The 72,089-nt window shown below is 39.8% G+C and overlaps 1 protein-coding gene across 1 annotated transcript; it reads right to left on the bottom strand.

Annotated features, from left to right (window-relative positions):
• Nucleotides 1-28,863: 28,863 nt before the first annotated feature.
• NID1 (nidogen 1) lies at nt 28,864-65,263 on the bottom strand (the record flags this gene model as incomplete). The annotated part of the gene is made up of 19 exons (XM_010016751.1): nt 28,864-29,211; nt 30,888-31,000; nt 32,347-32,470; nt 33,895-34,052; nt 34,566-34,737; nt 39,334-39,460; nt 41,406-41,578; nt 42,244-42,468; nt 50,022-50,144; nt 50,891-51,034; nt 54,258-54,386; nt 55,629-55,772; nt 56,700-56,945; nt 58,271-58,471; nt 59,626-59,877; nt 61,188-61,337; nt 62,447-62,871; nt 63,510-63,739; nt 64,964-65,263. Coding segments are annotated over 19 exons (3,558 nt in total), but the record flags the coding sequence as incomplete, so codon positions are not given.
• Between the last annotated feature and the right edge of the window lie 6,826 nt (nt 65,264-72,089).

Genomic DNA, 72,089 nt, shown 5'->3' with positions numbered 1-72,089 from the left:
AGTTGTCAGCAGCTTTTCCACCCACAGCAAACACATACATGCAAGAACATGCCACCTTAGGCTCCAGTTACTTAGTTAAAAGTTAAGTGTACAGAAAAACAGTACATCTTTAACTACTCCTTACTTCCTGCTCCCAGTGAAGACAGCCGCTAACAACACTGACAGCAATTTCCCTTTTTGTCTTAAGACATGAGCTCTGATATCACTACTACTTCTACAGAGAGTCAGGTACTGTTATACTGTGCTGCTGCCAAGACTGGGAGGACTTTTAAACCAAGAATGTTTCAAACCTGAGGTCCTCTGAAGGACAATGAACTTCATTTTTCCTTGAATAGAGGGTGACCGACTCAATTCCTTTGTATACCATGGCTGAGTAAAGTAAGTAAGTAGAGTGGTAACTTTAGCCAAAAAAATAAAAATAAAAATAGCTAGCTCGTATAAAGCACACAGTGCTGATATCATATGCTGCTTTGAATGTCATTTTAAAAGTGGTCTGTTAATGCTGTGCTTGCATTCATGTCTTAGCTGGTGCAGAAGGTAGTTCCTCACAGATCGTTTCGCGTCTATTCCAGAGGAAACACAAGTCACTATAAGATCCAAGGCTACCTTCCCTCCTTCCAGATGATCACAATTTCCAGGAAATCTTCTCATGTCACCCCTTAGTAGTAACTGCGGATCAACCACTGAAAAATTCTGAAATCCTGTCTCCTCAGGCAAGACCATACAGCAGATGAGTCATGTTCACTCCAAGCATCCCTAATTAAAGAGCAGGGTGGAATACAGTAAACACATTAGAAAGTAAAACAAGTTCCAAAATCACAAGCCTAACCACTGATGTAACTTCTGTAACAACTTCCACAGGGAACATGTGTCCACTCATTTCTCATTCATCGCAGAGAAAACAGAAAGAACTGTACTTTGGTGTTCGAAAGAGCGATGTTTTGTCCCCAGAGTTAGGAACTCCAGCTTTTAAAAGAAAGCTGACAAAGACTTTGACATTTACTGATATTATCTAATTTGTTATATGCATAAATATATAGGCTTAGAGAACTTGTCAATCACTGTTGGGTTGGGTTGTTTTGTTAATTCTTGGTTGTAAGTTACCAATTCTACAGGCTGGAAAATATTGAAGTACCAGTTTTTAATATGAATCTTTTCCTAAATACTTTTGGAATTAAAGTGTGAAAGTTGAGTGTACCATTTGCTTTCTTTTTAAACAGAGAACAGAAATAGCTGTATCACTATGATACATTCTGTTCCTGACAGATTTAGCATCCCTGTCTAATAATGCAAATAAATATATGGCTTTGGTCTCTTTTGTTGCTCTACAGGTAACAAGGTTGGGTATCTTCAGTGATACTGTGTGAAATCCATAAGTCTGTTTTTGCAAAACAGAACACAGCTAATTAGGATTTTGCTGTGTTTCGTATTTGCTCGGAGTTTTCAGTTCTGGATTTTCAGTTTACTTGAAACACCAATTCTGTACAGGGAAAAGCCACAGGCTGGCTCCCTGTAAATCAGAAAATCAGAATGGTTTAGCTTGGACAGGACCTTAAACATCACCTAAGTTCCAAGCCCCTGCCACAGGCAGAGACACCTTCCAGTAGACCAGGTTGCTCAAAGCCCCATCCAACCTGTCCTCATCCTGAGACTGTCTAGAACAACTGCCTCATCTCCAGTCTCATTATTCTGAGTTCTTAGTGGAGTGGAAGGAGACCTGCATTTTATTCAGAAGGAAAATAAACTAATCTGAAATGCTTCATAAACTGTTGCTACTTTCTGCCATGAAGAACTTAAGGTTATTACAGTTGTTCCATGTGCTCTGATAGAACTTCTAATGCTTCTGTTACAAACTCAGCAGATTCTAGGGTTTGTTTTACAAACACATTTGCTTCCAATTACCAGCCTGCTCTGTGAAATATGATATTCTGCAAGTGCAACTTAAAAAAAAAAAGCAAGGAAAGATAGCATTTTGCAGTCAAAAAACACCACCCAAAAAGCCAGGACACATTAACTGGTGCAAGAACTTCGGTTATTTAAAAATCAACTAGTCCTTCAAAGAAAAAAAAAGAGTAACATCTATTCACAAGAGATGTTAAAATTCCTTGACATATTGAGGAGAAGAAACCACACATATTATTTTGGCAAGAAGACTGGCTCCCAGTTGTGCTCAGTAACTTCTTGCCAGTGGAAGTGCCTTATGACTGTTACATGTAAATACACAGGGAGGTGCACTGGAAAGCCATGCTGTACTTCAGTGTGTTCAACTGAACTTGCACTGCTCCTCAGGTCAATAATATGTGATCCCTGCCTTGGTGGCCAATGAGGCCACAGGATTGCTATGTCACACTGTATAAAGCAAAAAAGGAAAACTAGGGGGAGAGAGTTAGGACAAGATTTTATCAGCAGCATTTCTGATTGTGGATCATCCAGAATATTGTGGATGAGATATGAAGGACTTTGATTGTGAATTGTTCCAGTTACAGACACAATTCTGCTTTTCTGTGCACCAGCTAAACAGGAAGTCACTCACTTCATTTCACTTGACTGATTTAGAGCATCTCTGCAGAGAGCAGGGGTTGATCAAGTGTAAGTCAATGTGTTTCCCAGCTGCTGTCAGCCCCAGAAGAAAGGACTTATAGATGCTCAGCTACCTGGAGTTTCTGAAGAGCTATGGTTGGTAAAAAGTGTTGAAACTTAGAGGCAGAAGATGATTGACCCTGGGATTTCACACAAGACGGGAAGAGAGGGAGTACAGTCCCTTTCTCTTCTGTAGAAGGTAAAGCCATGTCACCTGTACAGATTCTCTCACAGTTCTGAGTTTAATCACACCAACAGTTGAATCAGCTGAATCCTCTCTCAGGGAGAGAGAGGAATATATTAAGGCAGGCTTGTAATTAGATGTTTGTAACATGAGGGTACAATCTTAGCTACTCTGCAGTGTACCTCTGTGCAGCTCTTACCGTGATGACACTTGCACTTGACAAGCTAACTCAAGATGAGTTTGCTTGGAGAGCAGTTTATTTGAAGTAGTCCTGCAAGGAAAGCAAGCACTCCAGTGCTATCAATGAGCTTTCATTCTCGAGTACAAAGTATGTTTTAAGGAGTACACATTTTATTAAAGCTTAACACTTCTTCTTTCTCTGCCTGTATTCCATGGAAAGTATTTGCTTTATCCATAGGCTTTGGGCTGCATCTCTATTTACTGTGGACTATTAACTCTTCAGGTTTTACTCACTGTACAACAGATGATACTACTAAATGTGTTATGCCTAACAACCTGGGCAGTGTTAAATCAAATCACAAAGACTTCAGAAAAAAGCCATGGTTAAATATTCATGGTAGCTAATACTATTAAACTATTGGATGTGGACTGACCATTCGTTACAAATAAAGTTACATACTTATAACATATAAGGAAGTAGAATAACCTAATACTGCTAAACACTCGATTTTAGTTATGTATGAAATGGCTGCAGTTTTGTACTGCTGCTTTATAAATGAACCTCTTTGCAAGATGTGCTGGAACAAAAAAATATTATGCATATTGTTGAAAAGAAGAAAGTACTGTGGTACATGACCTATGGCACCATATATAACTTGTCATGTATTAGGGCAGCACAACCTGCATCTAAAATGAATAGCTTCTGTGCATGATTCATGCGTCAGCAGCGCTTGAAATCATCAAGCAGACTGTTTCAATAGATATGAAATCCACCAGTGGCTCCACAGTTGCTTTCTGTCTCTTTTCAACCAGACAGATGTCAAGCCATTAGAAATCAGTGTTTCTCTGCTTAGGTGAAAGCACACAGGAGCCATGGCTCAAGTGATGAACAGGTAAAAACTTCAAGCTCTCTACCATATATTACAATGGAGACAGGAAAAACCCCACAGAAATGCTGGAAAAAAGTATGAGCAAAGCCTTGAAATGCTCAGAAGACACTGCTTCCATGTGCGTGACAAGTTATATCCGTAAACATAACCCCAGAGCACTACTTAGCTGGACTCGTGCAAGAAGGTGTAGTGAAGCTGGAAAGGAAGTCTGAAGGGTCGTCACAGGGGCTAAAGAGGCCATTACCTGTATGGACTTAGATAGGTGTGCCCAAATTGAGCTCCAGCCAGAGGACAGTGCTCTGTCCTTGTCTGAATTCTGTAGGTCTTTTAACCCGTACAACAGAGATGGTGAATGTGGGAGCATGGCGCGCAAGGGCATCTTCCAGGGCACTTCAGGTTTCTGCATGCCAGAAGCCTTGCTGCGCTCCTCAGCCATTCTGCCTGCTTCCAGTTACCTGTGAGACAGCCATGTGTGCAGAACAGGAGAGTTACCAAAGTCTCAGCTGCACTCTTGAGTCCCCTGCAAGAGCCATGGGACCTAACGATTTGGTAGGTGGAGCTTCACATGCCCTACTTACCCCTTAGATGTTGAATAAAGTAAATACTTTTCAGCAAGGAAAAAGATGTTACTCTTGTGGTTTTTCATGCAGAGCTTGGCCCAGCTATCCTTGCTGAAGTTGGATACTGAAGTCCTTCTACAAATGCAGAGTCAGAAGACAGCAGGAGAAAGGATAAGCAGTGTAGTGTGTCCTGCAGAGAGGAATGCCACAGCAGAGCTCCCCTCAAGGGCTGTCAAGGGTCTGCTCTGCTGGCAAGCGACAAGCCTCCAACAGCTCAGTAGAGTTAACAGCATAATTTTCTTCTGGCCATAATGAGTCTGTGGTGTGCATATCTGCACATTAACCACTGACTCGTTTTGTGTCATTGAACAGCAAGAAGCAGATAACAACCCTCTCCTTTTTCACTCTTTATCTCTGCTAATGGGAATGCAGAGTTGGATTATCCATGAGCCAGCTTGTTTTCAGCCACAGGAGGAAGCAGAAGAAGTGGTCTTACACTCTAAAGCAGGAACAGGGAACATATATACAGCCAACCTCTACCACCCCCCTTGAGCAAACCGTGCCTTAAAATAAGAGCATATTTCCGAAGAAATCCCCCAAGACCATTTTTGAAATGAAGAGAGGTGAGTTCACAAAGTGTAATTCTTCTTCCTCTCTCCGTTTGCCCCATAGCTGGTATATCCTGACTATCTGCAAGTAGATTTGCATGCAGAGCACTTTTTAAGCTGAGGTTTGAGACCAGTATCATAGGAAATGTAGGGGTTTTAGATCAGAATCAATAAACCAGATTTGAAGCAGTTTATGAGGAGTTCTTAAACTTCGGTAACTGGCAAAACACAATACTACTCAGGAAGGAAGTCTTCCCATAAGGTACCAAACCAGATTTGAAATGACATATGTAGATGGAAGGAAGAACCTGACGCAGTTCAGTACATCATTATCACATATACAATATATCTGACAGTATATATATGCAGACAGACACTATATGTATTGTTCACACCAATGTTTACTGTTCAGTTTCTTTGCTTTTCTTAAGAAGAACAGTTATACTTGCTGAAAACTCAAATTCAGAATAGTTGTAGGTAGTAAAAAACACCCAAAGCCAATAAAACATTAGCTGTTTTCTTCCCTAAGGATAATAACCAATCTATTAATATATGGAAGAGTACAAGGTAAAAGTTACCTGATTTCTTCTAAACAGGAGAAGTACATCGGGGTCGCTGAAGACTTCTCTTTCTAAAGCTGGTGGTGACTTAAATCCTGATTTTTTTCATCATCTGTCACAGCTTGTTAGAGAGATACAAATAGTTTTCTCTCTTCTTTCATCATCAATATGACAGTGGGCTGCAACATGACCAGCAGTCCTACCTGCAGTAGAGCAGGCTGTGAACAGAGAGCAAGCTATTGGCAGTGGCTGACCTGACCAGAGGAAAAAGCTCATGAGTCACAGAGTCTTGGTTGATTTGGAGATTAAGTTTGTACTCTCAACAAGAAGGATTCTCCCCCATTCTTTTCCCCAGGAGGAAAACAAAAATTTGAACCTGATGGAGTGTGAGCAGTGAGAGTCCCTTGTGCAAGTGGTAGTTTCAAGAAGAAAAGAAACTGTGTGAAAGTGGTTGATCTTAATGAATATTTCATTAAACTAAAACTAGCTTTTTGGTCCTCAGTACCATGACCAGTTTTAGTTTGACACCCCCATTCACTTTTAGAAGCATAATTAGAAAGATTTACATTTTCACTCATGCATTCTACATTTTGACCAACAGCTGCATGTATTTTTTGGACTCAAAGTTCCCTAGTTGCATTTTCACTGAAAATTACAAGTTCAATAAGTTATCTACACCACCTCAGTTTAGAAGGCAGAATAAAAGAGCTTTCCAACCCTCACCAGGTGGTAGAAATAAAGACATTCTGAGGTTTTCTTATCACCTTGGCCTGGGGGTCAGTAGCTCCAGCAGACAAAGCCAGAGCTACCCTCAACTATCCAGATTAAGAAGTGCTGAAATTTATCACAGTTTCCAGAATTTTACTGGGAAAGAAGCAATTAAAATAAGATACAGCAAGTATCTGTAGACTGTCTTCATGTATTAGAGGTACAAAAGAGATTGCTGTATGATTTACCTTCTCTCTTAGCTCTTAGGATGAGACCTCAATAACAGGAGCCAGTTTACTTCTACATAAACAGGAAATATCTAGTGATACTTTCACAACTGTCAGAGCTTTTCCAGTACCACAAACTATACATTTTAGGCTGCTGCCCTCTACCATAGGCTGACTTCTGAATGGTTGTGCTGTGTCTGTGTGTACAGACTTCTACTGTACTACCTTTGAAGTCAAGGTTAGCATTTCCATTTTCCTTTGTATAAATGTCAGCCAATCTCTATTAGAACGCTTCATCCCCTCCAAGTCAAATGTTTCAAAAATAAATGCTGAAATGTGAAAAAGTCAAAAAGCCCCATGCTTTAGAGACAAAACCAATTCCAGTTCTCAATGCTTAAGAGCAAAAATTGTAATAGAAACGGATTACCCCACATTTATCACTGCTTCACCACTTACAGCCCCCCCTGTCAGGGGTGGGACAATGGAATAAAGGGGTGATGGGACTGGACCTGGTATGGCAACCCTCAGGAAAGACTTTGCGTAAGTGTGAAGTATTGTTTCACTAATAACTAGTATAAATCAGTGTCAATGACATCATCCAACCACCAATGATGTCCATCAGGCTGCCTGCTTTCCTTCAGACACACATATGTTTCAGTCAAGGGTGCTGGAGGCTTGAGACAAAGCCCATTGAAGTTACTGGAAAGTTTCCATGAATCTTCATCTCTGTGACTCATCTGTAGCTTATACAATGCACAAAATGTCAGGCTCACAAACTGCACTGTGCAAGCAGGACACCTAAAGCTTAAACGCAACACAAAGCAGCAGTCAGCTCACACCTACATATGCCAGGATTTGATCTGCTGAAACTATCACAGCTGCAGTAGTGTATAGCAGGAGTAGGCAAGAGCAGGAGAAAACTCTAAACTGATACCTCTTATTGTCGTGACTTTAAGAGACAAGAGGACTCTTGGAGCCAGACGAACCAGTTGTGTTTTCATCTCTCTGGGGTGGTACTGCCATCAGTGGGTCTGAGGTGCCTAAAAGGAAAAATATGAGCCACTCACTGTGCCTGAGGAAATCAAACACCACTGGAGAGGCGGGAGGAAGGAATCTCTGAAAGAACGTTAACAGTAGACAGAATTCAATGGCAGTGAGTATAATGGGAGGCTGGTATAAAAATAGCCAGCTATATCTACAGATTCAAGTTGCCTTCCTTAAGTAAAGATGACAGCACTTTTCTTCCCCATGATTATATAAATGCACTTCCTTGTGTGGAGCTCCCAGTGAAGTCAGTGTGAGTCACTTGTGCAGGCTGCTGGGAAGCACATCCCCAGGAGAGCTAATTATTGCCTATATCATAACAAGCTTGCAGAAGAGGTTTTATAAACACCTGCCACTGTTTCATTATCTCCAGTTCAGGAGACAGAACAACTGTCAGCCTAAATGACACAGTTTGGTATTTTCCCCTAATTCTGAAAATAGAGAAGTGAAGAGCAAGTCCTGACAACAGCTTCAGTTTCAAAGTTATTTTCAGGTAAAACATGCATTTTAAAAAGTATACCAATTTTATCTCCAGTCCCCCAAAGGGACACGCAATAGTTAGGACCTCTTCTCTCAGTTTATAGACAAGAAGGAGAGAGAATCAAAAGGCCCCCCAGCTGCCTGATTTTACTCTTGGACTTGCATAAAACAAAACACTCCATCAGTGCTAACTGTTCAGCAGAACGTAATCACATGAGAAATATAACATTTGATTGTATAAAGCCAGCAGAAAAGAAAGGAGGTTTTCTTAAGGATAATGCTTATGCGTTACACTCCATAGATTAAAAAGATCTATTGGCCTAAAACTGAACATGGCTGGAACACCAGTTCATGGCTACAACCTGTCCTATCTTCAAAGACTTATTTATATTTTTATTTATATTTCTGGACCTTTAAGGCACAAGGCTGCTTGTGATCTAATCAAGATCTTCAAGTGATCAAATCCTTTTATTGATCAAATACTGAACATGAGCCTTATGTATGGCAACTGAGATCTCTGTCCTACTATTAGCAATGGTAGAAGCTCTATGACAACTAAGAGCATTTAGCTCTTTCCTCAAGGAACTAGAGCGAAAGGCACGAACTCTTGTTTAGCACTTTCTCTTCCTGTGAAGCAGAGATATAGATAGATAGATAGAAAGAAGAAGTTTGTTCTTACTTTCTTATTCCAGGAGAAAGATTGAGAGGCTGGAGGCAGGCAAAAGGAAAAGGACTTCAGAAGTCAGGAAGATGGAAAATGAGGGGGAAATCTCAAGCAGAACACCTAATCCCGAAACAAAACTGTGGGATTGGCAGCAGAATTTTTTTGGATTAGTGGTTATTTATGTGTCTCATACCTAAGAAATCCCTTCAGCTGAGGGACTTTCCTTGGGAGGGTAAGTGAGAAGGTGTGATGTGAAATTGCTTATCTCCGTATGGTCTGCAGCATACTGAGGTAATCATATCTCTCAGTAGGTACAGACTACTGAAAAATACGGTTGTGATAAATACCTGCACTCATCTTCATCATCTTGTATTAGACAATGGGGGATAAATAATAATAATAAATATTGATCAAAAAATAAAAAAGAGGAATAGGGATTTCATGATTTTTCTCAGGCTGACAATGTTTCTCAGAGTCCATCAGTTGTTCTGTGCAGACCCTACTTTTATATATTTTCCTCAAACTGTGCCAGAGGAAGATGCAGCTACATACCTGTCCCCTGTACAGCCTCCCTTTTAGGCAGTATAGCCTTCCACATAGCAAAGTGGTCCTCATTCAACAGAGCAAGGCAACAGAACAGATTGACCGGCTCAATACCTGTTTAGAAAAACCCAAGCTGATCTATTTATTTGTCATGAGCTTCTATATCTAGATAGCTTTAGCTTTTTAACACTTCACTGACTTTCATACAGTAGCAAAACAATTCAAAAATGAAATGCAGCAAAAGCAGAACTTGTTACATAAGAACAACAGAAAATACAGTCAAGGACTAAGGTAGCTGAGGATACCACCTTTAATTGATAGTTGCTTTCAACTGAGCCATTTTCATTAGCTTGAAAAACACAGAACTGAACAAAATACACTATTTTCGTTTTGTTCAAATGCTCTTTCCCATATTCCTGTATTCTGACCAGGTACTAGTATAAATGAGAAATTACTCTGAAGAAATCAATGGATATTAACTGGAATAGGCAAAACAAGAACTAAGTTTAAAAAAAAGCAGTAGCTGTTTATACCCTTAGAGCATCTCTGACACAGGAACCTATGGTGTCCTTCCAAACACTGTTTGTGGGCAACAGTTCTACTCCCATTTTGTCACAGACTCGCAATCCAGCAAATATAGAAAAGCATTTTCCACTTCCTATAAACTCACTGGTTAGAGCAGGTTTGGGTACAATTTAAATCTGGTTTTGTCCTTTAAATAACATTAGTAGGCCTAGAAACGTCTTAATTTTAAAAGATTCTAGAATAACAGTTTCATTCTGCACTGTGTAGCAAGGATATGAGACTCTGTTATATTTGTTACTGCTTAACCAACCCATATGCCTCAAAACTACCTGGGAAAGCACTGGCATCAGACATTGTCTGGCCAAATTGGGAGAATTCCAAGTCCTATCAAACATATAGCACTGGCTGCACATGGTATTTTGTGACTGTATTTATAGAACAGGGATATGGAAACATTCAATAAAGGATAAAACACCCTCTTATTATGGGTGACCAGTTCAGAAATTATAGAGTCTATACTCACACTGCTCGAAGCATTGTCTGACGTGGCCTGTCTAAGGGAAGATGCCTGGGGCTGAATTTCCCCCTAAGTCCCAGTTCTTTTAATTTTATTTCTTTTTTCTGCCTCTAGCTTGCTTCCTCAGTGGAGAGGATGTAATGATATAGGACACTCAGCTGGGCTGGGCAGGGCATGCCTGGGATGATGGATGATGGGACTAGTTGCCAAAAGCTTACATGCACTGCAGTAATCTTGCAGAAAAGCCCTGTACACAAATTCCATGGTGTGAGGCATTGCCTGGATGAGACTTTTCCAGAACAAAGGACAGCATCATACCCCACCTTGTTCAGGAAGAATGAATTCATGGTGGGAGGGGTGCAGAGAAAGATGTTAGATTATGTTAGATGTTAACATCTTAACAAAGATGTTAGAGAAAGATGATGTTAACACTATCTTATAAGAGGAGACTAAAACAGCTAAGCTTGTTTTATGTAACAAAGTCTGGGAGGGCTTTTCTATCTTTTTGTAAAAACACTGTAAAGAAACACAAAGAAAGAGAAAGAGCAATTTAGACTGGAGTTAGAGAATTATTTGTACCCATCAATAAAGTGATGGTCTGGAACAGACTTCCAGGCAGGAACAACGGCTGCAAGAGGCCTAATCAGTTTTAAGATGAAGCTTTATAAATCTGTTAAAAAGATAATAGGACAAGGCTGCCTGCAACAGCAGACAACTGGACTCTCTGTTTTAGAAGATCTTTCCAAGCACTAAGCTCCCAGGCAAATGTGGCAGTAATTTCTCATGCTAGGAATACTTGCTAAAAAGTACATTGACTTTGACATTGACACTTAGTACATTGACACTAAACTCTTTGCAGTATTTGGCCTGGAAATGTATACTTAAGTCAGGTCTTGGCTTAAAAACATTGCTGTTTCAAAGTGCCATATATAAAAGGCCTTTTGCATAGAGAAGAAAATTGAATGTCACATTAGTACTGAGACAGAATAATCTCAGATTTTCTCCATTTGTTTCATCCCTTATTTCGAAATACTCAGATGACCCTATTACTGTAGTTTATCCTTCCATTATTATTTTGCAAGGTGCTTTCTGTGCCTTTAATACAAAACATCTAAAACCTTTTCTACAAAGGGGTCAGTTTATTCATTAATTAATAAAGCATGCGGTAATGCACACAATTACTCCATAGGAAAGATCTTTCAAATCAGGGATAGAGTACTACACTCACAATTTGGAACCTCTCCCTGAAACACTGGAGTGGAAAACAGTTAGACCAGCTATCTCAGTGCTGTTCAGCCCTGGCCCACGGACTGCTCTGGGGTGGCCAGGTACTCCCCACTTGACTGAGGCATGTTGGTGACCCAGGAGACTGACATTCTGACATAGCAGCTGGTTCCAATGGGCTGTCAGGCAGATGGTCTGACTGACAGGTGGGAGAACATGTTAGAAATAAAATCAACATATTAGGTTTTTTTGGCATGTTTTACTGGGATTAACGTCTTCACAACACATTGTTCTGTTGGAACTTTTTTTCCATAGGGAATTATTTCATAAGAAGGTCACTGTCCAGCCTCAGTATTACTGTGGGCTATTGCCAGTACAGAGCAGAATGAAGGTTATTTCACAGCTTCTCTCTGCCTGCACTGTTTGAGTCTCTCAAACTGAGCCTTAAGGTTGGCATTCATAATGCCTTGGTTCAAGAAAAACTGTATCAGTTGCCAAGACATATATTACTGATCAAAATGAATTTAACTCTATTTCAGTGCAGCTTTTTGGGAGATTTGCTGTGAAGCATAGTACTGCCCTGGGACCCATAAAACTAAAGATTGCCTAGGCCTAGATGCCTTAATGCAGAGTCATCTCAGTAGCATGATAGCAGCTCAGAGCTCTAAAACAGTTTAATAAAATGATAGCAGCTTCCTTAGAAGAGCTGTTTTCCAGTAACCCAGAAAGTCTGTTTGGCACAATGTCACCCCAAGGGGTCTGCCTTACCATGTTTGGCCAGATTATTGCTTGTCTCTGCTAGTTCTGCTCTTTTATTTTTAATGGAAAGAAAAGAGATCCACTCCCAGCGCTGGTTGCTCATCTTTTTTGTTCTATTTTCTACTACCATTTTGTTGTCTGTACTTCCTGGTGCTACCGTTCAAATCACCAGCGACCACAGGTTTTGCAGGGAAGGTGCAAAGATACGTTGCGGTTTAGTGTAGGCATCACGGCTCCGCAGCTCTCGGCCCTGCCCAGGCTGAGGTGTGCGAGGCTCCGAGCCGGGGGAACACCCATGCCGTGTTGGTACACTGCCACCTAGTGGTAAGTGCTGCTCCCACCCGGGCTTCCGTGTGGGACATCCCCCGCAGCGTGCTGGGTTCTCAGGCTCCTGAGCTGCCCTCACGGTTTTAGGGCGAAGTCCTGAGAAATATCATTGCTAATGCTGTGCCCAGGCGTTGCTTATGCAGCACCTTCGGGCTGCTGATACTGGTCTTCCACTAGGCCACCATGAACAGCAGCACTGATTCTCACTAGCATGTTTTTGCAAATTGGCTGTCCGCCTGCCAGCGAGCTCTGCCCAAACCATCAGTCCTTTCATTATGGATCTGCAGCACACAGGGCAAAATCTGTGTGAGCAGAGGTGTTTAAGTACTGCCTCAGTAGAAGGTCGTGCTGTCTGGAGCTCAGCTCTCCCTCCCCAGAGTTAAGCAGGCAGCTGGGCTGGTGACTGCCAACACGGATCCAACCTTTCAAAGTAGCTCTGGTTCTTTTGGGCAAACTCCAGCTGTGGCCACCAGCTTCAAGACAGACACCCTGTGCCTCAGGACCAGGACCCTTCAGCCCCTGGCTGCACAGCTGACACCAGGCAGCTTCAGAGGGCAAAAGCAGACACCAGGAAACACCTTCAGCTGAAGGAGGACTCATCTAACACAGTACTCTCAAAAGTAATCCTACTTTTCTTTTCAGGCCTTGCTCTAGAAGGTGTGCAAAACATATTAAGCTAAAGACACTGTATCCTTTTAACCATTACCAATTTTTGAAGATTTCAGAATCCTATGCCTTACTCTGATGCTATGCAGGCCCTAAGAAACCAGAGAACAGGGGGTGTATAAAAACACCCTTCCAAATACACAAGTCAAGAACATACCACAGAAACAAGAGCTGCCGTAGGACAAAACATGAGATGGCATTCTGCTCGCCTGGGTGATCAGTGTGAATACGCAGTTGTAGAGCACTCACATTTGCCTTTTGTTTGCTAGTTAGCAGATTTTACAACTGAAATGCAGAAGTGTTAACTCTCCCACTGGTTAAAATATGTGGTGAAAACATACGATAGTGCAGAGTTCTAACCTCAGCATTCCTTGGAAGGGAAGTAGAGAATTCTTTGCAAAAGTCCTTGAGATTTTGTTTCAGCTGATTTTGCAACTCGGCAATTTTTCTTCATGCTTTATCCAAGGATCACAGCCACTACTTGGGGATTGTAGTGAAGTATGAGACAATTATTGTTTAGCAGCTCTCATGTGAAGTATTTCTAAAACTGATGGACTGCCTTTGGACCATATAGGAAGGGTTCCATTTGTGGAACCCTTTACAAAGGTGAATCCTTTTCCGACTCTCAGAGGTTGGTTGTACAGAAGTGGGAGAGAAGAGAAACAGCACTTCACATTTCAGATTCTGTACTGACCTTATTTACAATGCCTTCTAAACACATTAACAGGTATCTTTCTTTGTCACATGGTAGATTATGACAAATTACTTTAAGTTCTAGATTGAACCTTTTATTTATGTCTTTGTGTATGTTACCTCTTAAGCCTTTTGTTCCTCTGCTCGTAGAACTCTCAATAACTTCCTTTTAGTGATGCTTATGTCATTTTTACTGTTGCATTCAGGTAATCTCGCAATGCTTAGCCTCGCCTGCTACAAAAACCATGTCGGCGGGCCTTCACACAGAGCACAAAACGTTGGTTACAGAGATGTGTTAACCCCTTCCACTTTGTCCTACAGGGTCAGAGCGCAATACCCAGCCTCCCTTCTGAAACCTCCCACTTTTTCTGTCCAAACACTCCCTTCCAGCCAGCCGTATCACCATTCAAGTCCATAATTAGTGCTGCTAAACTTGTCATTCAAACCCGTTAACCTCTTGCTTTGGCAACTCATCTACTCCTTGCTGATCCAGGTGCCTCTTCCTCTGAGTCATCCGAACTGTCATGATTTTTCCTCGTATCCTCAACATTAACCTTTTCCTCTTGTCTCCAGTAGCAATTTCTTGTCCTCTCTTCAAAAACTTTTACAATCTAGTTTTACCCTAGAAAAAGGGTAAATTTTCTAGTTTTGTTTTTGCACTTTCACGGTGCCTCCCATGTTACCTCTGAAAAACCTTCCTCTTGGAAGTCACTAAAACCCACCAGTGGTACACTACAGAGTTCCTCTTCAAAAGCGTACCTTTCCCTAACTCAGCGTGGTAACTCTAAAACGATAACAGAGGTAAGCAGTGAGGTCTATGGACAAAATTTTCACCTGGTTGTTTCTATTCATTTGCCCCAGATTCAGCCTGCTTTTTGGGCTCACCTACCTATCACATATCTTGTTTCAGCCTGTAACCCTCCATGGATGGGTCTGCCATTTCCATTTTTCTGAATGCATTTATTTTCTCTCACATTAATATACACATGGGATGGAATTTAAATCGAACCAAATCAGCAAAAGCTCCTCATTGCCTTAAGCCTGATAACCTCTTTATAGGCAGCAAATATATGCTGACAAAGCATTTTCCCGATCTTTACTTTAGAGCAGGGTTGTGAAGAGTTCTACTTGTTTAAAAATGCAAGAGGACCCAGAATTTCCATCATCTGCTCCTCCTTCATCTCGATGAATCTGGCTTTACCGCCCGCTTAAGATATCTTAATGAGCAGCTCACACACAGTAGTAAAAGGTCTTGCAGTGTGGTACAAGTGAGGAACAGACAGGCTTACTGAGTGGGCAGCTGAGCTGTGACCCACTACTGTCACTGCCAGTGGAGCAGTATGTGGTCAGATCTATACAGCCTTCCTTCCCGTATCAACCCAAGGCTGTATCTGCCCTAGTTCTGTCAAATAACAATTCTGTAGATGATCTCATACCCAAGTTGATCCTGACAGCAAAACCGCAAGGTGAGAAGCTGTTATCTCCTCAATTTTAAAGTGAAAAAAAGTGAGCAAGTCATACTATCTTTCTGTCAGAAACCTGACAACAGAAAAGGTTTGAACACAAAGCCTTGTGTCCAAGCTTGGACTATGGGATGCGCTGTCCTCTCTTCCATGTCTGATTTACACAAGAACTAAGACATGTAATATTTCTGAAATTACCAGTTATTTTTTCTCAGGCCTGTAAAAGTTCTACCATGCACAGCTTGCAATTCTGCAGACTATTCGAGTAGGACATGCACCTACAGAAGCAAAACAGAGACATCAGACAGACCCCTCTGCCAACCCCCACCAAATGTTACAAAACTTTAACCAACTCCATGACCCCCCTGACCTCTCACCCTAACAGGCACTAACCACCAAAATTCTCACCTTTGCTGCTCTCTAACAACATCTACTCAGTAGCTGCTAAATACTCTTTTAAATGCAGACTGGCTGCTTCTAATCCACAGTGAAGTATGTTACTCCTATTTCACACCTGTGCTTAAAACAAATTCCCCCCAGCTGTTTGCTGTAACAAATCACAGCTTCCCACTAATCTGACTTCTTTCAAACAACCGGGATGTCAGCGATTTCATTTCTGTATCAGATCAGTCTGTTCACTGAGTTTCTCAGCCAAAAGCAGCATCAAAGACAACTTGTTGGAGTTGTACGAAACCAGGCAGCTGCCAGTGAGACTCTGAAGGGAGGAGGTGTCTGGGACAAGCTTCCTGATGTTAGACCAGGGAGAAAAAGCTGATAGTTTTGCTGGGTGGGTGAAAATCTGCAGGTGTTGGGGCTGTGTAAGATTGATGTTGCATTGATGCTCATTTCTTAAGAAGGTAGAAAAGGTAATTCAAAGTGCTTGTCAGCAAGTCTGGGTGCAGTGTTGAAGTGGCTGTGGGGTGTTCCCACAGGGACTGGCTGAGGATAGGCTTTCATGGGTGCCTCTTAGGAAAAACGAAAGAGACTGTAGTATCAGCATCGGGCTGTTTGCTACTTGATGCTTCAGATATTTTACTTAGTGGTAATGGGACTGATTAATAGCAGGATTTAAGATAAACTATTTGTGTTTCCCATATCAAAGAATGCAATATTGTAAGTTTTTCCAGTATAGATATGCTTAAGCTTGAGGCTTTAAGTTTACTCCACTGGTTACATTGATCTCAACTTTTCATGTGGTTCTTTAGAGACACTGGATAAAGCAGGGCTACACCTACCGGGTTTTCTCATATATGACTGTTAGCGCAAGATCTCTCATTTCTTCTGCTTTTATGTGCACGATCTGCCTGTTTTAAAACATTTACTTCAAGAGAGAAGTTCATGCCTCAAGTTTTCAGTGCACAGCCTAAAGCTCTGGTAAAATACGAGTCTTTTCATAAAAGAGAATGAGACCCAGCTGTGAAGTTTCAAATTTCAGCTCCTCTCCAGTTCCTAAACTCCACTTTCCTCTTTGATTGCTGTAAAAACCCAGCTGGTTTGTTCTTTGGGACAGCTCTTTTTTGTTCTCAGCAGCTGATATTAGTTGCCAGTTTAAGACCTTTGGGCTTCAAAACAGTGACCTTGTCTTCCACTTAGCTATTGAAGAGTGAATGATTGTCATAAAATGAAGTGAAAGGAATTGAAATGCACTACTAACAGGTGACATCTATTTGTGTTAGGAGACAGCTCCATTGAGCAGGATGTAAACTCTGTGTCAGCTTCCTGTGCTTGAAAGAAATACGCATTTTAGAGAAGGGGATGAATTTCAAATTTGCAGTTCCTCAGAGTTTTACCTTCTTTTGACAAATGTTCATTCCTGATTGACAGGCCTTGCAGGCTTCAGGAAAACAAAATACGTAGTACTGTTCTCAGGTTTAGTACCTCTATATAACAAGTCTGTATAATTAAGGTTGAGATTTGTTCTTTATTTTTAAAGTTGGCTTTATTCTTCTAAGAAGAGAATTTATACTCTCAGTTGAGAGCCTCCACATCTCATCCATCATGCTGTGCTCGCCAGCACAGAATTAGTTACTCAACATCCTGTTTGCAGCACACAAACAAGTAGAACTAAAAAAAAGTAATACCTTATTTACAAAAAATGTTTGTTTGTAGAAACAGCATCCAAACCAAACATGGAATTGTCTTTTGCATTTTTTACGCTGCAATAACCTTGGAACAGCTGAGCGTGTGAAGTTTGAAGCAAATATTGGGCAAAATCCATGTTGTGAATACTTTCCTTGCAAAGTTGTTCTTCAGCACTGCACTTCAGGAATTCATGCTTTTAAATCAGAGCAGACAAAAAACCCCAAACAACCAACTTGCAACCAAAGAAAAACCCATGCATGCCTAGGAACCAACAGGTTTCAAATGCATTACTGAATTCTACACATCAGACTACTCCAAACTGTCTGATCATACTGGCTGGAAAATAAATTCTGTTAATAGATCATTTGACAAGAAACTGACTTTTAATTTCCTGAGTTTATGAATCACAACTACAAGTAAGTTTTTGGTCTGCGATCACAGAAAGATCTTAAGCAAGAAGAGTCAATATATTGCCCACCATAAGCATTTTGATAAACCCCAGAGAACAGATCAACACATGATTGCAATCAGATTATTTTTGATCTTGTGCCACTAGATGGTGTCCAGTTACATGAGCTGTAACCACACCTGCATTAATCAAAACACAACATTCTGAACTGCTGAATGCTCGCTTTTATAGCTTTTGCTGATATTTTGGGTAAGCTATTTTCCAGGGAGATTAGGCTTTTCAAGTCTTACTTTTGATCTCTGTATAGTCCTTTAAACGGGGAATGATAAAGTCTTTGATGTGGATTCTTGCATAAACAGAAGCAATGAACTAGAGCACCTAACTGCAACCAAAGAAATGTGAGCCACAACTGAAGTAATGCAAAATATCCTCTCTAGAAGTAGGGGGGGTGATGGTGGTGGAGGGAGCAGAAAGGAGAATGAAAAGGGGAGTCCAGAGAGCAAACACTACTACCACTGTCCACACGAGCAAGAAACAGAGCTTATGAAAGCCAGTCTGAAAAAAAATGAAACCCTTCCTGTGTGTTGTGGAGCGTGGCATGTGGTCTTTTACCTCTCATTTGAGAGCTGCTGTAGAACCATGCTGTTACGAGGAAAACTGAAAGAAAAAGAAAGGCTATGAGAGCACTGGAGAAATAGGGGATCCAAACACGAATGTGTACTGGAAGAACATTTTCTCCTTCACCTCTACTCCACTTCTACCCATATAATTAAACACAAGGACAAACGGAAACCTCAAGTTACTGCAATGCTTCACTCTGTTCCCAACTCTGCTAATAAATAAGGCACCAGGGGGCCTCAGTAATTCACTAGCAAGAAAACCATTGACTCTTTAGTTGCTGAATTAGTACACTTCAAGGTCTTCATTTAGCAAGACTAAAAGCAACGTCTGCAACGTGCAATAGAAAAGGAGTATTAAAGTGCATCTATGCAGAGATTTGCAGTGAAATGACCAGAAAATGTGGCTTGAACTCAGTTTTACTGTTTGCATGGCAAGTTTCTGAAAGCATGGTTTCATAGTGGAAAAACAACAAGCACCCTTACTTTCCAGTACCACAGTGATTTAAGTGTTACAAATCAGTGTGCCCACCACAAATAGACCTCACTGATTTCAGTCAGGTTACATGTAGTCTTTCTTGTACAGACCTGGGGCTTGTAACTGCTAGCTTACTGTAAACCATTCAATTCCCATTCCTATGGAATTATTTTTTCCCTCCCCTCTCCCCCCAAACCCCACTACAATTACAGCCGTCTGGGTTGCTGTGAGGGGACTGCACAGCAAAATAACGAGGCTCTGGGTTCCAGAGCAAGCAACCTAGAAAAAAGTGTCTCTGATGCTCAATCTATTTTCCATTTGAGGCAGCTGCAGCTGGATGCACCTTGGAGCTCCAGGCAGCACACAGATCCAAGATACAAAGAAAAGTTCATTCTCTTGCACAACTTTGGGAAGCCTTTCACGGAAATAGACAGGTGCCTATCAAAACAATTTGTGAAGCCTCTTTCTTTGGAATTAATGATTTACCTAGCCACCTGAAATGCTGAATTGGAAATTACAACTGAAGTGATACTGGGCAATTCTGTGTTAAGATAATGACATCTGATCCATATGCAACACTATGGTTAACTTGAAAATTATAAACTGTGTAGTTAGGTGGCTAAACATTGGTAGTGAGGTGGTTTAAAACATTGTGTTATGCAACTTGTTGATATACCTTGACATCAAGGATTAAATTCTGTGACTCGCCTGAAAGTACATTGTACTCAGCTGTATTTGCTGCTGAATACTTTGATATCTTGTGACTGGACTGACTGTCTTATAAACATCTCATGAGCTCATGAAAGCACTGGCAACTCAGAGTGGAGCAAATGCAGAATCTGAAATGCAGACAGACATAGAAAATAAGAGATCTCATAGCTTTCTGTGACATGCAACTAGTTTCACATTCTCCAAACCCATTATTGTATTTCAGACTGCTATATTAGAACCATTATTTTTTTGCATTATGCCTTGTTAGTAAGTGAAGTAACAAAATCTTTTAAATGTGTTCCAGAAGGCTCCCTTTCCCATGGCAGCATCTATCCTGACTTCAACATAATATAAGTCAGTTAAATGGAGATTCTTCTTGCCCTACTGATCTTTTGAGAAAATACTTAGCCTCCTCCCGTCATCCTACACCTCCTCCCACCCATTTGCAGCTCATGTATCTTTGTCCGAGGGCTGCACTCCTGATCTTCATGGTTTAAGACTACAGCCTGACAGGTAGCAGAGTTGCTGACATGATTCTTATGTTAATAATCTTTCTTTTAACCACCTAAAGTTTGGAAATTTTCACATCCCATTAGTGAGTCTGAAGCTGCCACTTCATGCCAAATGTTTATAAGCAAACAGTAATTTGGCACAGAAAACCCCTTGACACTGGAACACCAGTAGCCATCACAGCTCAGTGAATCACATGAAAGGAATGAGGAGTAGACCCAGAAGGGGTCTTAATCATCATCATAGATGCATCACTGAGACCCTCACACCCCCTTCTGCACTCTTAGTAACTGCAAGGTCCAAATTTCAGCTGGTGCATACCCAGGTCTATAGTTTGACCCTGCCCAATGCCAGAACTTCTTTGCCTCATGCCACCCTTCCCAGTGAAGCTCCCTCCAAGCACTCCTGCCCATCTGTACCCAAAAACCTTTTGGCTGCATTTTGACAGAAGCCTCATGTTTACACCAGTCCTTCTAAAATTGCAGTTTGGTGGATTAACTCCCCTCACACATGAAGAACATATACAGCACTCTCATATTCCAGGACTTCTGTCAGTCCCAGGGCTTTCAGTGGAGAAGGGTAGTGTTTAAGCCCCTTGTCCTGGTTTCAGCTGGGGTAGATTTAATTGGTGTTTTTAGTAGTTGGAACAGTGCTGTGTTTTGATTTTAGTATGAGAATAGTATTGATAACACACTGATGTGCTAGTTATTGCCAAGTAGTTTTAGTTATTGCCAAGTAGTGCTTACTAAGTCAAAGAATTTTCAGTTTCCCATACTCTGCCAGTGAGCAGCTGCACAAGGAGCTGGGAGGGAGCACAGCCAGGCCAACTGACCCAAACTAGCCAAAGGGATATTCCATACCATGGAATGTCATGCTCCATACAGAAACTGGGGGGAGTTGGCTGGGAGCCACCATTCACTGCTCAGGGACTGGCTGGGCATCAGCCAGCAGCTGGTGAGCAATTGTCTTGGGCAGCACTTAATTTTCTTTGGTTTTATTCCTCCCTCTCTCGTTTTCATTTTTATCATTAGTATTACTAATATATTTTACTTTGTTATGTTTCAATTATTAAACTATTCTTATCTCAACCTACAAGTTCTACCTTTTCCAGATTCTCCCCCCAGATCCCAGGGGTGGCTGTGTGATACCTACTTGCTGGCAGGGGTTGTCCCCTGCCACTCCTCCATGTTAGCTCTAAGAATTGAAAACAGAACCAGTCTCTACAGATCTTCTTAAGAACTGCATTCACTATTGCCCACCCCCTAAACGTTAAAGTCAAAGCCCTGGTCAGGTACCAAGACAGTTACATCCATCTACTCAGGACTCATAGGACAATGTCTAGAGTACACCCAGGAATTTGGGACCCTAAGGGCAGGAAAGATCTTCACAAACTGGAGAAGGTCCACTGAAGACCACTAAGATGGTTAAAGGGCTGGACTATGTGGCATATGAGGAAAAGGTGAAACAACTGCTGTCATTTGCTTCCTAGAGAAAAGACCTAGAGCCAAACCCTCAACAAAAGTGCACAGGGAAAGGACAAGAAGCAATGTCTACTAATCGCATCAAAGGGAATTCCCATTGGATTTGAGGACTTCCAGCATCAAAGTGGTTTGTTACTGAGATGTTGTCCAGGGAGGCTGTAGCATCTCCATCGTTGGAGATTTCAAAAGTTAAGTAGACAAAGTCCTGAGCAATCTGCTGTTACATGGAAGTTGTCCCAGCTTTGAGCAGGGCATTGGACTTGACACATTCCAGAGGTTCCTTCCAATATAAATTTCTCTATGAATTTTCTAAGAAGGTAGATAGTTAACATAAATTTGCAGAAAAAATTATCATGTGTTGGCTTTTTTATTTGCCTTTTGGAGTCAAGGTTATATGGGGTTATGTATAAGAGCTGAGGCTCCAGGTGAAAAAACTCTTGATAAAAATCTGTGAACAAGGTTGTGTATTCCTTAACTGCTGTACATTTGTTGCTCATTAAAACAACGTCTCAAGGAGGGTTTGTTTTTTTTTTTTTTATATAAGAACGTGCTCATCCTCCCTTTGTGATTCTTCAAGTAAAAAAAAATTGAAAATGAAAAGAAAAAATAAGAATTGTGTAATTGCAGGAACACAAATTGTCACAGAGCTACAGAACAAAAATGAAGCTAAATTTTCTTTCTCTGCCAGTAATAAAATACTGTATCAGGACGGAAGTGTAATTTGCGGAGGTTTTCAGACTCTAATGTCGTTTCTCACAGGGAGCCTGTCTAGCAGACAAACTAAAAACCAGTTAGACAAATATGAGTACTGTCAACTTGTACTTGAAAAGTTTGAATTCCAGGGAACACCCAGAGAGGACTGAGCTTTTGCAGGGACCATATAAATCTGTGGCAGCACCTCCCCTGAGAGAAGCAATTTCCTCCTCTCTGTCTCAATCAATGGCTAACATAAAAAACATCTTTACTGGCAAAGTCCAGATGCTCAAGTTCATAAAATTAATCCATAAAACCTAACAGATAAAGGAGTGTAAGTCACAGACAGCTAGGGTAAAGCACATGAAGACCACAGCCATCTGTCGTTGCTGGAAGTTGCTCCTGCCATGACAGAGCATGGACATATCTATCTGGAGAAGATACATCATGCCAAATTTTTTTGGCCCAGGACCAGATATATTTTATTTAATTGATACAGAGGCCACATTACACTTCATACTCTGCCTTACTAGTTGGGTGTAACACAGCACAGGATCTAGCAGGCACGTCAGGATTTAGGCTGAAACAACTGTAAAGCAAAATCCATTGGTTGTGCAGATGAAGATCAGCTACAAATGTCAGTGTGGCATGGCAGCATGAGTAACATTTGAGTTACAAAGCATATAAGCACATAGAAAAACATGTACAAAGCGTATAGAAGCAGACAGCAGCACATTAGTCTTTTACTGTTGTGAAGAAATCAGTGTCATGATTGCCCTGTCACTCGGAAGCCAAGAGCCTAGAAGGATACTCTGCCTGGAAGAGAATTAAATTAGCTGTGTGGCTTGCCATTTCCCACATGCATACGTTTGAAAGGGCAACAGGCCACTAAGATAAATGATTAATTACAGTGAAATCACTTAAAAATATATGAGATATATCTGCTCAAAGGTTAATAACCAGTAAGATAGCCTGTAATACAATGCAAGGGGAAAAAAAATCTCCTGCTTACAAATGTGTCAACAGGGACCTTTGTATTCAAGCTGCTGAATAGGTTTAGCAGCTTGTTAGCAGCCTAGTTCTTTGTCCTTGTTTATTATTAAAGAGCCCTGCGACACACTTTGTGTACCGTTAATGTGTACAGCAAGTCATAGCTAGAGGATCTAGTCCTGGAAGGGGTGGTGCAAGTGGGGATTAGAAACCGTATGGGGAGTACTGACGTGGGAGAGCAGCTGCTCTGTGAAATGCCAGCAGTGGCTCACCAGGGTGTTCTGGAGCTGTGTCAGGAATGAGGGAAGTCATGTTCAGCAGCATGCCCCCGCTCTGGTAGAAAGCTGGATGGACTGTATTTTTACTCTCTTCTGGCTTATCTGCTTGGGTTTCTTATCAGACAAGAGAGCTGGGAAGAACAAAGACTTTTGCTCTTGGGGTTTGTCCTCAAACAGAATTGGATCTGGGATCCTGCAGTTTATCCCATAGTGCCTGAAGACAGTGCTGTGGTCCTACTGGGAAAGGAAGGGACTGGAAAGGTTTCCAAAACTAACTGTAACTTAACAATGTTGCATTTAGACTCCCTCACCCCTTCCCCAGCAGCATACTGCTGAACTAACTGAAGACCGCAGTATAACCACCACCATGCTAATTGCTTCCCCCACCTCCCATACTTCACATGCATCTGCAACCACTTCCATAAAATCTTCCTCTTCAGTAACCTTCCACCGCATTTTCGCTTTCTCTGTAACATGGGAAGATTTCCAGTGTCATCCCCAACGCTCCTGTGCAAGTTACTGGGTCAGATTCACAGCTGCCACTTGGCATGCCCCACAAACATCAGTACAGCAGCCCATTTTCCTCAAGTTGAAGGCCCTGCACTACGCAGCTCCTCTGTGTGCTTCCTGTGTGTTCTAGACACCCCACTGGGTAGGAAACACTGACTGCCCAGAGCAAGCAACGCCACCACAAACTGAATGGACTCTGGTGAATACTTAAAAAGGCTGAAATATACCATCCTGGTTACTTGCATGAATGGCAGTCTGTCCCCATTCATCAACTCCAGAACCCTTCTGGAAAAAGAAGGACATTAAGTTACTGCAGTCCCATCTGCTTTGCCACAAAGCAGGAGGGAAGCCCACTCACTACATTCAACTGGCCATTGAGCCTTTTGTTAGTCAAGCAAAGCTCCAGAGTCAACAATATGCACACCTGTAGGGTACAATATACTGACCTGTCACCTATTTTATTGGCATGCTGTCCTAAACTTATCCTAAGATATAGGACAGATCTCAAGTGGAGTAGAATTTAAATAAAGGAGATGATTCAACCACTTTAAGAACAAGCTGCTGCCAGATTCCCAGCTAGGGACTGGACTTTCTGGAGGTAATATTTAATTCTTGCAGACTGGCCAAGCAGGGGGATTCCCACAGCTGTATTCTCCATAGCCATGTGTGTTTCACATCTTGCTTTTTTTCTTATAAACCCCAGCAAGATGTCCAAGCAATACACTATGAAATACTACACAGGAAGGTTTGCGTGTAACCATAGGTTAAACTGATGCATTGTGACACTACCACTGAGGGGCCATTATCCTCTAGCATTCATCTGTCAAACTGGATTATATGCCTGCAAGTTAAAAATCTAATATGCTGTGACAAAACTGTGCAATTGAAGAAGTGCAGAGTAAGCAGTTTGCCAGCTTGGAACAACACTGGACAGGATGCTGTGTTTCAGAAAGCCACACTGAATTTCCACCATGAGGAGAGAGTTCTTTACAGGTTAAGAAGTGGGTAAAGTAGGGGTTTTCAGACACCCTTTGGATGGAAAGATAGCTCAACCACCCCATTAAGTCACCAGGAAGCCAGTGCTACTTTAAGTAGATTCCACTTTTTTGCAACTTATTACATCATTGATAAACATCACTAATGGTCTTACCATTAAATATTTCCATGTGTGCTGGAAGATCTGAATAGAAGCATTTAAGAAAACATTTAACTTACCTCTGGAATAAATCTAAGATGTATTTTGTCTTTTGCTTAACCATTGAAGCAATTGTTCTCCTTTCCTGGAAAACCTGGAAATCTACTATTTTCTGTAGCAAAGAAAGTGGACTGTAGTCACACTGGATCTTTTCTTCAACCAGAGACTGACATGATTACCAGTCCCAGTCTATTATGATAATAATAATAATAAAAGTTAATGTTAATAATGAAATAAAACACAACCCATTTTCCATTACCCTTTTAGCCCAAAATGCAATGTAAAAATATAACTGAAACGTACTTGCTCCTGAGCAAAACTACAATAATCAGACACTAATAAACAAGTTAGTAAAAGGAGAGGGTAGATGCATTAGACAAGTCAGCATGAGAACACTCTCTATTATAAAAAGATGCCATTAACTCTTTAGGGGTGAAAGAAGGAACTAGAAAATTCACATCTGCAGCATTCAAAACACTTGTGAACATTTAACTGAAAAAATATGATAGGCAGAGGACAGATATCCTGGAATGGCTAATGCCAAATCTCATCAAAGGATGAGATTCCTACCCAAATTGTGATTAAAATAAGGAACTCAACACCACGGATCATTTTGGAGAACAAAGATTTAGCAAGATTCAATGAGAAAAGCAAATGTGTATAGGAACAAAGAACTCCGGAGTGTCAAGACCTGGAGCACACTCCAACCACTAGCAGCTTAGCTGACTGTTCAAGGCCAGCTGATTGATAGAAAGTATGAAGAAAACTTGAAGGAACTTCAGCAGAGGTTCACCCTCAAACAGCTCTGTTGGGAGACCTCAATGAGGGCAACCCACTTTCGCTTCAATGCTGCGATAAAGCTGAGGCTCTCACCCTGCCTCTTGCCTGAGCTGTGCCACCGCCATGCACCCCATTTGGATCCAGGTCCAGTCCGTCTTCCCAGCTTGACTGCGAGCCTGCCTCACCACTATGGACTTGTCTGGAAATCACCTATCCTGGTCACTATGTCCAGACCTGATTGTGATTCTGACTCAACTTCCCAACTTGACTTTGGACCTACCCTTTGGTCACTACAGAACTGCTTTGTGGTCTGGTCCCTGGGCTGAACCCAACTACCCTCATGGGCATTGTCTGCCTCACTTGGGGTATGGTTGGATTGGTTCCTTGCTGGTGAAGTCACTGCTTCCGCTGGTCTCCTTTCCCTGAGGGAACAGCTGAGCACTTGCTGCAGTCTGACATAGAGTTACAACAGCTGAAGCGATCAACAAGTATTTGCCGAGAAACAAAACCTGCTGGAGTCTTTAAAAAAGTTCCTTATTTTTAGGAACCACAATGCTGAAGGTTGGAAGTTGTGTAAACTACCAACGTCTACACTGCAGGCACAGATCTGCTGAAGTTTCCCCTAATCTAGTGTTACCTACTGCCAGATGTGATACCAGAATTAAGAGTCACTCAGTCTAAAAATTGAGCCCATAGTAATACAATTTCTCTCCTTGTCCTACAGACCACATAGCAGTTCACACATTAACACTAGAAGTTCTGCTGAGGTGTATTTTCTTTGACGTCTTTGTCATTGTTCATTGATAAGCTCTGAATCAGCTGACTGGGGTTTAGTAAATTAGCAATTGTCATCATACACAAAGAGGAATGTTGTGTTGGTCCATATACAAAGCAGGCAATCATCAGTTTTGAAAGATCAAAAAAATAAAAATAAAAAAAAAAAAAAATCAAACCATACAGTAAATAACAAACTAAAACCCCAACTTCCTCCAATTTCATGTGTAGTCCCCACCACAGATCAACACCAATCTCCTCCTGTAACTCCACACACCACCCTTTGGATCTCAATAGCTGTCTTTGCTGACTCACTGTCCACCTTTCCAACCGCTCACTTGACAGGCATGCCCCGGCTGTCCATCTACACAGTACTACAGAGCCTTTTGCCACCCTCCCTGAGGCACTGACAGGCTGTAGCCATGAAAGTTGAGTTTAAATCTCAGCATCACCACCTCCAGCAGACCACAATTCAGTGAGCTTGCAACCAGAACACAGACTTAAGCTAGTCCTTGCCCTAAATTTCCACTAATGTGTAAGTCTGATGTATGGTATAACTGAATCATGCTTACTTGAAAGTTCAACAACCATTAACAACCAGTGCTCTGTGTCAGAACAGAGGGAGTCGTATGTTCTTTAAGCACTCTCACATACTTGTTTTGAATAAAAGTATCCTATGGGCTTCAAAATACAAAAGCCCCAACAGCAGTTTTTCCCCTATAGTGTTGCATTTTACAAGAGAAGTATCATCACTAGATAAAAGAGTTAGCTAAAACCTGGAACTCAACAGGAAAAGAGATTTGAGACACCACATATCAGGTCCTTCTGCAGGCATAACTTTCTTTTTTACAGAAAATAAAAACCAAACATTTTTATTGACTGTACTGTAAATACCTGTACAGAGTGTAAACTTTAATATTTCACCTGATACGTGAATAATTCTGGAGAAAGTTATCAAGCACCTTCATTTCAACACATTTTTGATATTTACAGTAAAACATACCTGATTATGTGTATGAATAAAATGAATTAAAAGTTATAAAACGTTATAAAAAAAATTTTTAAAATGTTTATATGCTTTGTTATTTTATGATAAATATACAATTAAAGAGGAAGTTATCACACAGTTAAGACTCACTTGGCTCTGTTTAAAACTTACTGTTGTGTCTGAAGAGGGAGTGAGGAAGTGGGGATGTTAGCTTACTACTCTGATCATGACATTGTGAAACGTGCTCTGGCAGAAGCCTCACAAGCCCTGTTCTGTTCTGCTGCTGCAGGTTGGCTTGTGGCTAAGCTTCCTTCCCAACACACAGTGTGGAAGCCAGACTTCACTCCCAGATTCATACTGCTAATTTGACGTAAGAATATGCATTTTGATTTTCTCTCCCTGCTCCAAACTCACTAGTGATGAAAACATCAACTTTGCTTTGATTTTCAGCACACCTTTTTGCTGTTACTAGACACTGGCACACAAATAGGGGATCACTGTCTTTTTTCTTTTAAGCACCAAGACACAGGTGACCTTCATGGAAATCAGATTTTCAACTGCCATGGTTTCTCATGGTCTACAAAAAGGTATGGCACAGCTTGCTAAAGGAGAAAGACTTCTAGCTAGAATTTAAAGACCACTTTCAGGCTAATAGCATCAAGCACAGAAATGTTATTTTAAAAGCTCTCAGGAAACAAATGTCACTGTGTGTCACTAAAGCCAAATGTCTCCGAATGAATCAACATCTATTCTTTGGTGAACTATCAGCAATTGAGATCTATATTTTAAGTTTGTTTAGTGGATTTTAGGGAACTACTCAGGAATTCACCTTGGAAGAAAAATAAATCTCTTTTAAAATCTAACAAAAACTTCAACTATATCCACTAAGCAGTGCTGATCACCTATAAAGAATCACTTGCTGTGTGAAAGGATCACATGAGCTACAGTCTCTTTAAAAGTAAGTAGATAATATTAGAAGGAACAAGATACAGTTGGACCCAACCTGGGCAGCTTTGTCTTGCTCAACTGCTACAAAACAGTTATTGCCTCTGTGTGTGCTTGCATATGTGCATCATGGCTTGCTCTCAGCAGCATGGAGCACTTATCTTTAAGGCCTCATTGTGTTGATAGGAGTGAATTGTTTACAGCACATTTCCAAAAGGCATCTGCTGCTCTAACATATTTTAATGCTCAGTTTCTTTCTATACAATCCACTCCAACCGTGTTGTCAGGGCAGCGGCAAGAACGGCCTCCTGGGGTAGCCAAGCAGAGGTGAGTGCAACCACCATTATTCACTGTACAGTAGTTATGTCCTGGAAAAGAACATAAAACATTAAAGATAAAAAACCCAGCAAAACCTCAATAAAACCAATACACATAATACAAAAGAAGTGCAGATTACTTGACTACACTAGGAAAACAAGCCATAATGAGACTGAGAGTGAAACAAAAAATATGCTTTAGGGAGATGAGAGTCATTATATCCCTGTGTCAGCTCCTGATAGTCACCCAAAAGATCACAATATAAGGACAGAGGAGGTGAGGCAACATGAAAAAACTGTTCCTGAAATGCCTTTCATAAATTGACCAAGTGGTCACAGACATTAGAATGAAGACACAGTGAGTGAGGAAATACAAGTACAACGCATGGGGACAAAATCCAAAATACTACATGACACCATCCCTGGATACCACCCACTACAAAAACGTGGAGGGGTGACCCACAAAAACAAAAGAAATGGGGTGGGTGGACAGGAGCACATTAATGTTGAAGGGTAAAATGAAAGAGAAGCCAGTGCCAGAAGCAATGGATCTGAGGGGTAAAGCATTCATTCCAGAAAAGCACTTGAAATGAATATATGATGAGAAATTATACCGAGGTTCTGAATATTATAAACATAAGCATTTACTCAGAGCACACAATGTTGTTTTGTTTTACACTGCTCACCAAAATGCGACTGTGAATTACTAGTAAAAACAATGTAACTGATTTCTTAATTATGACATTTATACGTGTTTTTAAGCTCTGAACCAAGCTTTCAATAAAATCAGGTTTTTCACTACTTATGTTGAATAATTTGAAGACAAATGATCTTAGGTGTTTTAGGCCTAAAGTAGAAATGCCACAACTCCAGTATTTCCAGCCATGTTGTAATAATAAAAAAGTGAACTTTTCCGTGATTTGCTAAGAACAACATAATTGAATGGTGATATTGCTTCCCAAGAACAAATTGTTATTCCAAGCGTATCAACTTCCACTCTTCTAAGTTTCACAAGGGGCTTTTCAACAAAGTATCTGAAAAATTTAACATTCAACAGAGGAGAAAGACCAGAGCAGCCACTCTACCACCTGCTGTGTTCTCAACATTCTCTTTTTAAAAACACTGGATCTCATTAAGACCATCTGGAAGACTATGATATTTCTGTAGTTCAAAGTTAAAAATCATAGAATCACAGAATGGTTTGGGTTGGAAGGGACCTTAAAAATTGTCTAGTCCCAACCCCCTGCCATGGACAGGGACACCTTCCACTGGATCAGGTTGCTCAAAACCCTGTCCAACCTGGCCTTGAACACTGCCAGGGATGGGGCATAATAATGAATAAGTAAATAAGGCCCTAACCATGAGTACAGCATTCAGTTTAGACAATGACAACATAGCAGCTTTTGCCATGTCAGATCCTTCTGTTGATCATACACTTTTTTTTACAAAAAGGACAGACCAAGCCCTTTCTTACCTCTCTATTCTAGTTTCATACGGAAACCACAACTGCTGTTCTTATGGGGGGGGGCGGGGAAAGAAAAAAGAAAAAGAAAAAGAAAAAATAATAGGTGGCTTTTAATTTCTTAGTAAACAGAAATCTAAGCACTAGCCAGTTCTTCACTAGCTACCTAGAGCACTTGGCAGCTGGTCAATGGGAGCTGCTACTACTTTCATTTATCTACCAAGGTGGTGCAAAGCTGTAAAAGTTTGAGAATCATCTGGATTACCTCCTGGGCACTGAGCAAAGGCAGTAGTGATTCCATAGAGACGGGAGCGCTTGTGAGGCTGGAAGTTATCATTTTCTGTTGAAATCATGCGATCCACTGCTACAACAGCATCTCTGCCATATGCAGGAAAGAATATACAGAAGTGAGATGAAGGTGGAAGTACAGGGGAGAACAAAACAAAATAAACAAAAAGGAAGGTGGTTTTTATAGGTTTTTTTTTTTTTTATTTTGTTTTGGTTTTTTTACAATTAGGAAGTGATGCCAGAGGCAAAATTCTCCAAGACGTCATCTTTCCTGGACAACTCAGATAAGTCATAACCTTCATTCTAGGCAGCTAAGAAATTTTAGAGTGAGCCACCTTACTAATTTTGAAGGTAATTCCAACACTGGACGATGTCCCTTTACAGGAATGCATTCAACACATTCGCTGTATTCTGCCTCTCTGACATTTTCTATGGTAGAGAGCAAACATTGCAGCTATTATGCATAATCATAGAATCATAGAATCATAGAATAGTTAGGGTTGGAAAGGACCTTAAGATCATCTAGTTCCAACCCCCCTGCCATGAGCAGGGACACCACACACTAAACTATGTCGCCCAAGGCTCTGTCCAGCCTGGCCTTAAACGCCTCCAGGGTTGGAGCATTCACAACTTTCTTGGGCAACCTATTCCAGTGCCTCACCAAATGATTATGGACAATGTTGTATTTAAGTAGTGCTTGATATCTGGAGGGAATACAGCTAGTCATAAACAATCTTTTCTTCCTGAAAATAAAAGGGCAGTCTACTGATAGACCTGTAACACAGTTTCCCATTTCACAAGCCTGTTCCAGATTTGCATTTCCCAGCTGTTGGGTTCTAGCTTGGAAATCCTTCCACATATTAATAGCTCTTCCTGCTGCAGTCAATGAAGTAATTTGTGTAAGAGTTTGCAGATAGAGCTCACACAACCATTTACATCAAGGAAAAATAGATATTTTTTTTTTCTGGAAGATTCAGCAAACTCTAAAGACTTGATCATATGTCAATGGTTTACATAATTTGCCACAAATAAAATGTCAGCAAGACAGCAAAAAAGTTTTTTCTTGTTGCTGTTTGAACATTCAGATAATATAGGGCATAGAAAGCCATGAGTGACAAATTTCCACCCTTTACAACACAGCAAGCACAGCCATAAGGGAAACATGTTAGCTCCCACACCTTTCCCAAAAATGCTCACTGTTAGAAGCATTTTCTTAGGGGATAAATCACTATGCTGAAAATGAAAACTCAGTTAACTGGCAACATTAATAGGTCAGCTTTACAGATCCACTCCGCCCTGAATCAGCTATCACTAAGAAACCAACAAAACATGAATGTGCGAGAGGTCAGTCATGAGAAATGCAGTATCTACTTCAGTTTCTAGCAGGCAGAAGAACAGATGAAAGCAATCTGTAATTTCTTTAGCAGATAACATACCTTCTCCAGTCTGTGTAGTATAAATTCTTCCCATAGCTTGTAACACTAAAAGGATACTGAATTCCTTCAACAATCTTTCTTCGACCAAGCTGATTAGGGTTCATGCATTCCAGCCTCTTGGTACCTAGGTGTAGTGAAACAATTAAGCCTTTGAACCAGAGCAAGAGAACTCTCATGAGGGACTAAGGACATGTGTAAGCATGCAAGCATGAACTGAGTAAAATCTCCTGGAAGTCTTTCAGTATGCTGCTTAGCCAAAGCACTTCCCACACCACCTCTCTGTGTGTGCCAAAAACTGGATGGTAAAGCACTTTGGTGCTAATGCTAATCAGCACACCACCTGACTTACAGGAACCCAGATGTCCAGTGGAACCATCGCCATTGTTCACAAACTGAGATTCCTGCTACAGATATCAGTATCCTCAGGCTGAAATGGAAGCTGACAGAAGGTCTCCTCCATTCAGGAGGGATACTTCAGCACTAAGCAGTTCTATCTCCTCTGGAAGGCATTTTTGCAAAGTTAGTTTGGGTAAGAGTGTTCCCAAAATGCTTGCTGGGTTGGGCCATGAAGGCAAGACTGCGGGAAAAACATCTAACTTGTAGATGCAAATAGGGTGTAAAAAGGTCTAGCTGCAAAGCTGATACACGCATTGAGAACACTGCTAGTGAATATAAACACCTATAGGTTTCTCTTAAGTAGTAGACTTCAAAATTACAGAAAAAGGAAAAAGAGACAAGTGTGAGAATGAGAGAGGAAGAGAGAAAAAGAAAAGGAAAATAGCACCAGGAGATATATTTAAGGGTTGGAGAAAGTGTCTTACAGTGAAAAGAGAACTTGATCTTTTTAGTTTATCAAAAACTTGACAGGTGACTTGAAGTGTAAAAGCACCTCCACAGGAAGAGATCTCTGGCAGAGTCTACAGAAAGACAGAAAGATGGAGGGGGAGGGGGAAGAAAAAGAAAAAAGAAAAAAAAGAAGTGTTAATGAGAATTAAAAGCACTATTTTTGTTGTTATTTTTGATTGGCAGGACACTGGCACACAGCTAATAATGGGTTAGTGGCAGAACCTTCATCTCTTGATCTTTAAATCTAGTGTGACCTGTTTTTCAAGACTTGATTCAGTCAATTATAAGCTGGATTTTGCCTCAGGTTACAGGTTTTGCAACAGTACCACTATGACATTCTGTAGGGCCAGATTAAATGAATCACTGTATTTCCTGGTCTTAAGACCACAACCTCTTTTACAAAGGCCTAAGCACCACCTAAAGAGATAGTCACATACAAGACACACAGATACAACCTGTTGCATTCCTAGAAAGTTTTGTGATCAGAATTGAAATCTTTCAGCTTTCCCACAGTCTGATGTAAATAAATGCCACAGTGGTAGTAACAATGAATAAATTGAGAGAATATTAAAGCCAAAAAGAAAGGCATGAAGTCTAAGATGCAGCCCAGAGAGCTATGAACATTAATTGGCTGTGGATAATTTAGGATTGGACGTACTTATTCTATTACTATTATGAAGAAAGGTTCTAGCAGCTGTTTACCTGCGTCTACCCAGCACAGCATTGAGGAATAAGGATCAAATGTCAGCCCATTTGGTAACCCAAGATCATCTTTAACAAGAATTCTTCTGTTTGTGCCATCCATGTATGAGGTTTCAATTTTAGGAGCTTCTCTGTTCCAGTCAGTCCAGTACAAGTTTCTTAAGAGGAGAAAAGAGGCAAGAATTGAGACAGTGACTGATCTCAGAATATTATTGTAATTAAGAAAAATGCTAAGGACATAAAAGTAACATGCGCACATCCTAAATCATTTAAATAAATAAGGATGACATTGTACAGAAAGAAGGGTTGTCATGATGGAAATGAAAATACTAAGATTTAAATCTAGTATTTTAGACCAGTCACCTTGAAAAAGAAAAAAAATTCTTTTAGGTAAGGGCAACACTTCTCACCCTGTAAACACCGTACTGAAAGTGAGGCATAAGTAAGTATTTGACAAACCTCTCAACAAAATATCACAGTATTACCTAGCAGGTATTTTAGAAGTTTTACTTCCAGTGTACCACTCACACAGAAGATGCAAGTACCATTTCTGTTTGTTGGTTGTTTTAGGAAAAGGTAGTGCTATTGTCTACAGACAGCCTAAAACTTATGCCATTGTTAAATAAATAAAAATCAAACTTTGCACACATCTCTTGACAACATATCCATACCCTCTCACAGGATCCACAACGATTGCTCTGGGGTTCACTAGGCCAGTGTCAAAAAGAATGCGACGCTGACGCCCATCCAGCCTGGCCACTTCTATTCTATCCAGTTGAGAGTCAGTCCAGAAGATGTTGCGACCCAGATGATCTACAGCTATCCCTTCAGGACTTCCCAAGTCTGCAGGAAAATAGATTAAACCATGTCTATTTATTCCCAATGCACAATGTCAGACTCATAAGTGTAACTGTTAACTAGAGATAAATTTTATTCTGCTTTCTGGCTATGGTCCAACAAAAGCTACTTCATGTCAGTTGGAAGATAAATACACAATTTGCCTTATGAAGTTTAAATGCACAAAGCTTTCATAAATACATAGAATAATAGATTCTATGAGGTAGCAACTCATCATGCATGTGAGCTTTCCTTAGGGGGTGGGCACAGAAAAGAAGTTGATAGTAGAGAAATAAACAGTAGAGATTATCAGAATCTTTCTCTACTCTCCTTAGCAGGCCAAGATCTAGAACAGATTTTATAATCCTTAATATTTCTGCTTCTTGGGTACCGGCATATGTCGGCCTCTGAAAATCAAATTTATGCTAAGTTTAGCCAATGCAATACTTAAAGATAATCAAGCTCCAAAGCACTAGAGATAATGATATTAGTTAACTGATGCAATTCAGCTCCAGTTCTTTGTTTTTGCAGAGTAATTCTTTTTGGAACATGTTCTAGTACTGTATGTGCACAGCTTTTCTTGGGCAGTTAGCTGTTCCAAAAGCAACAGGAAATGGCAGATAATGACATTACTAAGCAGTAAGTTCTAACTCAGATGAAGAATGCAGAGTAAATATATAACACTCCAAGGTTTAATTCAGCCACTGTGAAAAACTGCTCTATGCTTTTTTAAGATTCATACATCCACTGAATAAGAGCAGAATGAAGAGAATAATGAAGCCAAAGAAAGGCACAAAGCAGTTTTAGTCTGATTTCAGTCCCAAAAGAAAAAGAATTGTACATGGTCACTCCCAAAAAGAGGTGAAGTGACACTTCATACCAGCCAGCTGTTGAAATGCACCAGCTTCAAACCAGCCACCTTTCAAATGCAGATCCACACATCATGTAACTATCCAAGAATGACACAATGTGGGCCAGTAGCCTGCTATTAATTCTCAAGTTTATTTACTGACAGCCACTAAAGAAACAGTGTGTGACACAAACAACCTTTGCGGAGAAAAGGCATATGGTCCAGAACACTGGGTAGAGCTGGCTAAAACTCGCTTCTGTGACTTTACTATGAATCATAGTTGCACAATAGCCAAAACAGCCTCTGTTTTCTTGTACAGGTAGATGACACTTACCACACTTAACCTGGATACATGACATTTTGGATGTATATTTGCTGCTGAAGAGGCAGAAAAGATCAAAGATGTACCTCACTGCTTCTGACTCACAACTCATACAGAATGGGTGCCCGAGAAAGTGAATTGATTATCTCTCTACTCCTCCAAAGGGCACTTGCTGTCCTTTAACCTAATTACACTGACTTCACATTATTACTTGTTCTTCTCCAATTGCCCCTATGGAGCTAAACCTGTCATTGCAAGAAACCACCCTCACATATACTTCAGACTGTCAAATGTTCCTACTTTTTTCTTGCTCATGGCAGTAGCCTCCTTTTTTAAGGCGCTGCTGATGATAGCCCCCAGTCTCCGAGATCACTGACTGGTGGCAGTGGAGCTCCCAGCCTCTTTTAGGAAACGGAAGAAAGTAGCAGGCAAAAGATCTTCTGCCACCAATTCCCAGGAGCCCCTGTTCACTGACTGGTTTCCTTGCTTCATTTTTCTTGAGCCAGCTATATGCCAGAAGATTTAAAGAAGTCTAAAGTAAATGTCTTTGCTGTCCAGTTGACAATAAGCCAGAGAAAACTATCCCCCATGGAGGGATAAAGGAATACACAGGCTTCATGTATCACCATTCTTTTCCTGAGGCATAAATATATTCCCGCTATACTGTCATCAGGCCTGATAGTAACAGGCTGTGTCCCTGGCAGCAGGCTTATACAGCCATGTATGGCTGATAGAACTTAAGCTACTACAACGAAGAGGAAAGCTCTCCTTCCCAACCTCTCTCCACAGCTGCAAAGCTCAGAAAGCCTCCACGGGCTATACAGCTGTGGTGATGGATGAGAACTGGATGGGGTTCCACGATGAAACATGTTTCTGCAAAGTAATACAGCTTGGATCACAAGAGTTTTAACAAATAAAAAAAGTGGTGCATTCCACAAGAATACATGAGAACTGGAGAAAGCAGCTGCAGCTCACAGGAGGAGAAGGCAAAGATCAAAACAATTTTTCTAAGAGAGAGGCTTTTTCTTATTTCCTGAAATTTTAAGGTTTCAGTTTTGGCCAGCATTGAAGACATCCATTCAAATATTGAATATTCAACCTTATTTTATTCTGACTCCTTACTGAAGAGCCCATTAACATACAGTAAGTAAAGTGCAACAGGGCTCAACATCTCTTCAGGAATGGCATTCACTTTGTATGCAAACAACAGAAATCATGAGTTGTCTGTACACATACAATGTCATTTGTAGCAGATAAAACCTGTGACATTTCCATGTGGCATTGAAACATCTTGAATTACCTTAAACAATCAAATTTTGCTGAAAGTGTTCACAAATATTCTAAAAATATTTTATACATTGCAAGATTTTTAATGTGTGCACACACACTCATTAGACTAATTCATATCCATATCCAGGTTTTAGCAATAGCAATTTCCCTCCCTTTTTAAAGTGTAGAATCTAAGAAAATAGTAGGGGAAATCAGAAATCCTTTACCCACAGAAATTGAGAATTTGTGAATGTACAGGCACATGCTTGCCCTACAGGTTAGAGTCCCTTTCAGGTTAAATATGTTGGGATGAAAAAGATGTCTTACGAATATCTCAAGCTGGACAGAAATATGAAGCTCCATAATTGCTGGATGGTGAGGGATGGCCTTAAGCTCTCCATTCTCAGGACAATGGTAGGATCCAAGCTGCTCCCATTTTCCACTGCCCCTAAGAGCCTGAATGGAGTCCCAGCAAACTGGCTATTTTGAAGTACAAACTCCAGGTAGAGATACCCAACCCATCCAAACAAAACTAGAGCAAGTTTGTTGTAGAGTTTTAAAACTGGTTGATCATCTTTTCTAAAATAATTTCCCAAGTTTTTGTGACAAAGTATCTGTGAAGGATCAAAGCACAGGCAACTTCCTTAGGGCAAAGAGTGTGAGAAGAGGACACAAACCATAGAAGCACAAACCCTACAATATCCTCTAGCCCAATTCCCAAATCCTTGAGCAACTCTAATGGCAAAACCTGAACGAGGTGGCTTTACTCACTTTTATTTTACAGCTTGACTGGGAATCATGCAAAGTCACAGCTGAAACAGTTTCTAACCACCTTTACAGCTGTGTGATTCCCAAGCCCAGGAACAGAGAGCAGGGGTTCTCCTCTTCAACCTCTGCTCATCAGTTCTTTTTCAGCAGAGCAGGCAGCTGACAGGCAGAGAACAGGAGAGAAACTGACAACCAAATTGCAGCTAGCCAGCGTCTGCCTTGCTTGCCAGACAAAAAAAATAAGTGACACCCACAGATGATATTCCATGGAACATATAAATGCAACTCTTTACTCAGCTTGAGTTTTGATTGCATTTAATGTCCATTCAACAGCAAACTGACAATCCATCATCCCCTTTTCAGATCATAAATACACTGAACAACAATGGGTCTACTCCAGTACATGACCTAGGTTTTAATGATAACCTGACTTCTTCACACAGCTACATCTTGTAGCCATTGCATGTAAGCAAGAGTAATGTCTATCTACAGTAGTATGAGTTTAGCCTACCTATGTGTTCCATTCTTCACGGCCAGGGACATGGAACCTTTCCAGCATGGTTGACAAGACGTGACTACAAGAGCAGTAGGCTACACAGAGGCTGCCAGGCTGGGTACAACATAGCACAGGAAAATGAGGCTTTGAATTGCTTTGAAAATCCAGGATGTCTTGCCCTGAGAGTACTAGCTGTGCTACCCTGCACTGTAGTGGCAGCCCTAAGGATTCTGCCACAAGTAGAGAGCAGTAATGATCTCAAGCCTACCTCAAAATTCCTCCCTAGAAGTGACAAAGCATCCAAAGGAGGAGGAGCTTTGGGGTTTCTTCTTCCTTTCTTAAACACAGCAAGAATATAAGCAACACCTAAGATTGTAATTGGGTACAGGAATCCTCTAACTGTTCCTGTGAGGAGCTGAGACACTGTCCAAAGCCCAGACTGAGGCTCTGAACCCTGCACCCATTAGTGCCTTGATATATGCTTTAAAGCCACCAGAGCAGCTTGATTTATCTTTCAAATCCCTCAACCTTCTATTAAAATGCCCTCAGTGATGTTCACAAGTTACTCAATGGTTCGATAGATAGAGTATCATGCGACTGCAAATAAGGACAGAAACATCTCACTGACATGCTGCTCCCACTTCTGGCCTTAAACTTAGTTTATTCAAAGAGAACCAACTTCCCATCTATTTTAGCAGTAGAAAGGCAGCAAAGGGCTATTGCACAGGGAGCAGATCTTTTTTCATTTTATGTTATCCAGGCTTTTTGGCCATTGTTTATCCAAATAACACCAACATGTATGTATCTTAGGCAAAACCTGGGAAGTACCTATTACTAAATTCAAGTCTTTAATGCCATTCCTAGAGAGTAGCAAGAGGAAGAATTTTGTGCTGTTACCTGTTTTGATGATGGTTGTTGGCTCCCCACCATTCAGGCTAGCCCTGCTGATTGAAGGGCCACTGATGTCTGTCCAATAAACCATCTTGTCTGTGCAATCAAAAGCAACTCCAATAACAACTTTGTCCTGTTGGTCAACAAACAAGTTATGTCAGCTTACGCTAAAAACAATTATTTGCCAGCAGCACTAGCTTAAGGATCCAAGTCTCAAGCCTGAAAAAAAACCCAACCCAAATCCTTGAGGAAAGGTGGGAGATGAGGAGGACAGTCATTGTACTTTCAATTACAAGTCCCTTTTAACTAGCAGACACCACTTACAATTATTTTATTTCAAAGCACCATTGTTGATATTACTACTGAACAGTTGGTCTGACTTCTACAACTTCACCTGCATATCAATTTAAAGAAAGTTCATGTTGTTATTTTACTGTGTTATTCCTCATGTTCTTTTTTCTCTCATTCTTTCCCTTCAACAAGGAATAAGGACTTCTATCAAATCTGACTTGTGTTCTGGGTATTCATCAACCCATGCATTATGGCTGCATTTCAGTAGCGCTACATACATAGCATCATTTGGCTCAAAAAAGTTCTAACAAAGTTAGTTATAAATATTCAAAAATAGCTTAAATGCTCCATAAATCATTTTGCTGGAAAGAATATGCTCAGAGACAAGGAACATACATACATGTATATATCTGCAATTTTCCAGGCAGAAAAAGGTAGGATTAGAGTTTGAGTTTAGAGTTGAAACTCTTTCCTCCAGGCAATAGGGTAAAAAAATAATTTCATATGGATTCTCAGGTCTGTCACTTTTGCTGCTTTTGTAACTTGCAACTTCTTAGAAAGATGGTCCAAAAAAAAAAATAAAAAAAAATTCCTTAAATCAGATGCTCTTACTCTGCGTACGTTAATGCCATAGGTTACAAAATCTAAACACCTCTATGCTGCAAAACACAGTCACTTTGCAAATACACAACACTGGGACAACACAGAGACAACACTGTTAGCAGAGACTGAAAGTTTCATTATAATTGAAAGTTCTAAGGAAGAGTTAGTTGCACCTTATCTCTTGGAAGCCTTTTCCTGAAGATACTTCAGCTACATCAAGTAAATAATGAGACTGTCTGATAAGGACTCATGTCTCTGTATCAGCCTTACCCACCCATTTTGCACGCTATTTTACTTCATTTTTACATTACTGCAACAGCCCTTTAGACAAGAGACAAAAGCTTGGTTTTACCCTTACATCACAGCACAATTTGTGGTACTATTTGATGAACTGAATCTATGCAATTTAGTCAGTATTTGGTCTACCACATATTCACAAGCATTGTAAAAAGCAGCCAGTATTCTACCTGGTATTGTTATCTGTTATAAATACAGTACCACTGGAATGAAAACAGAAATCCCAGGCTTTGCGCAAAACAAATAAATGTGATGAAACTGGAAGTGAGAGAGTTGGCTTGTGTCACAGGTGATGGGAAAGATAGGTCCTCGAAATCATGGATTCATTCTCAAGGAAAAAAACATTCTTAAGACAGTAGTAAGAAGTGTGGGAAAAGGATTTACCACCCATTGGGCCTGCACATGGAGAAGAAAGCAAAAAAGAAACAATAATAATCTATATATATCTGTAGCCAAGAAGTGCAGAGAGCTGACTGAAAAACAGGAAGAAAGCAAGACTTAGGAAAAAACCTTGAGGGAGTGAGAGAGAAAAATAGGGCCTCTCCACATACTGGTCTTGTAAGTCTCCTAAACTTTGATATCAGAGTCAGAAAGCAAATGGAAGTGACTTTATGAGATGAACTGTTGGAAGCATGCAAGATCACAAATATCAGATTTTTGTTTTCTGAGCTATTCTTTAAAGGCAAAGCACTTTTTCTACAGCTCAGTTTTAGGCTTTTGACTAGTCAGATTGAGAATTTTCAGTGACAATGTGATGGGATACTGAAATTTTAATCAAGAGTAAAAACTGAGCTTGGAACTTGAATTATCAAGTTATATAGATAAAACACTCATCTTTGTCACACATCTTCTTAAAATACATAGATTTAGTATAGTAGGTTACTTACTGGAATATGCAGGAGTGCTTTTGCACCATTTTTCTTCATATTGTTTCCCTCTAATGGAACATGTTCAATTTTACCACTCTGGGCAAAGAGCAAGTGTGTTCCTGGTGGCAGAGGTACTGTATCTGGTCGAACAGAGGGCCCAATAACAACAGGAGGAGCAGCTGTGCTCAGACCTTGTTAATAGAGCAGGAAACAGATAGGGATAAAATTAGCTTGTACAGCGTAACAAACTTTGTTATTTGCAGAGACACAATTACAGTCAGATTTCACAGAAGGAAACAGTCCTATAAGCAGACACTAATAGCTATAATTAGATGCAGAAAGCTTCTAAATTTTTCCCCTTAGCTGACAGAGAAGGGGCAACTGACATAATAGGTCTTTTCATGTTCAGCTCTGCAATTGCTTTTCCTTCAACTGTCTAGAAGGACCTATCTTTTTTCACAGAAGGATGCATTTCACAGCTGAAGTGAGGAAGACGTAGGAAGGAACATTCTTAATTTCCTGAGGCAAGTCAGTTACCATGCATTCAGATTTGCCACATCTCCCAGAGGGCAGAAACTACAGGACCCCTCACAGTTTCAAGGCAGGAAGAAGTTAGAAAACCAGATTTTTATCCAGAGGCTCACCACAGTTGTTCAGATGCCCTGCCTGAATGAAAAGCATATGCTGGAGTTACTGAATGGCTACAGCATGAGGCATATTGTCACTGGGACAGCAAAGATCTGCATTGCTCCAAGTGAGTGCTGTATTTCTCAGGGGCATGACTAAGCCCCACATCTGGGGACAGTGCACCTGGGTGGAGAGACACCTACAAGGAAAAAGTGCTTCAGCCACTTACATGGTGGTCGAACTCCTGGGCCACTTCTGGTGCCATCAATCTCATTTCCGTACCTATCTACACACCAACAATATCCACTGCTAGAATGGCACTGGGTGGGTAGGTAATTCCCATGTTCATCACACTGCGGAATGAAGTGACGAACTCCCATCTCCCTCTGGAAGAAAGTGCCTCCACTTCCAAGAGCTACTTCTCGTTCATGTTGGCATTTGGTCTTTTCCACTTCTGTGAGGAAGGAAAAAAAAAAAAAGAAAAAGACCAGTGAATATTTCCATTTTAAGTAATGACTATATTCCATAAACAGTTAGTGTACGCTGACCACCTACGATGCAAGTATTCTTACTGCTGGATGAACATGGCATTGTTACAAAGCCTGAAGGCATATGCCTTCAGCGCACCTTCCAGAAGTCTGTCCTGTGTGAATGTGACTCATATGCCCTAAAAACTTACATCATTTTATTTTTCACTGTCTAGTTTAAAACAGAACAAACAGCCCCCCTGTAGCTTCCTACATTGAAGGGTCATAAACAGAAGCTGGAAAACTCAGTCTTTCTCCCTGAGGCACATTAGCAAGAACATTCTGTCTGACTTGTGAACCCTACATCTACTCACTTGGTGATTATCCATGGGCCTTAAAATGTAACTAATCAGTCAGGCTGTGTAGTGGATAAAGGATTTTTTGTAATGTAAAAGTCAAGTTTCCCTTCAGAGCCACAAGAGAAAACCACAACATGGGGCAGATGCTGAGTCCTCTACAGAACCTAGGAAGTGAAACTCCTCATTGCTTTGATATATATTAGATTTTTTAGAGTTTGGTTATCAAGTTTGAGCACTCATTTGATACTTTTGGACTTAAGGAACTGCAGGGACAGATTACCCAATCCCTAGTAAAGAGCATTAGTAAGGCTACACAGAAAAAAGGAATACTACTGCATAAACAGAGAAACATATGCAAAACAGCTACACCACATGCATATGTATTATTGTAGAGATTACAGAGGAAAGACTAACTTCCCAGATTATCAGGAGACTCAGGGATTCAGTGCTTTTGGTTTAAATTTTACAAAACAATCTGGACTAAAATATACATCTTACGGTATTATCTGTTATGTGAGAGGGAATGTCATCTGGATCAATATATACTTCTAGATACCAAACAACATAATAAATTAAAAGAATACAATAAAAATAACATCTTTCTTTCTCTGACAAAGAAACCTGGCTTTGTTTTACCTTACACTTGAGACCCCTGAAGAGTTCTGTGCATTGGGAGAGAAAGAGCTCTAATTATTGCCTTTCTCTTGTCAGTGATTTCCGCAGACAGTTAGAAATACTTACCAGAAACTGCCTGCTAAAGAGGCTTTAACATTACACTTCCATTTATTCCTTCCTTGTTTTTACATGGCCTGGTGGACAGCATTAGCTATGTGTGGCTCAGACTAGACCCAGCCCCCTGAGTGAAGATAATCCCACACACCCGCAGACTGTTGTTGTATAAAGCACACAAATAATGAAAAACTATCCTTCTTTTTTGTATTAAACTAGTTATGCAAGCAAAAGGTTTGGACAAGTTTCATGCACCTGGACACAATTAGTAAAATATAAATGTCTGGAGAACAGCTCACTCTAAACAACTGAAATACTTGGCATCAGCTCTAATGTGGGTGGTGGAGAGCCTTGAATCAACCTACAAAACCAGAGCCTGAAGGAAAGCCTCTATCTCAAATTTTGTTTGCATGTATCCAGTGCACTATGCAGTATACAGGTAAAAAATGTGGATTCTAGTAATCAGATAATTTTGTGATAGGTTTTGGGTATTTTTTTTTAAGCTCTAATCATATGCACTGCTCGCAAGAGAAAGCAGGGGGAATACAGAATGTTGGCAAACCCTACGTTCGTTCATTGCAGAACAAATCTTGATTGCATTCATGTCATCTTTGAGAGACATTATGAGCTCCTTCTCAGTGGGATATAAAAACAAATGTAGAAGCTGGTTGTTTTCCCTTCCCATCTGAAACTCCCAGAATTAGGGAATGCCCAACATCTTACTTTTATTTTAATCCACAGACTAATTCAACTTTATAAAAATGAGTTAGCACATATGAATTACACAAAGGAGTGTGTATACACCCAGGCAGGACCCAGCTGTAATACATAAAATATATTAGTATAATCGGTAACTCGAAATACCAGTGTACATTTTAATATCAAGACAATGTTCATATTTATATCTGCAGATTTTATACAGGAATACCAATGGAATTTTTGTAGAGTACCTATCTTACAACGATCAAGATGGAGCTCACAAATGGCCTGCTTGTGCAATTAGCCCCACTGAAGTCGAGAGACTAGTCAAGCAAAATGATTTTCAAAATTAGTACTCAGCTTCTAAAAGGCAGAGAATATGATTTGTTCTTTCTAAAAAAAAAAAATCCCATCAACACTGATTTTTCAGTTGCATAAAGAGATGTCAAATACACTATTGCCACCCACTTTTAGGGATAACTTCTGTGTTTTACTGCTTCTGTGCTCCTGAAAGTGTCTTATATTTGCTGTAACTTTTTTAACAGTATCAAGCATGATAAGTAATCCATGTTAAAGAAATATTCTGGAAAGGAACGTAGTAGTACTGGTTTTATTTATCTGTGGTGACTCCATGATTTTAACCTGTCCTTCAATATTAAACTCCTTTCAACTAACATGATTTTACCCAATATTAAAATTTATAAACCAAAACAAGTTCCTAAACTAGTTATAACAGTCCAAAACAGGCACTTGGAATCCATCATGTATTTTTTTTCTCTCCTTATCTCTGAATCATGAGCAGAATTACTATGCTTACAGTTTAGAGGCACCTGAAGAAAAGCAAACTGAATCCCAGTCCAGTGTTGTAGGCTATGTAGCAATAAAGGCACAATAATCTTAGATACAAATGACAGCTGGTTGGGATAAATAATCTGCTTATACAGTCAATACATTTTACTCAGTGTGCTTAAGAGAAGATGCTACAATTCTGAGAGATTTAAATTCCACTGATTAACTATCTGAAATGAGGCTAGCTATGACAGAGTTGGAAAGATGAGATTGACACAATAAATAAAGCACATTCCCTGCCTTGATGAGCTAACAGCACAAGTTAGACAAAACATCTAACAAGAATTGGCACATTTTTAGGTAGTACAAGGGCAAGGCTACTTTGTAAGCCAGCTTTCTAGACACAACCCTTTTAGTTAGTAACTTTCCTTTCCTTTAGTACAGTAGCCTAATTGAGGTTTCTTACTGGTCTTCCTTTAATATAAATACAGCAATATTTCATCCAGTCAAGACTTCAAAGATACAGAACAATTAACAGGAGGACAGTTCTCTGATCTTCTGATTGGCATGAAAAAAATTTCCATTAACTACAGCAGGTAGAGCTAAGAGCAAATTAACACCCACCAGGTGTAACAGTGCTGTTAGATCTTCTACTACACCTGATTATAACAAATGGAAACCAAGTCATGACTATTTCAAGACTCCATACCTATGGGTTACCAGCCCTGGTTTTCAGAGGTTCTTACCACTCTTGAAACCCACACTGGAAAGCCAAGTCAAATGATCATGTCAATGATAAGAAAAATGGTATACACTAGGGTTAGTTCATACTGCCAGAGGTGAAACAAACAGTAAGAGCAAGACCTGGGTAATCTTTAGTGATGCAATAAAGTAGTGGTGGCAACAGCCTTTTATGAACAGCAGGACCAAGTTGCAATGTTTTTCAGTATCTAAGTTTCAACATTACTGATTAGTTGTTAAAAAATCGGGTAAAAATCCATTCCCACTCTCGATGCAGTTGATGCTTGGCTGATGAAGGTAACACACTGATTCAATAGCTTTGTGTTTCTCTATGGGACTCTACTTACGCCCACAGGACAGTATCATTTTCAAGACAAAGCACAATGGTGTGGGCTACCTTGATTTGATACACGATTAAAAACTGACAAATCTCCTGAGACAGTGGACAGATGTCATGAAGTAGTGCTATTTCTAGTAAGTTCCCACATTACCTTAGCATTGGTTTTAAATTTCCTTATCAAGAAATTTAATTCCCTCATCAGGATTCCATCATTTGTGGAAGATGAATAGGCAACATACATCACAGCAGGACCTCATCACTAGGTAAATTGAGCTTATGAAAATAAACCAGTAGATTTACACAGCCAAATGGAAAGTTACACTTCTTAGAATACAGTGCGTAGTCCATCCTCTAAAGATAGGCTCCTCTTGGAAATCACAACCAAAAAGAGCTATCAGCAGATAAATGCAAGCAGATAAGCTGACAACACCCAGCTTGGTGCTGTAGGGATTGTGAGGGGGTATAAATAAGAATTCAGCATATCCACAGGGAACACCACACAGGTATAGAGAAGCAGTGTGGGATTCAGGAGATGATTCTCTGGTACCCACAGTTCAAAAAGAAAATGAAAAACTGAACCAGTGTACAGAAAAGAGCTCTTAAGAGAGAAACTATAGCGTGGAACAGAGATCAACAGCTTGATGAAGAATTTATGTTCCATGGACCACAATACACACAAGTCATTAGATATGTAGAAGGGTGCATCCACTTGCTTCATACATTACTAGCAGCAATCTGGAATTTAAAAGTAATGGAAGTATTTCATGGAACTTGAAAAAAGTGAAATGGAAATAGCATGGATATGCAAAGTGAGCCAGATGAAAACCAAACATGTACACACTTCTCAGGTAAATGAAGAAACAAACAGAATGAGGGGAAAAAAAAAACCAACTCAACAAGCTAAAGCCCTATAGAAGTACTCAAAATCTTTTTTGGTCGTAAAGGAAAGCTCTTGCAGCAGCACTGCAGAAAATTATTTATGGACTTTTCTGAAAAAGAGGGAGGCTAAGGAAACAAGATGAAAAACAGAGATATATGGGACATCTGCCATTTTGCAGTGGATTTTAGTCTGATACCCTAAACCAAATTCAACTAAATTCTGCAACAGCATCCAGAAATTTTTAAAGGTCCAATATAGCTACTCAAACAGGTTTTCATTCATTCACCAGCTAAAGACAGAAGTCATTTAAAACTGTGTCCAGAATCAGTAGGTAGTCAGAGAGTACTTTGTAATTTCCTATGTGGATTACTTTATTCCCCACATATCACAATGAGTTATATTGGACATATTTAATTGCTGTTCCAAGACTTCACCCTAAAAAAAAAAAAAAAAAAAGGAGGAAAAAATTCAACAGACTTGGTTTTGTCCCTTCATTTTTCCTTTGTAATCTTTCACTTAGAACATTGCCCTAGTAAGTGCATTTCTCATGTGAAATGGATTGCATACAGAGGACCAGCAAAGGACACAACAATCAGACTCCTAGTTCCAAGAATCTAGATTTGTTTCTGTTTAGTAAACAGTGTCTGGGGTCTGCAGGAGTAGAAACCCTCAGACATCTGGTTTTTTGAAATGGAAAAATGAAGCGTGAGGAAATAATGAAGTACAGACTTTCTTAATAGCTGTGAGCAGTGGGACATTCCAACGTCATTAACTCTTTCATTAACCTACTGGCTCACTCCGACAGACTTCTCTTGTGCATGATTCAAATTCATTTTACTTGTTAGTCTGTTTGTCTCAAGAGTTGCTGTTCAGCAGTGGTAAGATTCAACAGTAGATTTCATATAATAATAAAGACATCAAATAAGCAAGCAATTGTACATGTGGATTGGAAAAGGGTACTGCAAAAATAACTGAGTATTTAGATGAATGAAACTTTCCATGCTATTAACAACCAGGAAAGACTTCAATGACTTGACTGAGACTAATTAGATCAAAACCTTAGTGGGCAAAAAGGTGAAAAAAGGGTCTCTAATTACGACTGAATACAATACAGCCTCATCTGGAGTCTCCATTCTGAAGCAACCTACTTTACAAATTGGGTGCTAAAGTAAACTAAGATGCTTTTTGCTAGGCTTCAGAAAGTGCATTTTGATTCTATCTCCTGGCAATTATTAACTGTTGGATATATCCATTTAAGAAGTACTAAAGCTTCAGCAGCAAATGATATCCCAAGGGCAGCTATTGTTCTATTAACTCTCTAAGAAGGGGAGCAGTAGCCTAGTTTGTTGCAAACACTGCCATTGCTACAGACTAGCAGAGCAATACAGCTACTCTCAACTTCAGTCAGAATTCAGCAAAAGTAAGACTTTTTAATCTACAGATTTTTTCTGCTCAGTGCCTTTCATGAGAAAGGCCAAATTACAGAAGTGATTCTAAAGCATGTCTTCTACTAGTAGTACAAAAGAGCATTAAAACAAAATGAAAATCAGAGAGGCATATATGAACACTAACAAAACCTGGCAGATCCCCACCCTCTAAAACAGTAGATACAACAAAACTCCCCAAAATATTTTGCTAATATCATTACAGCTGTGACATGAAAAAAAACCCATTCAAGATATAATTGTATTATGTATAGAAAGTAAAAAAGCATACAGGATAAGGGCAAAAAATAACATAAAGCTACTACAAAATAGTACACTGTGTTTGACAGTTTAGTAGGTGCACTAACCACTGCATGTGAAAAGGTGGTGTTCTTAACAACAACAAACAAAAAAAACCCCACTAAAGTATGCTATCATATATACTTAGAAAAAATCGTGTCCTGGTAATAAAGTGAATCGGTTGAATTCAAGTATCAGCCTACCAAACCACCCATCTCAGCTACAAAGGGGATGTGCCAGCCATGAAAGCACTATTTCTGCCTCTACAATTCTACCTGAAGAACTGGAAGCTTTAAGGTTTGATATTGCTTCAAGTTATTCACATTAAGTTTCTCCTCTAGGAGGAATAATCCTGCTTTTATCAGCTGGTTAGATAGCTAAATATTTTGACACAGGTCAGAAACACTAAGTAGTTCTTCATCTGGCATTAAAATGAAAATACACATGGGCATTCATGCATGAAAAGCTAGTTAAACATAATACTGAAGAACTGACAAAGTGGCAAAAGCTAGAGCTTCAGAATTAAATACTGCAAAACAGCGATGAAAGCATTCACCATTCTGCAAAACCTTAGTGCTGTCCCATGGGCTTGCCATGCTTTTTAATTAAAGCAACCTGAACGATGTTACTTTGTGCTTTGGTGTTCCTTACTTTCTTTTTTTAAGCATACCTTCAGGACCAGGAGTTTTATACTTCAAGGCCCAAAGTACAACTCATGAACGAAAGTGTGAGAGGGTGAAGAGCTTTCTGCTAAATATAGAACAAACTGGGTAAACAGAGAAACAACTAAGTACCATTCTTTTTGGACTCTGGCTGGCTATATGTGGCCTGTTGGCATCTAGATCCCACTGCAGACAACAGTAGCTTGGTCTCGTCCTTCACTTTTCTTCTGGAATTGTTGCTTTTCATTTACAGTGCCAATAGTTCCAGATATTTTATGGTAAGTGACTACTGTGTATGCAAACCAAATCAATCTGTGATCAAACCTTTATGCAAGGGAACTTCAAAAGATAGTATCAGCTTGGGGCTGCTGAGAACTGCTGAGCATAGAACAAACACAGCATGAAACAGCACATTGAACAGGATATAATGGAAAAGTGATAACAGTCAAGATACAGATTTTGACACAAGCTTAGTGAAGTTAAAAAATTGAAACACTTGAGAAACAACCCCAATAAGACAATATAAAATTTGTTCCAGAGACGAACTAAATTAACAAAGATCCTCCAATTCCCAAAGTGTATTTCCCATCCAACTTTCAAGAACTGTAAAATTTTACCTCCTAACACACATCGGAAACCATCCCCACGATAACCTGCCTTACAGTGGCAGCTGAAGGACCCAGGAGTGTTGTAGCAGAAAGCATCTGGATGACAGCGGCCCTGTTGACATTCATCTATATCTGTAAAAGAAAAGTTCAATCTCAGGTAACTGTTCCTCCTTACGGGCAAATCAGAGCCACAAACTGAAGTGCAAACCTGCCATATTATTTTCAGGCTCCTATTTTAGGATATCTGATTAGAGTCAAGAGACAGTTCGGTGAAAGAAAGTCTATACAGAAATGCAAATAAGGGGAAAAGAAAAGCATGCACGAATTTTAGGTTCTGTCTCTCAGCAAATCTGTGCACTTTGCTGTTCTGATGGATAGCTAGCATTAACTCACATAGTACTTTAGACATACATGCCCGTGTTTCTCAAGGAAAAGACTTAACACAGCAAGATAAGTGGGATTTGGCCAGCAATATTTCCAACCCATAGTTAGGTGAAGCTGCTCCTCTACTGCACTCCAATTGATGTGAAACAGAATATAGTATTTTTTTTTTTACATAGCTTGAGCATCATGTGCCACTACCTCATTCATATACACCAATACAGTGCAAACAGTTCCATCAGATTAATATCTGGTTTGCTAACTGCAATACTGCAATTTCTGCATTTAACTCATTTTGGACTTTCTTTAGCTGAAATACTGAATAGTGAACTCAAAAGCGAGAGGAGGAAAGGATAAAAGCTTAATGCAGTGCCTACCTGAAGGACTTAAACTGTAAATTTCCTACTTTAAATCCCAAGTAACTATAGGGCATTACAATAACCAGCCAAGTTGTGCAATAAGGAGTATAAACCCCCCCCACAAATGGTGTTACCCACCCTCACAGGCTCGCCCATCTCCGGAGAAGCCAGGGAGGCACGTGCAGATGTAGGCAGACCCACCGGTGTACACACACTGGGCGCGCTGAGGAATGTCACAGTCGTGTGTGCCTGTCTGGCAATGGTTTATGGCATATTCAACAGCTGCAGGTTAGATATAAAGAGAGGAGATGAAAATTTGAATTTCCCTCTGTGAAGTCTAAAGCTGCCTCTAAGTTTATAGGGAGACAAGACCAGCTGTGAAAGCATACAGAAGAGAAAGAAAACAAGGGAAACTAAGTGGGCTGTTTTGGGGATTGGTTTTGGTTTGTTTTTTTGCCAAGATCTCCTCTTTCACTGGTGTTAAATCGTCTTGTGAATATTTTACAAGGAACCAAATGTCCTCAGCACCTCACAGATATTTGTTAATATTGAACAGGGCAGAAAGGCTACCATAGTAACAGATCCTAATAACCCTGACAGTTTTGTTTAGAAAAAGAGGTCCTGAATAAAGAAATGTAGGGCATCTCACAGACATACCTCACGTGTCAGCTACAGTGGCCTGTTCACTGTACTGTGAATTACTAGATATCCCACTATGCTCATCTAGCACTGACCAAGGGCTGTCATCACTTGGCAACAGCTGTGACTCACTCAATAGCAGATAAACACATTTGTCAACTGTTGGAGAGATTTTTGACCAACAGTGGAAGCTGGGACCAGTCCTGCAGCTTTCCAGAACTTTCTAATCATTGACAACAGTGACTTTGAAGGTATTGCAGTGCTTTACACACAAATTATCTCAGGTAGTCACTGGAGCCCTGCCTATGCTTACCTGTTATGTCAAAGAAGAGGAAAGGAAACCATAGTATCTAAAATAGGAGGAGGCAAAATACTATGAAAAGTGGGGCCCAGAAACAGGTGAGTTTGCAATGCATTTAGGAATAGACTTCCAGTGGCTGTGACAGAGAATCCGGTAAGGCTTTCTTTACACAGTTCTTACAAGGAGTTGACAGGGGACCGAGACAAGACTCTACAATGTTCCTTTCATCACAGTATGCACATGTGAACTACCACATTATCAGCAGGGAAACAAAAATCTACCATCAGAGCCAGATCTGAAAACAGTCGTGTTTTCCATTTCTCTGGAGGAGATTACATCATTGTTAGAATCATTTATATCTCTGTTTGACGAAGCTTTAGATTACAAAATAATCTATTCAGAACTGCACTATAAATGCATGACTGAGAGTTGGAGCTCAAAGGGAGTGTCCAAATCTTCCTATTCCTCAGCCTACAAATAGGAGAATAGGATTTATTTACAGCTCTTCTAAAGATATCCAGCAAGTCTCACAGCTGGCATGAAAAAGCTGCAGTACCAGAAAAGCTGAATCGGAGCTGGTATCCCAAAGCAACCTGCAAAAGCACAAAGATGTTAACTGTTGCCCCTTCCAGGGTTCAAGTTGGCTGTGGGTTATAAAATCCTCCCCTGTAGAAAGAGGAACAAGATTACCATGACATTTATTTTCAGTCTATTGGGAAACGAGAGCTCATCTTGCTTCTCTTCAGTCTTACTGACACAAAGTTTGGTTTTGATTGAAGGAAAGGATCAAACTGAAGTCCTTCAAGCTGAGCAAAGAATTACCTAGTACTTTTTAGAAGTGTGACACTTTAACTTCATGAGAAAGTGGCAGAATGAAGACAGCATGGTCACAGCTGAAGAGAAGAATGCTCCCTTTCAGGTCCGAGTGACGAAAGTGCAGTGGTAGACATAAAGGAAAGAACATAAAGTTGCCCTTACACATCTCACCCTATCCCTTCCAGCATCCTGGCAGAATAAGTTGCTTTTTCCAACTGTTGTGCAACAAAGGGGAAACTTGGGTGCACTGTGAACAGATGTGAATGGTAATTGTTACTGGAGTAGAGAAATGGGGCTTGTGATGGGATGTGATATACAGCATGTAAAGTCACACTTTAAGGGAACCAATGCAACTTTCTGCTAAAAGATGAAGGCTCCTCAGTCTTAGCTGAAGAATACTCTTGGCTATAATAAGGAAAGACCTGAATGCATTAGCTTATCAGAGAGTAACCAGGCTTCCACCACAAATCAGTCACAACAGAAGCAAATGTTATCCTTGGCTATTACCAGTTATTTCCAAATAAAACAGGAACTGGTCCAATGGTACTGGAAGAGTGTGTATAGGCTTTGTCAGTACAGAATTACTGTCAGGTTGCAAACAAAGACAAAAATTCTAACAAAAAACGAAAGAAATCTAATCTATATCCTATCCTGACAGTTGAAGCTCTAGGAGAGTCATTACCCCTCTTCTAGCTGCCATTTGTACCTTATTTTTTATTTTGCTTTTGATATTTGCATTTTGATAAGTGACACTGAAATGAATCAGCTTAATGTCACCAGAGGTAAAGCTTATGTTTTTTCTTTCTATATGGAAAATTCACTTTCAATATACACACCACATAATCATCTTGCAATTCTACCAGTGTCCTGGGCAGAATTAGTACAATTTCAGTGAAAAACAGAGCAAACAGGAAAAAATATCCCTTGCTAGGACAACCTTAGTCCAGCAAGTACAGATTAACTCAGGCTCCCCCTAGAAGAAATGGTTTTTAATTAAATAAAAATAACTAATTCAGTGAAAACTACTAAAGTTTTAATGGCCCATCGACAGATCAGCTAGATTTCCTCCAAATCATAAGGATTTTAACAGTGAAATGATCTATAGCTATAATTTCTTTCCAGCATGGTTAAATATCACTTCAGAATAAGCCTGCAATAGCCAAGACACACTCACGCTTGAATGAGTGTACACTCAAGACCTGTGTACTGCCTTGTCCAAGGGGTGAATCTGTAACTAAAATCTAATCTGTTAAGTCTAATTCTGCACTACATAAAGAAAAAAACACCAAACAAAAAAAGCTCCCCCACCAAAAAAACAAAGTCCCCAAAAGCCAAAGTGCAACACTACAGAAAATGCAGAAAAAGCCCTAACTCATCCTGAAAGTGTGATGCTGCGAAATACCAACAAATTAATAACTGCTCACTTTAATTTTTTTGCTTTTACAAATTTGGATTTTACTTCCATCTGAAATCTGCAGCTAATGATACAGAAAGGACAGAAGCATTTAATAATTTCCACTTTCTATGTGGAAACATTTGGAACGGGGAATTTCTACGAGATGAAAACAAAGTACTTGAGGCAACTTCTTCAGCTACCTAATGGATTATAACCACTAACTGCAGCATGAGCTCCTAAATTCAACCCACATTAAAAGTCAGCGCAGATCCCTGAAGTTGTTTTCTGTCCGTGGGAAATAAGTGACAGCCCAAAAGCCAGTGGGCAGTGCTTTTAAGAACTGTGAAACTCACCAACACAAGTCCGCCCATCGGCTGCAAACTGGTATCCTTCAACACACTCACAGCGGTAGGTTCCCGGCTGGTTGTTGCAGACTGCATTGCTGCCACATAGAGCTGGTTGCTCTGAACATTCATCAACATCTAGAACGTTATAAGGATTCCAGTTATTACAATGATGCATTTAATACTGATGCCAGAAAAACAGAAACTGTGCAATAATAGCAGACCTGCATATTTAAACCACATCTTTGATAGGCCATACCTCTTAAAAGATATTAGTAACCTGAAAGTAAGTTTTCAGAAAACTGTGTCTTCAGATAATCTAAAAAAAAAAAAACAACCAAAAAAACCAACCCAAAACAAACCAAAAACCCCCACCTAACCGCAAAACAAAACCACAAAAATAAAACAAAACCACAGAAGAGGTCAGGAAATCTGAGAGGAAGGAGGAACCACTGAGAAAAAAAAAAAAATAAAAATGCAACCTACAAGGTGATCCAAAGCAGTGATGACTACTGTGGGAATGTGAACTTCAGGAAAGACTTCCCCTTTCATTACCCACATACATTTCTAATCCACTGCTGCTCAGCTCACAGCATCAGAGGACTGGGAAGGACAATGTGATGCTGGCATTTTCATTTGCAAGCTGATTTAAGGATTGGAGGGAGGGTTGTGGTTTGAGGGGTCTTATTAAACAAACAAACACCCAACCCCCCCGAAACAACTCAGTTAATAAAAAATGCATCATCCCTGTTAGTTAATAATTAATACACAATTCCACCTCTTGAAAACAAGTATTTGTGCTATGACTTGATTATAAAACAAAACCCAAATACATTAAGAACACAGAGCTGGGAAATGAAAGTCTTCTTCAAGAAAAATGATTTTCAAAGCAGATCTTGAAAGATATCGTTTCAGTCAGTTCCACATATTTGTGTGTATGCCATTCCCTATCTTCCTCAAGAGCTTGTAACCTGGTTGACTCATTTTAACCAGAACTTGCAGTAAATGTCTCACAGCTTAGTTCCTACAGGTTTTATGAAAAGACAAGCTGGGTAGAAAAGATGCTTTGCAAGCTAGAAAAACATGCCCAAGTTTGACCCTTGAAGACAGTCAAATGCATGCTTTGATTACTGAGATATGCCAGGTACCCCAGCATCCCTCTAACCTGTCTTAGAATCATAGAATCAAGTAGGTTGGAAAAGATCAGCAAGTCCAACCTTTACCCTAGACTGCCAAATCCACCATTAACCATGTCACTTTCCGCAGAACAGCCTCTCAGGACAGTTCACTTTGCTGGAATGGCTAGTCCTGGGGGTCAATACACCCATGCAGAAGAAATTCTACATCAGCTGTCATTTTGTAATCAAAGTTTTCTGTTACCATAACAAACGCTTCCATCTCCACGGAAGCCAATTGAACATTCACAGAAGAAACGATTTCCAGTTCCAGGACGACAGATTGCATTGGTGTCACAGTTATGGGTACCAGTGTAGCAAGGATTCCGGTTAATGTCAGCAGAACCATCTGAGAAGAGAGACCGTATTTAACCATGACAGCTCTACTCAAGTCATAGAACTCAGCTAAAGCCCTGAAGGAGGTTGCTTGTAGAGCACATGAAACAAGGAAAGAGAATACTTTTTGCACCAGGAAGAAGAGAACTTGCAGGTGATATGCAGGACATGAGTCTCAGACATTGCAATTGAACCTTGTATTCCTTGTTACTTGTGCAAAGAACTAAAGACTTAAAAAATAGAGAAGCCAAAAAAAAAACTGTCTCAAAAGCAAGACTGGCAAAGATAATGCATCTTCCAGTCACTGCCACTAGACCCAAAATGTGATTCTTAACAGCCTGGTTTATTAATTTTAATTAGTAGAACTTTATTTTGTAACCAACAAAAGTGAAGTCTTTTCTTGTACTCATCTGGTGTTCATTTTCAAATTGCTTTTTTTCTGATTTTAGTGCAAACAAACTTGAACACCTCAAACAAAAAATGCACTTCATAGGCTGCCTGCTTTCCAAGATAGTGCCATGTTTCAAGATAAATTACAGAAACAAGCTGTTTCAATGCAAATTTTATTTCACTGTTTTGCCCTTTGCTCTGACAATACAAAAGAAAAATCATTAATAGAGGAACTATAAATTAAATAAACTATACACTCGATGTGTTTGAGCAGCAGTAGAATCAACGTGGCATGTTGAAATTATTTCAAGCAATCAGACACAAACTCCACTGAATTTCAAGAGGAGATAATCAATTAAATACTCTTCTCCGAGTAAAAATACAAACGTTCAGTAGTCCCATTTTTCATCTTAATTGATGGACCTGGACTTCTACTGACTAATGCAACAAATGAATTCAACTCATTAATACCCGACTAATGCAGGCTAAAATAAAATAGAAGCCTGCTCTTACTTACTCACAAAAGAGAAGATTTCCGATTCATACATACCACTGATTGGTCCAATGGAATTACTCATAGCGTATCGCAGAATCTGCTCATCTCTGTTATACAAGACAAATACACCATCCACTGAGAGCTGCTGAGTAGCAGAAGTAGCATGGTGAGAGTCATCATGAATGCATTCATCAAATGAGATGGTCTGTCGCCACTGATAGGCCCCTGTGTACGTGGAAGCAACCCCATCCCTTTCTGGCTCTGTCACTGTGTACTCCCTCGTGGATGATGAAGTGATCACTGTAACATGGCAACAAAACCACTGATCAGACCAGAGAGCAAAAATACTCTGCCAAATGCTATCTGTAGACTTGGGATCGAGGCTGAGCAGTATAAACCTGATTTTCAAAGTCAAGAAGCTATGAAAGTGGATGTATTTCCATACAAAGCAGTAGGCACTTGGCCAGGCTTACTCTGTTCTTGGGTATCACAGCTTTGATGAATGAGTCATATAATTTATCTTGGCCTTTCAAAAACTTAACATTACTTTGTGGGTTGCCAGGTAAAGGAAGAAAAATTCAACTTGGGAAACTCAGAGGTTTTTTTAGGTGAATTTACATAATGGATCTATAAGCGAAGGACAAGAGCCATCTCACCAGCACTAAATTACACCCACTTCTAGTTCATTGTAGGATACTGGCCTTGGATTTCAACACAGACCTGAAGAAGATGCATGTCTGAGAGCTCTTGAATGCTTCACAATAGTTTTCTATATTGTGAAAAATTGTTATCAAAACTCTTCAAAGCAAATTTGGGCTTGTGGATCCTCCCACCAACAGAAAAGCTCCTTAACACTCCGCCATTCCTGGGCATTCCACAGATTGCTTTCTCTTTATTGCTCTTTGCTGCTGGCTAGCCAGACCAGCTGTCAACACCTCAACCTCACTTTGGTTTTCATGTGTTGAAATACCCACAATTTTATCCAGGGAAAAGAAAGCAAAAGAAGGGAGATTTCCCTGTAAATGATGAAATGAAGAATGGCTCTCTTAGCAAATCTCAGAGTCTGGGATAAGAAAAGAGAGAGAGGCTCCTAATTTTCTGGTCAGTTGTTCAAATTCCGCTCAAATAATACTGACAAATGCATATCACTACCACAAGGCACAGTTATTGCAATGTAGTTTACATGATACATACTGGTAAATAATTGGTTTGCACAGTCTCAGACAAGACCAAATCCCACTTAATGACATTACCACAAAAAGGTATACACCTATACAGCTCCTACTGAATTGTTGTGGACCCTATAAAAAGCTTTGCAACTTGTAAAACTGCCATGAGCAATGAGCAATGCCATGAGCAATGTAAAAATAAAGCCAACAAAAACGGAAATCCGGAGTGTTTTGCATAGAAAGCTAAATATTTTTTCAATAAAAATATTAGAAATATTTGCATTGCCCTACACAAAAAAATCTTTTGGGACCTGTTCCTAAGAGGCAAAAATCAACCTTCTGTAAATCAAAGGGTTCTAAGTACACTTGCTAAGAAGGGAATAAAATAATGTTTTTCACATTGTCTCACTTTACGAATGTTTACTTTCTTATCATTTCATTTCTAGGGATCCTTACCAGAACTAGAAGTGTGATAGAGTTCAGTGTATGGTTCTATATGGACTGATGCGCCAGAGGGGATCTCAGGTATTCTGCCCTCCATCTCTGTGCTGATGGTCAGGTGACCATGCTCATCAATTCCGCTGAATTTCTGCTTGATAACCAGCTTCTCATTGTTGCCAAGAAAAGTTACTTCAGTTTGCCGTGTAAACTCGCCACCTAAACAAATGGTATTAGTTAAACCATTTAATACCATATTCTGAAGCATATGACAAATCAAAGCAATACTTTCTATTCAAAGTATTGCTTCTAGTAGATAAAATATAAATCAGTATTTTCTGCAAGCTTCAATGCAGCATAATTGCTAATGTTTTGGGTTTCTACGGAAACAACTGTCAGAGGTATACTGAATATCATTGGATGCTGCATGGAAACTCCTTTCTTAAGCACTGAACACACTGAATTGCAAGTAAGCCTGAAGAAGCAGGGTTTGGGATTTTTTAAATTAAAAAAAAAATAATCTAAAAAAATCCAACAAAACTATTAACAGTAGGTCTTATCCTACCAGTGAAATGGCAAAGAGACAACCTCCATTGGGAATACAGTGAGTTAAAAAAAAATAAAATAAAATGAAATCCTGTACATCTGTTTCCAAATCAAAACCAAGTGAAATATATGTTGTACATTCCAGAATAAACTTAAAACATACCAAATCCAAGAAACCACCCAAATAAAAGGTTTTGTGCAGCTAAATTCATAGTACAGGCCTGTAAAGGATAAAATTTTAGGAAGAAACACATGTTTTTATCGAACTAATTGGATCTACAGCTTGAATGCAGATACATAAACAACCAGATTTGGCCTCAATCTCTTACAAAAAGCTGTAATTGTGAACTGGGGTTTCCCTCCAATATGTTAACTGAATCACTTGCATCTCATAAAGCAATTGCTTCTGTTAAGAATTTCAGACCTTCAGAAGGTCAGATATTCATTTATTTTTTGCTCTGTTGGTACAATCAGGCAATTAATATGTGGGACCTCTTACAGATGTAGGGGCAGCTTTCTTCAGTAGCTCTGTAAACTCTAGTACCAAAAATCAGATGCTTTTTAATAATGCCTTTCTTGCAAAGGAACTGGAAAAGACATTCTTCTTTCCAAAAGGCTTATGTGCTTGTGCATCAATGGTAAATTAAAAAGCTCAATATCTATACACTCTGAACAAGAAAACTTGTGAGGTTTGATTAAAAAAAAAATCCATTTGCAGCTCAGAATGAACATGTTTTCATCCTATATTGCTTCTAAATACACATTTCTCTCAAGACAGAGGAAAGCATAGCACAGTTTTTTGAACATTATTTTAATTTAGAAGTTACCAGTAATGCTGAATCCATTTTTATATCCTTGCTGTTCCACAGCAAACATCCATCCTATGATACCTCCAATAGAGGCAAGAGGCAGCAAAGAATACCCCAAAGTCTCTGGGATTGTGCTGATAGCAGTGTAGGCACGCCCTTGGTTCATCACAACATAGGAGTGGAGATCAGTGTTCTCAAATATAATTGGAACGGGGTTATTTCCTACAAAGATTCTTCCTTTGACCTTCCCGTTGACTCTCTGAGGGGAACCTGGCAAATCAATATAATCCATCAGAACAAAATGACAGTTCTCACATACTCTCTAAGGAACATGTTCAGAGTGTTCACTATGTTCAAAGATATGAGTGTTGAAATAAAAGACAAGCAAACATGTACAAAATTCAAACAGGAAACTGACCATAGTGTGTTAATTTGCTTATGCATGTACATATGTGCCCATGTGTATCTGTGATCATTATACAGATGACTAAGTGGCCAAAATTGCCATAAGAAATGCCCTCTATCCTCATTAACAGTTTTGTCTGCAAGGATAACTCCATAATGCTGCTACAGTATCTCTCACAGTAAGTGGTATACAGAAACTTAGTTTGAAGATCACACTTCGTATCAATACCTAATGAATGTAAATCTGTTCATCCCCTATAGGAAGGCTAACACCATTAGATATTAGAATAATTGACCTAGTATTCTAATCTATTCTATTTTTTGACTCAACAGTCAAAACTATTGACCATTTCAAAGACTGTTGGTGTTTTACAGAAGTAGCTACTCTGAATTGTTAGTTTTCTTCTGTATATAATTTCCTACATTCAAATTCCATTATCACCACATCCTTCTCTTTCTCTGGAAAACTCAGTTTCATGAACTGAAAGTTAAATAGTAGCTTTTGCTTTCCTGCCTTATAAAGCACAAAGTCTACAGTCAGCTATTTTGGTTATTGAAATGCATCTATACTGTGAGTCATGTCACTATGTGGATTACAACTGTATACATAAGGAATTCCTTTATGGATCTTACACAGGAACAAAGTTTAAATGGGTGTCTAGCAAAAATCTGGCAGATTAGCGCATAAGTGAAGAAGTTTAAGAGTCAGACAAAGAGGAGCCATGGTCTTTAGTTTAACAATCAAAGTATATTTGTTCACCTTTTTTGAACTGTCCATGTCTAGAGCAAGGACTATATCAGATTATAATACATTGGACCTTCATGACTAATTCTAGCAAAAACAAAACAAAACAAAACAAAAAAAACCAAAACCCAAACCACTGGATATTATGCTATTAAATTGTGCCAGTTACAGAAGAGTTTATTTTAGGCACTCAATTACATGCATTAGGCATTTTAACATGACTTTCTAGAAAAAATACTTTGCTTCATTCAAAAAATGACACCATTTTAGAAAGCATAGCTCAATCCCTAGGATATCTTTCAATACATCTCAGTGATAAATCCTTTGAAATGTATGTAACCACATCTTTTTTTGTGTTGAAAACAGGTCACCCCATTCAAGAATGCCATGTGTAATTGTTGCTTATGTACCTCATTTTCATAAATGTTACCTTCTGCTATGCACTGTCTACCATTTCCTTTGTAACCAGCAATACAACTGCAACAAAATCCATTGGGATAATCTTTGCAAATGGCATGAACAGAGCACTGGTGGCGGTTGTTAGCACAGGTCTGTTGGACATCTGTGTTGTAGCGAAACACTGTAGAAAGAAAGACCAGACACTTATACTTCATGTAATTACTATAGTGTTCACATATCCCTGGTTTAGTTTGAATTATCTCTATAGACTAACTTGATAAGGTTTTTTTCATTTTCTCTGAAAGGAAAACAAACAATTGCAATGGATTTTTGCTAACTTTGCAATATGCAAGTAACATTCTACTATTTTGAGGAAAACATCAGGGCTTCCAGATGTTAGAAAATCATTTAATTCTATTGACTTCAGCCAATCTGTTCAACTGTCTTGGTGAAATTGACACAGAATTTTAACCTGTCCTTGTTTCTAAACCAAAGCAATAAGGAACATTTCCAGCCTCAGAACAAAACACATCAGTACAGTATCCAGGACAATGCACTAACTGATGCACCCTGTAATCCTAATTGCTTTACCCTTTCATTTCCTGGAAATAGCAATTCTCACATCTGCTTCAAGAAAAAAGTAGCACCTGGACAGTCAGTCACACTGGTTTGAATTTTCCATAAACACTTCCTCAGAAGTTAGAATTGCTAATCCCACCCTGTAAAACTTGAGGCCACAAAACCCTAGCCAACAATTTTTACAACAGTTACTATTCCTAACCTTTATTAAATAACCTGTATTCAGTAACACATCTGTGTAAGGAAAAAAACCTAGGTTTCAGTAGAACTGATCAACAAATTCTTACCAGGAACAGCCACTTAATGCAGCTGTTAAAGTTAAGATTATACCTTTAACAACAGACCTGGGCAAAAGAGGTGGGGAAATAAGTTCCCATTAAGAATGTGTCATCTTTAGGAATATGATATCTCTGTAGGAGGAATCTTTCCTTCAAAGAGATTCAGATTTCACAGACACACTGTAAATGTGCTCTCCTGTGAGCTTGACAGGAAAACTGGTTTACCAGACTGACAACATTTGAATCTGAGATGACATCCAAGTTAAGTACCTCGATGAGTAACACAAATGTATTAAACATGTCCAGATTTTCAGATATGACGGTAGTGAGAAGGAAACAGATTATTTCTTTAGTACTTCAATTTTTCACATGCCTCTGTGTTTTCCACAGCCTATACATCTCAGAAGGACCCAAGTGGTACAAAAGACCTTACCTATACCAGTTTCATCAAATTCTTCCACATCTATGACTTGGGGTTGCTGTGGGGGTTGCTGGACCTGGAACTGGCGAGGTGGGGCTTTTGCTGTTGGGAAATCTTGATGACTGTAAAAAGACTCAGTTGAAGGTGTTCCAGTTACATCTTGGTATGAAGTCAGAAAGTCGTCTTCAGCCAGCTGAGGAACACTATATGTAACGTAGTGCTGATCCTCCTCTGTGCTGTCTGTACTACTGGTGACATACTGCTGTCTTATTTCAGTGGAGCCATAATCTGACATAAATGGTTTTGAAGTCATGTCCTGGTCTTGTTCATTGGACTCGAGGCTTTCCAAAATGTTGCTGATCTTGGCAGGCACAATACTGTCAGATGAGCTGCTAATCTCGAACACCCAGAGACCTTGCTTCCCAGCATTGCTGCTTCTATCAAAAATAAGCATACACCAAATCAAAATGATCAAGTATAAATCGTGTGGTATTTCTAGCCTACACAAAATGCTATCCTTCACTGACAAGTATTAGGACAAAACTGTTAAATTATTTTATGTACATATTTATCTACAAGTACAGTTTATTCAGCTATAAAACATCCCTGGCAGTTTGGATAGCATCTTTTTTCTCCACACCCAGAGCAATCTTCCTGAGAATTTCTAGCCTTCTTGTCTTCAAATGATGGGAAAGAGAGACAGTTGGGCCACAGAGATCTTGCTAACACTTACTAGAACTTTCTAACTCATTCCCTTTCCTTCTTGTTCCTTTTGTTTTCTTTCAAAAGAAAAGACTGCCCAGGATAGACTGTGAAGAGTTAAAGTCTAAGTGGTCTTATTTTTACAAGGGATAACTATACAGTAGTTCCTACCACTGACAATGGAAACATGGACTTTGAACAAACTAGACAGAAGTCCTCATACTTCTCAAGAGGGTATTTATCAGTGGCAGACTTTGCAATTTCTCATGCAGTGACTAATGGGATCTTACTCATTGACATCATACTACAATTCAGAAAAACATGAAACTCCTTGGTGTTTTCTTGAGGAGTTTAAACAAACAAAAATGCATACTTGTGCAGGTTTCTAATGCTGTCTTCATCATTAGCAATGACATTGTAGGATCCTGGCTTTTCCCAAAAGTAGTAGTTTGTAGAGGCTTGACTAAAGCCAACCATAGCAGGAATCTTTTCATCATCTTTCTTGGAGTATGTGCTATAGAACTGCAAATTATCTTCTGGATAAAGGAAAATAGCATAGGAACTGGAGTCAGAAGAGGCTAAAACAGCCTGGAATGTGTTTCTCTGTGGGGAAAAAAAGAAACAAACCAAAACAACATCAATTTACTTATGGGAAAATAGTCATGATAGACAACAGAATAACTTTTTTTTAAACATGAAGTCAAAATCAGAATTTCCATCACACACATCATGTTCTTCCTAGGATAAATCAGTATTACACATGCTTAAGTTTTGCTAAGGCAGTTTAGCTTTAGCATGCATAAACATTAAGAAGAAAGCATTACCAAAGGTAAGTTAAATCTGTTAGGATACAGGCAGAGAGGCTGCCTAAAACACAGCAATTCTAAGTTCTATAACTTGCATAGGATGCTATACCACCTCCTTAAAAATAAAGGGAGTGATGTGCTAGACTAAATAGAAAAATTCTGTAAACAGAATATTTAAAGAAGAGTTCAAGTTTCATGCTGCTGCAAGTATATTGTCTTGTAGGAACCATCAAGACAGCACCTCAGACATCAGCTGTTTGTTGCTACCTGAGTGCAGAATCATTACTGTGAACACAATGGTTGTGCCTAACTTGACACAAGAAATCAACCTTTGACAAAATAAGGTTTTCTAAGTTGTGGTAATGTTCTCAACTCTAAACACTATTATCAGGGTCATCAGCTGGGATATTTATGGTGCATAAGTTACATGTTTTTGCAGGATAGTACGTAAGATGGTTTTAAAAGGGAAAATGGTTTGCAAGTAATAATACTTAAAAAAAAAAAAAAACAACAAAAAAACCCCACCAACCTCAAAATGATTCTTCGTTCAGTACTAGCTACAAAGCACTTCTGTAAATGCAACATCGACTGTCAAAAAAGGTGTCACAGTTTGAAGTTCCTATTAGTCCACATAGTTAGAGAGTCTGATGCCACAAAGACTTAAGAGTCTATCAGAAAATGCAAACCAACTCCATTACATTGCACAGATGGAGGGCAGGATACCCTACTATTTCAGTTATTACCACAACACACTTACTTAACATTCAGAGTAAGAGCTGTCAGGGAATACAAACAGATCAGCTGTGTAGATTCAAGGATTTTCTTTTTAATTAATAAAATACTGTAGAATAAAAATGAAGTAAAAACCCTGGAAACTCCTATTTTGCTACATTTTCATTTAACAATAAAATACATTCTGAACTCTACAAGATTCATTTAAACACAAAGGAATTCAAGCCTTCAAGACAACAGGTTATGGTGTTCAGATGACCATATGTCCAACATGTCTTAAAACACTCACCTTTTCTTCCAAAGCATGACCTTCTCCCAATGCCTGGTAAGGAGCCACGAGCTTCCAGGTAACAATGACAACACTGCTGGGATCAAAAGTAGTCTCAGGAAAACCTCTTTTGATATAGTCAGATGCAAGTTGCAAGACATCTGAGGATGAATCTTCTCTGTAATACACATTTCCACGTCCATCTGTTGTGTCCAGGTCAGCCATAAAAGGAGCAATAGCCCCAAAACTGATTGGGAATTGACCAAGATATTTTTCTTCACTTGAAGGTTCATTCACTGCAATAATCCCATTAGTAGCAACCTAATAAGAAGGTGGAAATTATAAGATAGACACTGTTCATATGGCTGTCTCCCACACCTATGTGCTTTAAATCACAACAATTTGATTGCATTTCCAAAAGAAATGGAGTCAAAAGTCAGTCTTGTACTTGAAATGTAACAGAATTTTTTCAAGTTTTTGTTTTGTATCATGTTTCATCAGGAGTCCTGGAATTTCAGTTGTCTAAAAACAGGTGTCTAATTTACAGATAGACCAACCTTTTTTCCCCTAGATAAAGATTTTAGTTACTTAAATTTCAAACACTTACTGCCTTTTCTAACAAAGATACACAACACCACCACATTTTACAAGTTTCCAAGTCTTTGTCAGGCTGAGACCCAGGACAACCCCTCTGTGAGTCTGTAAAGAATTGTATACAAATGAGTGGCAGCATCATTGGGCATGGAAAGGACGAAGCAAATACTTGCAACAGCTACTTTTTTGTTAACCAGCTAGCTTAATTCTTGCCTGGTGTAAAGCAATGTGGACTGCAGAGAAGCTCTTTCAAAGTAATAGCATACCCTTTGGGAATCTGGACTTTTACCATGAAGGCAGAGAAGGACACTTACTCTGGACAGGTTAGAAAGCTGCCCATTTCTAAGAAAGTCTGATATCCATGAAAACAAACCACAAATGGACAGGGGGAGGAGAAACTGAAGAGCTCTGTCTTGTTCCACATGTAAATCATGACACAACAGGCCATGTCATTCCCATGAAAACCTGGTTAGGGAGTCAGGATGCAAGTGGATCACATCTGAGCTTTCCTTGCTACTACAGCACTGCCTCAGAAGCTAATAGAACTTCTGAACAAAGAACTGATCTATACATAGATGCCTATCCAAAAAACTGTTCCATGCTTAGGTATGGTAATAGTTTGGGTGAAAGTCTTCTGGGAAGATACACAGATTTCTCTTTGCCCAGGACAGCTTTAATCTTCACTTCACTACAACCATCCTCCTAGGAACTTCCCTTCTACCGTGCAAGGTCGATAGCAACAAGCTGCAGCTCACTCTTAAGATACCTTGTGAGCACAGTTCCTATACCAGAGGCTATAGCAGCTAGGAGACAGGCTTTCTATAGCAGATGCAGGCTACCCTGTAAATTGCCTTACAGCTGAGTGCCCTGATACTGTCCTATGGAAAACCAGCTCTATTACTTGGGGGAGGAGAAGAAGGGGAAAGACAACACAGAGGGGACAGAAGATGTACAACAACACATTAACATATATAAGTGGAATCTTGGTATGAAAATGCACATATACTGTCTCAGCAAGATTTAACTGGTCTATGAGAGGATGACTTGCAGCCAGCAACCTCTGACCAAAAATACATACATACATACATACAGGTAGATGCTGGAGCATGTCCAAGCATGCCAACTAAACTCCCTTGACAAACCAGAGCTCACTCTCACACACAGAGAAGCAGCAAGCAAGACCACAGGTGTCAGGCGTTGAGGCAGCACATAAACTGCTTACATGCAAGTCGGAGGCCTTTCTTCCAGACATGTATGACACTATATGGATCAGCCACTTACAAATGTATTTCCAAGTGTTTGACTACCTAATAACAGGGCATATCTGACAACCTGCAGGCAGCCAGGCACTCACCATTCTAGAGCTGCTGCCACACACACAGATGACTCAGAAAGGGACAGAGGTCCCAAAACTGGCACCACAAGCTATGAAACTAAAACTTCAATTTCCCACAGATTTATCTGACTCACAGGGATTTTTGTGAGTCCAAGAAGAAAAAACTGCTGCTGGATCTTCTCACATGGTCAACATGTTCACGACATTACACAATCTTTATTAGTGCTTGGAAAAGGGTCAGAATGGCCACTGTGGCTCAGGCTGCAGGACCTTCTAGGCCAGTAGCCTGCCTGCCAGATCCATCTGCTAGCTTATGGATGCAGCAGAACAAGAAAAGGACATGCATGCACTCCTCCAACCACGTTCAGCTCAAGGGATTCCCTGTGGTTTGACTGATCATCCTCAGTGGATCTCCTGCACATACTTGTTAACTCTTCTCATGATCTTCAAATTTTTATTCTCCTTTTCAACTATATACATTTGGAAAGAAGGAGGCCAGTACTACATATATTCTTCAAGACACAGAAAAACCATGGGCTGTGCAAACGTGCCAGGGATGTTGGCTACGCGTTTCTTGGCAACAGCCTTTGAAATGTGGAACACTATCACCACTACTACATATAGCAGATCAGAAAAAAGTCTACTACGGAAACTCATGCTACAAATCACCCCTTCATATGCAACACTGCAACACACAGCTATATCTTGGAACACTCTTTTGGCTACCTAGGCAGTCAGAGAATGCTCCCTGACAAGGCTAGAGGTCAATCAGCTGGCGTATAAGTGGATAATGATTACCATGAACCATTATCTAAGCTTTGCAAATAGTTCACATGGTATATCAGACTTTACTTTAAAAATGCCGTGATATATGACGACTGCATTGTCTGCAGATGTATAATTTCATTACCTGCTATAGTGAAAAATGCTAAACACATCAAGATCATGTAAAAAAAAAAAAAAGGAAGTTGGCTTTATGCATGAACAGTATATCTAAGATATATAAGCAGTACGTAATCTGCACAAGCATGATGGGAACACATGTCATGTTAGAAAGTGGGAGAAGCAGCTGAATATTGTGATCATTTGTGGCTAAACAGTGGCCACAGATCCTAAGGTGAACAGTGAATTTCTGGAATACAGAACTAAAAGACTGGGTTTCCCCAGTCTAGACCCTGCAATTGCAGGCAGACATGCATCAGAGACCTGGTCCAGAAAGGTTCCCAGAACTTCTACAACATGTTAAAAAATGCCTTGAAATCCTGTAAAGCAAAGCTGAAACCCTAAAAATTGCAAGCAATCAATTATACTATACCACTGGAAAGCAGTAGAGAAGATGGGGGGGGGAGGGAGGGGGCATCACAGTCTGCTTGCTAAGACCTTTTAGCAAGAAGATGCACTCCACCCTTAAAGTAATAAATTTATTATGAAATTAGAAGTTCTTCCCTTCCTTCTCCTTGCTTAGACTTTTTGTACACTAGCACCCCTACTCCCACCCTAACTGCTCTTGTGAAAGATGACTGATGTTTGAAGTACTTTAAACAAATTCCATGCTCTTCATCAGATTTGGTGTGTGCAGACTTTGCGGCTGCATGATCCCCCATTTATGGCAAAGATTATAATAACATTAAGAGAAACCACAATCAGTACTATTTAATACTACAGAACAAAGTAGAGAGCCGAAGAAATGACACAGCATTTGGCCCTCCTCTTTTTACCTATCAGGGACATGCTTCTGACTATTCATTTCCTATCTTCCTAAAAACTTAAATGCAACAAGCAATTTTATTAAGGAGATGCAAAAACGCCACCCCCATTTTCATTTGTTTGTAGTTTATAAATGAGCAGTTCAGTTTTAAATGAGAAGGGAATGCTTGGTTGCAAGTACTAAATCACCAAGAAAACATTTGCAAGCCATTAAATGAAAATACACACACGAACTGCTCACTTTGCAAAGAGATTTTTAGTGTAGAGGAAGAACATTTACTATTACTGAGAAAAAGTGCTTTTAGTTTTCAGATTTAACAATACATTTATATGGACAAAGGTGGTGAATAGTATGATTTAACTTTACCCTGTCCCTTTTAAGGACACACATTTAGCTTAAATTGCGAAGCCCAAAATAAAGGTAAGCAACTCAGGGTAAGTAATGGGTTTCATTAAAGTATCGTTCCTGTCAAAAGAGAGGGGAAGGGGGTGTTGTCTAAAGACCAGCTGTACAGTTCGTCTTTCCTTTTAGGGTATTATGCTATTTAACTTGACAGGAACTAACACAAATGTATTTTTAGCAAGTTAAACTTCTGGACAACATGCATAGTTAACATACGTTCATGGTTTGTAGCAGAACAAATCATACACACTATTACAGGTCAACCTTGAAAAACCAAGTGAGGAGAAGCAAGTACAAAGTAACAAAGTACTTCAATTGAAAGAAAAAGTGTATCTCTGTGTGTGTAACAATAACTAAAGTTTCAAACAAATGAGGTATTTTTCTCTGTCCAATGACTAGGCATTTTGAGGGATTGAGTATTTCTGAGTAAGAGAGTTTAGAAAAAAAAGTCATTTATTTGTATAATGAAGTGCCAACTGACTTAAAGCAGAAAAGCTTTGTAATACAAACATAACCAACTCTTAAGTTAGGGAGTTAGTAAAAGTACAGATCAAAAAATTGATCCAAGCTTGCCTTAAAGGACTCTGATCCTTCCCTAAAAGGAAGTACTCCCTACTCCTTTCACTGTTCCACATCAGTGAGCCCTAGTGTAAACTGCAAAAAGCTTAATAAAAGCATGCTATTAAAACAAATAGATCACTGTGGGTTACTGATAGGATTCAGTGTTATACATCTTGCATAGGAAAACACCATAGTATGCCAAAGTCTGTTTCCACTTATATTAAATAAAAGTTTTGTTGCAAGAACTTTTTGAAAAGTTGATATTAAATAATCATCCCTTGGAATTCCTTGCCTTTTTATTCATGTGTAAAGCTAACTCAGACAACTCAGCTTCTCAAATGCTGGAAAAAATAGAGAACCCACACAGATTTGCAACTGACTGAAGGTAAAACTTGCAAAAATCAAGCACTGAAAAATTGAGATAAGCTTATCACAATATCCTGATGAACTGTACAGAAAGATGTATTACCTGACAACTCAAAATCTGACTCAGGAACTCCTTTATGTATTATAATGTGTCTCTACCAACACCACACATTAATGGTACCAGCTTGATAATATTTACCAGCAACTAGCAATACTTTGGTAAATTCAGCTTACTGAATAACATCTGACAGCTTAGTAAGTACTCATTGCCAATATACAATAAAACCGTGTACTGTGAAGGAGCAGTTAAGACTGCTCAATACATTTCCTTAACAGGTATGCTGAGACCAGTGCCTCATTTTCCTACACCCATACAGTTCGTACTGTTCTTCTGTTTTGCAGCACTTGTGACAGATGCAATGCAAGATAAAAAGGCCCTATATACTATGTAGGCTAATACTGAAATACCCTTCCTTATCAGATTTTGTATTAAAATCACCCATATTTAGTACTGAGTAAGCATGCTGAAAAGAGCCCTAAAAGTGATTCTGGAACACAGCCTCTATACGCGTATTCCTCCAGACAAACACTAACTAGAACTGTTCCTGTTTTATGGCACAGGCAAGTAACAAGATCATTAAACTGAAGAAACCTAGTGTGGTTAACCAATTTACTGCTCTTTGAAATCTGTGTCCCCTTTCTGTCACTTATCTGACACATTAGTGGTTATCTTTCTTTGCTTCTCAGTGACAGCACACAGAGCCCCCTATCTTTCAAGAATATGCCTGTGTTTCAAAAAGTGTGGTTTTTACCTGAGTTGGCTAATCAGTGACTAAACTTAGAGTATGGAAGACAAGACAATGAACTAAGGGTCACATCAAAGTCTGAACTCCACTTAATACTTGTGCATTACTTGGTCTTCACTGCCAGCCAGTGAAGACATCCATTTTCCACACAGGCATAACTTGAATCCTTCAAAATTCTGGGTTTTAGATGTAATTCCATGATTTATATAGGAACAGGCAATGTGGACAATGAAAGAGTATAACTTAAGTGGCAGAGGCAATGCAAGCATGTTAAATCTTTGGTGAATGCCCATAAAACTGACTCAAGTACCTGGGAACTACATCACATTTTGACTGCGCCACTGAAGGTCTAGTTTCCCAAGTGTCTCCATGTAGGTAAGTCCCCAGAACTGCATATTAGATCTACGGTGCTAAAGCATGTTGGTGATTCCAGACAGGGAGGTGGGGTTTAACTTGATCACATTAACACACGTTGGGCCTTCCTTACTAAAACCTTTCTAAACATGCAAGTTAGCATCTTCAACTGCCTGCCTAGATGAGGTTTCCAGGGAAAAGATGCAATGATAAAACAGTCAGTACTCTTGACGTGTTTTGAAAACACACTGCCATCATAAATGTTTTTTTTTTTATAGCTACTTTCAAGCAGCTTTGTTCCAGACAATCTGTTTTCAATCCCACCTTCATATACTAAACATCCTCCGTTAGCTATAAACATGCACACACATCTCTGGGATGCAGATCCTGCTACAAGGCACGCACACATGGCTAAGCTGTGCCTGCAGCTCAAAGCCTGCAATTGCTCTGGATGTGGATTTCCCCAACCCAGAGACCCTTGAGCAATGAACATCTGAGAGCACCTAAAGCATTAAGGGTCAGAAAGTACTCAGTGCTCAGAGGTGCAAGCCTTGGATACGTCAGGCTGCTGGTTAGACACTCATCGTGTCAGTTTTGTGACTTTGGCATGCTGAAACACACAAAACAGACCACGATGAGGATGTTCCTTAGCTGGACACACACCCTATGCGGGAGCATAAAAAACGCCTGCGGACGGTGCTCACTCTGGATAACCGGTTGCATTCTCTTTATCCTCCTACTGTCTGTTACATCGCCTCCCAGTACCCACTGCCGTGCACTGCAAAGAACCAGCAACAGCCACGCTGCGAGAAGGGCATTAACCCGGCCATGACACCTAACTGAACACAGACAGAACAATGAAGCTCTTTGGACCGACCTCTGATCACGGCGCTCACACAACCGACGTGAAACCCATCAAGTACCACCACGCACCATCCCCAAACTAGGCAACACCACGGCAAGAAGGGACAAGCCCCCCAGGGAGACCCCAACAGCCTTCCCGCCCCTCCGGCAGCTGGA

Source organism: Nestor notabilis, unplaced genomic scaffold, assembly GCF_000696875.1.
Source record: "Nestor notabilis isolate BGI_N333 unplaced genomic scaffold, ASM69687v1 scaffold6016, whole genome shotgun sequence".
Classification (NCBI taxonomy): Eukaryota; Metazoa; Chordata; class Aves; order Psittaciformes; family Psittacidae; genus Nestor; species Nestor notabilis.
This window is presented reverse-complemented; position numbering and strand designations above follow the sequence as displayed.